At 40.8% G+C, this 72,089-nt stretch overlaps 2 protein-coding genes and 1 non-coding gene across 5 annotated transcripts in view; 1 reads left to right on the top strand and 2 right to left on the bottom strand.

The window, feature by feature from the left end:
- Positions 1–13,811, top strand: part of MCF2 (MCF.2 cell line derived transforming sequence) — a 75,139-nt gene extending 61,328 nt beyond the window's left edge. For both annotated transcript variants that reach the window (XM_007100312.2, XM_007100311.2), the window contains 6 exons: positions 5,092–5,184; positions 6,718–6,796; positions 7,361–7,418; positions 10,529–10,638; positions 11,813–11,922; positions 13,779–13,811. In XM_007100312.2, coding sequence (XP_007100374.2) covers positions 5,092–5,184; positions 6,718–6,796; positions 7,361–7,418; positions 10,529–10,638; positions 11,813–11,922; positions 13,779–13,811 — 483 coding nt within the window. The remainder of the gene's footprint in view (positions 1–5,091; positions 5,185–6,717; positions 6,797–7,360; positions 7,419–10,528; positions 10,639–11,812; positions 11,923–13,778) is intronic.
- Positions 13,812–31,878: 18,067 nt separating this feature from the next.
- On the bottom strand, positions 31,879–61,069 carry F9 (coagulation factor IX). Of its 2 annotated transcripts, XM_007100314.2 has the most exons (8): positions 60,963–61,069; positions 55,797–55,960; positions 55,568–55,592; positions 51,075–51,188; positions 44,270–44,398; positions 41,822–42,027; positions 34,363–34,477; positions 31,879–33,698 (listed from the first exon to the last, which is right to left on the bottom strand). In XM_007100314.2, exons 1-8 carry the CDS (start codon positions 61,048–61,050, stop codon positions 33,151–33,153), a joined length of 1,389 nt encoding a protein of 462 aa, XP_007100376.1. In that variant the 5' UTR covers positions 61,051–61,069; the 3' UTR covers positions 31,879–33,150. The 2 variants fall into 2 exon arrangements, with proteins under 2 accessions (XP_007100376.1, XP_023983949.1); XM_024128181.1 differs by lacking the exon at positions 51,075–51,188 and having other exon boundaries at positions 33,151–33,698; positions 60,963–61,050.
- On the bottom strand, positions 42,529–42,600 carry TRNAK-CUU (transfer RNA lysine (anticodon CUU)). The gene has a single exon. It is a non-coding gene; the product is annotated as a tRNA-Lys (tRNA).
- Positions 61,070–72,089: the final 11,020 nt, after the last annotated feature.

The following is a 72,089-nucleotide window of genomic DNA, read 5'->3' as shown; positions in this document are numbered from 1 at the left end:
ATGCAGATTCTTGACCACTGCGCCACCAGGGAAGTCTCCCAGTTGCTCCTTTGATATTCGCCCACCTCTAAGCCCCCAAAATCTCCAAGCGTCTTTTATGTCTCTAATAAACATCTGTCGAGAAGCAAGAATTTGTGATTGACCTCAGACAGGGTTCATATCTCTTGCTGTCTGTATATTTATTCCAGAGGAGGGTACTTTATCTTCATAGTCGTGTTGGACCCAAATCCATTTGATTCACTTTTTAAAAAAATTTTTTAAATTTAATTTATTTTTTTATACAGCACGTTCTTATTAGTTATCCATTTTATACATATTAGTGTATACATTGTCAATCCCAATCTCCCAATTCATCACACCACCCCCCTGCCCCCGCCACTTTCCCCCCTTGGTCCCCATACGTTTGTTCTCTACATCTGTGTCTCAATTTCTGCCCTGCAAACCGGTTCATCTGTACCATTTTTCTAGGTTCCACATATATGCGTTAATGTACGATATTTGTTTTTTCTCTTTCTGACTTACTTCACTTTGTATGGCAGTCTCTAGATCCATCCACGTCTCAACAAATGACCCAATTTCGTTCCTTTTTATGGTTGAGTAATATTCCATTGTATATATATATATGTACCACATGTTCTTTATCCATTCGTCTGTCAATGGGCATTTAGGTGTGACCTAGTTACTACCTAATATACTATTTCTGGCTTGTATCTATTTTTCTTTTTTTACCTTTAATTTGTCACAATGATGGGCACACCAACAGTGTTTCTAAAGTACATCACAGTAAGGACAGACTGGTATGAGGTAACCAATTTGTGAGATTTCGAAGTACAGTGGCTACCGTGGAAACAGAGGGTGGGATAGATGCAAGAAACACTTCCATGGCAGGTAAACAGGCAGGCTTATTGACTTACTAGATACTGAAAGTAAATAATACCTGACATTTGAAGGAAAAAAATCAGCCTTATTTTTCTTTGATTCCCCAATAATGCCTAGTGTCCTTAATAAAAGAGATTAGTCAGTGATGCCTGCAAGGATTTAGACCAGGATTACTAGGAAAACGGTGATGTCGCTGACAGAGAAAGATGGCAATTAGGCTATCTCTTATAAGCCTCACTATGCTTTCTTCCTCTTGCTTATATGAGATTCCAAGATTAAATAATTACTAGTAGGACTAGTCAGTGTGTTACCTAACAGTTTGGGTTCCTGGTTTCAGAATCTTCCCCTTGGTAGAGAGGATCAATGCAGATGCACTTTCAAGGGACTGTTGCCGTGACTTCATCGTATCAAGCTGGAATCTCGTAGCCCCACAGCTGTACGGTGATTGTGTGCTATATTTTAAGTCGGCTGCTCCTGTGCAAAGGAAAGGCCCTAAAGTCACAGTTAGTCAAATGGAGAGATTTGAGTTCTACAGATTCCTCAGTTCATGTGTTTATTATTATCATCTATGTTTTTAAGTTTAACAAACATACATGTGGTACTCACTGTTTGCTAGGAGCTGTTCTGTTTACGAATACCAGTGTTAATTCATTTAATCCACATAGCAACTTTATATGCAGTAGGAACTTTTTTTTTTTTTTTTTCGGTACGCGGGCCTCTCACTGTTGTGGCCTCTCCCATTGCGGAGCACAGGCTCCGGACGCGCAGGCTCAGCGGCCACGGCTCACGGGCCCAGCCGCTCCGCGGCACGTGGGATCTTCCCGGACCGGGGCACGAACCCGTGTCCCCTGCATCGGCAGGCGGACTCTCAACCACTGCGCCACCAGGGAAGCCCATGAAGCAGGAAGTATTATTAACCCCATTTTGAGGATGAGAAAGCCAAGTTCCAGAGAGGTGAATAATTCATCCAAGAGCATGGCTAGTAAGTGGTGCAGCACAGATTCAAACCCGGGCAGATGGCTTCGGTCTCCATGATTGTAACCACTGCACCGTGCTGGCAGGCCTTGTTCTTGCTTGTTTATTCTTTCATTCCTTCATTCATTCCTTTTTATCATTCCCCACACTTACACTCCTCTCTACCCCTGTATTATTTGATGTACATCCTTCAGTTTGTGTGTTCTTTTTAAGTATATACTAATGTTCTGTGCCCATTTAGCTTTTTAAAAATTAATTAATTAATTAATTTTATTTTATTTATTTATTTTTGGCTGCATTGGGTCTTCGTTGCTACACACGGGCTTTCTCTAGTTGCGGCGAGCAGGGGCTGCTCTTCGTTGCGGTGCACGGGCTTCTCATTGCGGTGGCTTCTCTTGTTGTGGAGCACGGGCTCTAGCCACACGGGCTTCAGTAGTTGTGGCATGTGGGCTTCAGTAGTTGTGGCTCGCGGGCTCTAGAACGCAGGCTCAGTAGTTGTGGCACATGGGCTTAGTTGCTCTGCGGCATGTGGGATCTTCCCGGACCAGGGCTCGAACCCATGTCCCCTGCATTGGCAGGCGGATTCTTAACCACTGCGCCACCAGGGAAGCCCCCCATTTAGTTTTAATTTATATAAATAGTATTCTGTTATAATTCTCATTTTCTTTCTTTTTTTGATCCCAGAAACTATTTTCAAGATAGTTATGTTGCTGTTTTATACCCAATATCTTGTTTCTAACTGCTTCACGGCAGTTCAGCCTAGCTACATTTTTTTGTTGTTATTGTTATTGTGAATCAAGATCAATTTTTTTGTTTTTGGTTATACCACATGGCATGTGGGATCCTAGTTCCCTGACCAGGGATCAAACCCGTGCCCCCTGCATTGGAAGTGCAGAGTCTTACCCACTGGACCGCCAGGGAAGTCCAAGATCAACTTTTTCATAATACTGACCCAAGAAGTAACTATTATATATCCAAGATACAGAAATAAACGTCTTTTTTCTTTTCAGTTTTATAACATGGACTTTTCATTTAATATATCAAGTGCTTTCCCTCCCAATATTCAAGTAGTTTTTTTTTTAAGAGATCTTTATTGGAGTATAATTGCTTCACAATACTGTGTTAGTTTCTGTTGTACAACAAAGTGAATCAGCCATATACATCCATCTGTCCCCATATCCCCTCCCTCTTGAGCCTCCCTCCCACCCTCCCTATCCCACCTCTCTAGGTCATCGCAAAGCACCGAGCTGATCTCCCTAATAAAAGTCTTAAGATAGGTAGTTATTGGTTATAATCCCAGAGTTCTGACCCACTGGGTGACTTTTAACAAGGTAGTTGACATCTTCACACTACCCTTTCTGTCTGAAGACAGAAAATTAGGTTAAAAGTTGGGGCCCTGAGCACTTGATACAGCAAGATGTCTTCAGATAAAATGCTTTAAAATAAAGAAAATATATTCATAGCTACCAGAAATCATCAGTGAAAATGTGAAGGATGAGGCAGAGACCACAGTTAGGGCATAACTGTAGAATCAGCCTCGTTCTTTTATATATATTATTTATTATATAATATATCATATAACTATATTCATAGAGTTAGAGCTTTAACTCTGCCTCTAGGTTCTAAAGGTAAGTTTTCATGGGATAGTAAATATTTAATAAGTAGAAAGAAACCTTTTGATAAAACCTTTATATTGTGTTATTTGAGAAAATATCTACAATCCATGAATTACAAATGGATTGTATTACAGTGGATCATTTGTAGTGAATTGTTTAGAACTAAGAACAGTGTTTGATAGATATCATGGTTAGGTTTCCAGAGTAACTCAGCAAAGCTCATTTAATCTATAATGCTGTGCTCTATGTATACAGTGAAAAAGAGCAAAACCATTGCTATTCAAATAAGGGAAAGTTGAGAAAGCAAACTCATACTTTTAAAAACTCATCATGTTATCTAAGCCTTCAGTGCATGCTATTTAATCCTTATATCAACTCTATGAAATAGGTACTCTTCCCACTTTATAGTTGAGGAAACTGAAATTCAGAAAGGTTAAGCAACTTGTACCAGCACACATAGCTAGCGCATGGGCTTTCCATCTTATCATGCTGTTAAAACAAAACCATGTATTGAAACAAAATCAATTTAAATATAGATTGAATATGAGATTATTGTTTATCTTAAAACCTGATGTTTGAGCAAAAGTAGGTTAGTTAGAGTGGTTGAGTAGGAATGTAAAGATATTTTTGGACATTCTGAAAGTTACTTCTGAGTACATTCAGGGTAGATGTCACAGGCTCTTTCATTTCTAAGTATAATCCTTTTTCTTTTCCTTGATATGGGGATCTCACTAGCACTACTCTGAATGCTTATCAGCTCTAATTGGGGTCATTTGGGAGGCATGTAAATGGAACAGAGAGTGAGACATTCCTTTAGTTAATGAGGAAAGGATTGAAAGGAAAGAGAAGGCAGAAGGAAACTAAAAGAGAATGTGTGTACAAGGGAGTGAAATTGCTCAAAATGAAATTAACCAAGCTATTAGCAGCATAGGCTGAAAGAAAATGGAAGAGTTTGTGCTTTGCACAATCATATGAAAGAGAAGAAAAACTATGGTAAGGAAGGGATATTGCATACCTAATTTTCACTGGCTACAGGAAGACATCACTGTCCCATGACAGGTTGTTTTCTAGAGAGACCAAGAGATTGGTGGAAATAGAGGGGATTTCTGTGTACCTGGTTGGTTCTCCCCTGACCCATAAATTGGATGTCTATAACTTGTAGGGCTTCTATAGACATAAGTAGTAATTTGTGAGATTAACTTATCTGGCATAAAGTTATTAAAAAGAACCATTTAAATTAATTTTAGATGACCTTTTCCACAATGTTTAATTAGTTTTACTTCTGTGTTTGACACAATAATTTGTTTTTATAGTGTACAGTTAATTTATAATGGAATTCAATCTTACCTCGACTACTTGGATGCTCAGATTTGAAACATTTGTTTTACTCACTCACTGGAATGGAGCATGTAGTCTGTACTATATAAGTGCATAGTTTAATGAAAGCATATAAACACTCAGGTCTCTGATTGTATTTATCATTTCCTATTCTTTGATTATAAAACATATATTTTGCAGAAGTGAGAAATTCTGTTTCATTTAGAATATGATGGGGGTAGATTTAATGTAATTTCATTTTCAGAATAAAATGCTCATGAAAATGGTGACTCATATATTGTAGATGGATGAAGTTGGAATCACTGAATATGTAAAAGGAGACAACCGCAAGTTTGAAATCTGGTATGCTGGGAAGGAAGAAGTTTATATTGTCCAGGTTGGTCATTTAAGAATTATTCTAAAAAAAAAAAAAAAAAAAAAAAAGAATTATTCTAGAAACCATAACCTGCCTTAAGATACAAAAGTCTGAATTTGCAAACAAAAATAATTTTGGTTACATTACAAAAGTTCTCAGTCCTTTCCTGTAGGTTACCTAAATATTATTTGATTATTATTCTTTGTGATGCAATTAAACATTTTCTCAGTTACCAAGTTTTCTTCTTCCTTTTTTTTCTTTTATTGAAGTATAGTTGTTGTATAATGTTATATTTTACAGGGGTACAATAAAGTGATTCACAATTTTTAAAGGTTATACTCCATTTATAGTTATTATAAAATATTGGCTATATTCCCTGTGCTGTACAATATATCCTTGTAGCTCATTTTATACCTAATAGTTTGTACCTATTAATCCCCTACTGCCATATTGCCCCTTCCCCCTTCCCTCTCCCCACTGGTAACCACTAGTTTGTTCTCTGTCTCTGTGAGTCTGTTTCTTTTTTGTTATATTCATTAGTTTGTTTATTTTTTAGATTCCACATATAATCTCTAGGTCCATCCATGTTGCTGCAAATGGCATTATTTCATACTTTTTTATGGCTGAGTAGTATTCCATTGTATATATGTACCACATCTTTCAAATCGGTTCATCTGTCGATGGACACTTAGGTTGCTTCCATATCTTGGCAGAAGTTTTCTTTAACTTGAGATATGTCTGTGATGCTTTCTATGGCTTTAAGTTTTCACCACGACACCAGGAGATTTATCAACAAGAGCGGATAGCCAAGAGCTTGGCCGGTGCTCCTCTGTCCCCATCAAGTTTCTTGAGTTATAGATTTATAACAGTTCTGAGTTCCTCTTGTGCTCAGCATTCAGAGAGGACCTGATTATGAGACAGGGCGATGTGATGATTCAGATCGGATTGTTTTTTCTAAAGAATGTGGTTAAAGTCCTGGCCAGACGCGCTGTAAGCTTCAACCTGTCTCATGGAAGAAGAGAGGAATTAGAACATTTCAAGAGAATATTGTCATTTCAAAGTGTCCTTTTTTTTTTTTTTTTGGCCGCACCACATGGCTTTCAGGATCTTAGTTCCCCGACCAGGGATCGAACCCCGGCCCTCGGCTGTGAAAGCGCCGAGTCCTAACCACTGGACCGCCAGGGAAGTCCCTACAATAGATTGTCTTTTCAGAAACAGTAGAACTTGTTTTGTTTTACCAAAATTAAACATAAAAACATTTATATATTTAAAAGAACCCTCCTACACAGAAAAAATAAGTGAGATTTATATTTCACATTTCTCTGAGCATTATTATTGAAGGCCAAGTTCGAAATGGTTTTGGCTATTATTTCATCTAAGCCAATGGCTACTTATTTGCTTCTTAGAAGTTTTAAGAATCAAAATGTTAGAGTTGGAATATGGTGGTTCAGGATGTAAATCGTGTTTGATATACTTAGCGACATTTGTTTTATTATAAAGCATCGTTTTAAAAAGGAAACATGTCCTCTCCTCCCCTGCTTTTTAAATCTTTAGGCTTCAAATGTAGATGTGAAGATGATGTGGTTAAAAGAAATCAGAAGTATTTTGTTGAAACAACAGGAACTTATGACAGGTAAGTTCAAGCATGCATTCTCCAGAACAAGAAGTACAAGAACAGCTCAGTGACTCAGATTTTGTGACAATTTTTACAGGGAATGGGGCTGATATTTACTTTCTACTATTTATAATGAAAGGATTTGCTCAACTCACTAGTAGGAGATCAAGAGGCAGGAGGCTGTTTAAACTATTTCGGAGAATGAATTTTACAATGGAAGATGAGCTCTAGTGCCTGAGAAGCAGTGGCGCAGTGATAGAGCAATCTGAATGTGTTAATTCTAAATGCTTCCCATGAGGCAACTCTGCTTAGGACCTCAGTAATCAGTGCTTGGTAATGCTGGCCTGGGGGTGGTGCTAGTTACAAACTTGAATTTCTTGAATAAAAACTATTACATGGTTCGATCCTTTTCTATATTCCAAATTCAGACTGGCCTTCCCTCTGGCTGTTTCAAGTCTGTGAAGGTGAACTCAAATGGGATTGGAGTGTGTGTGTGTGCATATGTGAAGGTCACTGGTCCTCAAGGAAGTAAGAAGTGTGGCTTCCGAACAACGCTTATATAATCTTTGTTTTATTTCACAGTTAAAAAACAAGAACATAATCAGTTAACAGAACAGAATCTTTCTTCTCAGCGGAATGAGTAAGTGATTATACTTTAAGAAATACCACTCTCCAATCTTCTGTTTTCCGTATATAACATGAAACAATGTAATTAAACTATCAGACAAAAATTACTCATCAAATTCTATAAACACATTTTCTCAGTTCTGTCCTTGGACTTGGAGCCTGATAGTCCTTAATAGTTATCCCACTGTTCCCCTGATGTTAAAAAGAATATAAGGAAGTGCCTTTGTTCAGGGAAACATCTTGACCCTGTCCACCTGTGGATGGCTGCAAGAAAGAAGAAATTAACACATCCCCTCCCCCAGGAGATGTTTTGCAAGACTGATGGCCCTTTTTACTTTACTTCCTCCCCGCCTCTCACTGTCTATTATGCCTTTTTACTTTATTTCCCTCTCTGATTCTATAAAAGAAACTGGCATCCAGACCCAGATAAGATGGTTATTTTGAGACATTAGTCTGCCATCTTCTCGGTCTGCCAGCTTTCCAAATAAAGTCCTATTCCTTGCCTCAGAAAAAAAAAAAAAAAGTCTGGGCTAATTTTTCAACACGATTATAAGTGCTTTGTTCTCAGTATACCCTGGGGGGAGTTGCATGTAGGCTGCTAGCAAAAGCGGCTACACTCATGGCTTTCTCTTCAAAATATTTCTGGACACCTTCAATCTGATTGGAGAAGGAGAGGTATAAGAATGATGAAGTACTGGCAGCTAATACTGGCCTGCAGCTTTGTGGTCCCTTGATGGAGACCACTTGCTGGTGACTTGGCCTCTCTGTGTAGTTAGAGAGGAGGTATGGATCCCAGGGGCGCGGGGGCTGTGCCTGGACACAACCACGAAGTCTTTGAGGAAGGCAGCTGTCCTCAATGATAGCTTTGCTGCTGGTTTAGAGACGTGGCCTTTGTATTCCGCCTCTAGGAATCCTAAAAGGTGGAGTTTCCATACAACATTTACATATATGCAGAAAGAATCCCCACGCTGATTCCAAAGCCTTGGCGCAGAAATTCACCACGCAGCATCTGCATGATGTAGGGATCATTGAAGGACTTATTAAAAGTACTCTTTTTCAACGGTACAAATGAACTTATTTACAAAACAAATAGAGTCACAGATGTAGAAGATAAACTTACTGTTACGGGGGGCGGGGGGTGAGGGAGGGATAAATTGGGGGATTGGGACTGACATATACATACAACTATAGATAAAATAGATAATAAGGACCTACTGCACAGGGAGCTCTGCTCAATACTATCTAATGACCTATATGGGAAAAGAGTCTAAAAAAGAGTGGATAGGGCTTCCCTGGTGGCGCAGTGGTTGAGAGTCCGCCTGCCGATGCAGGGGACACGGGTTCGTGCCCCGGTCCGGGAGGATCCCACATGCCGCGGAGCAGCTGGGACCGTGGGCCACGGCCGCCGAGCCTGCGCGTCCGAAGCCTGTGCTCCGCAACGGGAGAGGCCACAGCAGTGAGAGGCCCGCGTACCGCAAGGAAAAAATAAAAAATAAAAAATAAAAGAGAGTGGATATATGTATATGTATGACTGATTCACTGTGCTGTACAGCAGAAACTAATACAACATTGTAAATCAACTATACTCCAATAAAAAATATAAATACTCTTTTTCTCTGTTACACATCATCTTTCACAGGTAGCTAAGATCAGGTGCAAAGTATGTTGATTCATCTGAGGCTTTAGGAGAACCATTTTAGTTTATTTTTTATTTATTTATTTTTGGCTGCATTGGGTCTTTGTTGCTGTGGACAGGCTTTCTATAGTTGTGGCGAGCGGGGGCCACTCTTCGTTGCGGTGCGCGGGCTTCTCATTGCGGTGGCTTCTCTTGCTGCGGAGCACGGGCTCTAGGCGTGCAGGCTTCAGTAGTTGTGGCACACAGGCTTAGTTGCTCCACGGCATGTGAGATCTTCCCGGACCAGGGCTCAAACCTGTGTCCCCTGCATTGGCAGGCGGATTCTTAACCACTGCGCCACCAAGGAAGCCCCAGGAGAACCATTTTAAAATCACGGTGGAAGTCTTTGTTTTCCACGGTTCACAATACGCAATGTTTTATCATGTATTCTGGAAGTAAAATCTTTAGAATTCATGGAGCAATTGACTCTATAGTAGCTGATACAACTCAACAGTATTAATCAGATTGAGGTTTCATTGTCATTCATATACACTTTGCCTAATTCATTGAAGTTAAAAGTTCATAGAACAATAGGGTTTTTTTGGTGGTTTATATTTTTCCAACTTAATTGAGGTATAGTTGACAATTAAAATTATATACGTTTAAAGAGTACAATTTGATACCATATGCTAACACATATATATGGAACCTAAAAAAAAAAAAGGTTCTGAAGAACCTAGGGGCAGGACAGGAATAAAGATGCAGACGTAGAGAATGGACTTGAGGACACGGGGAGGGGGAAGGGTAAGCTGGGACGAAGTGAGAGAGTGGCACGGACATATATACACTACCAAATGTAAAATAGAGAGCTAGTGGGAAGCAGCCACAGAGCACAGGGAGATCAGCTCGGTGCTTTGTGACCCCCTAGAGGGGTGGGATAGGGAGGGTGAGAGGGAGACGCAAGAGGGAGGAGATATGGGGATATATGTATACGTATAGCTGATTCACTTTGCTGTACAGCAGAAACTAACACACCATTGTAAAGAAATTATACTCCAATAAAGATATTTTTTAAAAAGAGTAAAATTTGATGATTTGACATACATATACGCTGTGAAATAATCAACACAATCAAGCTAATTAACATATCCATCACCTCACATAGTTATCCTTTTTCGTGTCTGTGGTGAGAACATTTAGCATTTACCTCTTGGCAAATTTCGGGTATACAGTATAATATGCAACAGGGATTTTAAACAATATAACTGCCTTGGGTCCAGAAGGGAGCCTTTTCTTTCCATGCTGGCTTGGATCCCAGGATTTAAGCTTTTGTATATATGAGCTATTATCACACAGACTTAAATAAGGGGGAAAATCAGCTCTGTTTGAATGGATTCTTAGACTATGTTCTTAACACATGGTATTAGTAGAAGAAATACCATTTAAAATTTCTTATTACTCTTAAACTGAAAAAAAGCTTACCAGTTTTTACATATTTACTATTTCAGAAGGCAACAGGGAGCTTTTATAGACGCTGAGGAAACTGACTTGGAGCACACCAGCACTATGGTGGAAGTCGGTGAGGCCATCGCGTCAGTTCGGGCAGAAGCAGATACAGGTATGTGTAATGCTCATCCGAAGGGAGAATTCATGGCTGTGCAAATTGTTTCCTCCCGTTGTTAATTTGAGAAATCTATCCATCTATTCACGATATGTGGAGAGAACAAAGTTAACCCATTTTTAGAAGGCTCTTCTGTCCTGTGTATATGCAAGATACTCGGCTGAGCAGAGGTTGTCAAAGTGTGGTCTGTGGACCAGTAGCGTCTGCATCAGCTGGGAACTTGTTAAGAAGGCAAATGGTCTGGCTCCATCCCAGACCTTCTGAATCAAAAACTCTGGGAGGGAGACCCAGCCAGCTGTAATGTAACAGGTTCTCCATGTGATTCTTTCTGGCACCTTCTCAAGTTTGGGAGCCCCTCCTACGCAGGATACAGAGGTGAATAAAACACATCCTGCATCAAGGGATGCACACTTGCTTGACTCACCGTAAGTTTAATGAATAGAGAAGAGTCATTTACAGCTCAGGAATATTTCTTTTTATTTTGTAAATTGGGTCATTTAAAGGGATTTAAAACAATTTGTTTAATTTAACGAACATAACAGCCTGTGTGCCAGGAACTGTGCAGTACTCTGAGATACATTCAGCTGCCATCCCCGCGAAGCTAGGAGAGTAGAAAGATAATGCAACAAGCAATGAAAATTCAATCTGATAGTGTGATAACAGAGAAGGCGCTTCAGAAGCACCTGCAAGGGTCACCTCAACAACTCTGGGATCAACAGCATAGACTTCCCTGAAGAAATGCCTAACGGGGTGTCTGATACTCAATGCTTAAATATGAAGGTCCTTAATCTGGAAGACTTCTCTACTAGCTGAGGAGAAACAAGGAACAACAACCTTGCTCAGCTTCAGTTCTCCGTTTATGGGTCGCTTCCCTCAGGTCATCTATACTGTGGCCACCACGAGGAGAGAAGTAAAATGAAGTGTAATAATCAAGGCCATACCCTTTAATGGTCCAAGAATAATATCTTTTGTAATAAAACCTCCAACTAGGTTGTACTAGTTTAGAATTTCTGATATTTCAGAAAGGGCCTAGAATAGCTACACTTCTTTTACCTTTTAGGATGGTTTCATGTTGGGGTTGGTGGGAGTTATTACAGATAATAATAAGTTAAATAGCATTCCAGAGCTCCTACTGAAGTTGATGAGATAGTCAATCATGCTTTTCTTACAGTTTGGACCGAGATGTCATCACCTGCAGAAATCTCTGTTGAGCCTGAGGAATGGTCCAGTAACTATTTCTACTCTTCTTATGATGACAATGAAGAAGAAAGGCCTCTAATGGTTAGTAATGACATACTAAGATAAATAAAAACCCTTCAGGCAATTTTATTGATGAAATCGGTGAGGCACGTAGGGCCAGTCCTTTGTCAGTATCCCTGAGGTCATGAGGTCATTTCCACAGCCAAAAGATTTGAAGCAAGTCTTACTGTGAACATTCAGTAAGCACTTTTATCTCTGTGAGAACTTGTTTGAGCTATACATGGAGCTTCACCCCTCTGTTTTCAATCTGGGCATGTGAGATAAAATCAGAGCACAAAGGAGGTTCAGATATACTTGGAAATCAGTTTAGATTCCAGATTAGAAAACATAGGAAACAAACATTACACATTAAAAACTATTTAATACCATCTGGGGAATACATTTTAGTGGGCTGTCAAAAAGCATGCTAATGCTACAGATCTCAGCATATCAGAGCAAGAGGGCCCCCCATGAAAGTAAAGGTTGCTTTAGGGTAAAAGTAAGTGTTTTATAGAAGAGCTAGTTTTCAGTGTTGTTAGGATCCTGGTGGATTATTACAGGGGAGTTAGGACTGTTTAGGATAAATCTCCAATTTTCTGAAGTCACCAGGGTGGAGGGTGGGAATGATGCTTTGCAGTGGACTGTTCCTTGGTGCTTTTCAGAGGAATACATTCAGTTTGGCAGTTCTGGTGTTGGGGTAAGGGACTAATGGCATGGGGAATCCCAAAGCTGCATCGACACTGGAATGCTTTCTTTAAAAAAGCAACAGAATATTCTTTCCACTAATAATGCAGTGACCATAACTCATATTTGTATGGTCGTTTACAGTTTTCAAAGTGATTTCACACTGAATATTCATAGTCTTAGTGAGGCTTTATTCCCTCCAACTGGCGGAGGAGGAGACCGAGGCTCAGAGCCGGTAAGAGATTTGTCCAGCGTTCGTCGTCTAGACTGGCAGTGCTCGAACGTTTTAATGAATTTACATTTTTGAAACCAAAAAAATCTAGTGAGAAGAGTGGCATTTGAAATATTTTTGCAGCCTAACAAATAAAAAATAAAAAAATAAGGGACTTCCCTGGTGGTCCGGTGGTTAGGACTCTGCGTTTCCACTGCAGGGGGCATGGGTTCGACCCCTGGTCAGGGAAGTGGTATCCCGCAAGCTGCGCAGTGCAGCCAATAAAAATAATAATAATAAATGAAATATTTTTGCAAATCTATCTTAACACCTGGCTTCAGAAAAGACACCTGGATTCTCATATCTACGTTTGCGTTCAATCTGTTGTGCTATCACACATTCGGTGGCCTCTTGAAAACTCCCCGGTAGACCTGTGAGAGGATGAGAGTGAAAAAGGCAAATAATATATTGAGCTTTGACCCTTGCAGACCCTGGGCACTCCCAACGGTCAGCCTCCCAAACTTTGAGAATTGCTGATTTAGACGAATAAATAAAAAGAACTTCATTTCTTGAAGTAACATTATCTGAGGACGGGAGGGGTCGTTGTTCAGATGTGAGCGGTAAGTCAAGGGAAGCCAGTTGGGATTTCAATGTTTGCTGTAAATGATGCTCTGTGAAGGGATTGTCAAGAACCGAGAAAGCCTTCAGTAAGCATTTTTCCAGCTATGGTGTCAGAAAATAAAGCAAATATGCAAAATTGATTAATGCTTTCATCATAGGGGATGGGAATGTAGAAAAACCTACTAGCTCTCCTCTCTTCTCCCAAGAATTCCCTGAGTTGTGCTACTAAGGAAAACATACAAGGGACAATATAGTGCATTCCATACCCCATCAATTAAATAACCCCCAACCTAAAAAGCAAAACAGGTTGGAATGAGCTGATCTTTTAGCCTCGCTTTATCAAGTAAAAAACAAGAAATAATGGGTGCTGCTTCCCTTGTAGAGGCCCGTGTCGGAGATGGCTGTCCTATTTTAATGGAGCTACTCTGTTAAGTGGCAAGTAGCTCTTTCCTGCCTGCTCCTCGGCCCATTTGGTAAAAATACTGCTCAAAAGACGTTCAGCCCGAGTGATGCGGATAATGTTTTCAGGTTAATTCCTTTGGACGTGCAAAGAATCAACACCACATAATTATTTCTTTCCTTTTATTTTAAAAAAGTTTTAATTATGGTACTCTTACTCTTTAAAATCATATATTCAATGTGTAAGATACTGTGCTGGAAAAATTCTCATCTCAGAATACGTTTGGACTTGAAGATTACTATTTCTTCTCTGTCTACCTTGTAACCAAATGCAATCAGTGTGCCTTGGATTATTTAGCTTATTAATGAATCAAGTTAAAATTATAGCTGCAAAAAGATTAAGGCCAAGTAAAGCACAACATTGTGGTCTAATATGCTTTTATTGGACTAAGCTTTCGTGCCCATTATTTTTACCTGTGCAAAACGGTAACAAAGCACAGGAATCCTTCTGGGGGCGTTAGTAAATCTTTGTTCAGGGCCATTGCCTTTTTTATGTGCCAAGATAATTATTTTTAATGAGAGTAGTTTACAAAGAACAGTATTTAAAAATTATTTTCATGCTTGTTTTTTTCTGGATTTATGTTTATTATTCATGTAACTTAAATCAGTTGTGCTCTGTTATTTTCTGTGTAGTTCATGCTGTAATTCTCTTTTTGCAAATAAAAATGAATTCTTCAGGTTAAATAAACACATGTTCTGCTTTTTTTTTTTTTTTGCCATCACAAACTGCTCTATGTTTGTTTGTTCCTGCAAAGCTGCTGCAGCTAACCACATTTACCATCGAAGTAAAGAATGAAGTCTGTATGTCACAGAACAGGCAGTTATGCAGGTAGTTTTGCATTCAAATTTGTAATGTCATTTTTCAAAACAACCTTACAGTCTCCAGGCAAATATAAAGCCCTAGCAGATTGCAGGAAGAGAGGCTCAGAAGACCTCCTGATTAGAAATGGAGATGTCATTCAGCTTCTCCATGAGGATGCTGAGGGTCAATGGTAGGTGAATTCTCCGTGACTATGTTGACCTCCGCCTGGGGCACACGGATATCTAATCAAATGTTCTGCTTTACTTGTATCTTTGTTGTACAGTCTCAAGAAGCAGAAATAACACATTTCTTATCAGTGTTTCATTTTCATTGCTTCAGCCATGCCTATATAGCTCACTGAAAGGAATGTTAACCTTTGGTGAGTGAAAAATGCTTTGAAAGAATGAAATGCTATGAGTCTGCCTGCTCTTTTGTGGTTTACCTTTGGCTCAGATGTTTCAGCTGATATATCAGGCTTTGTAATGGCTACAGATCACATTACATTAGGTTGCTTAAGTCATTCATTAATTCATAACATGTTTAATGAATGCCCACTATGTGCCAGGGACCATGTTCACTACTTTACAACATAGCCACACTTTGCTTTATCAGTTCGAATACTGACTTTTTAGTCTTATCATTCTATCCTCATGCATTTGACTTTATACAGCACTGATTGCAAAGATGCTTCTGCCAGATATGCTGTTTAATTATAGAGAACCCCAAAGCAAGAAGGAAATATTATTTGGAAGAGGACTGAATGAAACTTCCATAAAGCTTTTGGAAATTTTATATGAAATAATTCTGCCTTTATTGTGTCACTAACTTTAACTGAAGTGCTACATTGACTGTGTACTCTGACCCTAAAGGGGGAAGAGTGTACACCTGATGGTGAAATTAATGATGGATCATTAACATAATAACCATTTTTGCTAGTGAGCTAAGTCTTTTGTAGATTACTCAAAGGACTCAAGCACAGTGTCATGAAGGTCTTTGAATACGCGCAATAGTTTGTGAAAATCTGAGCTTTAATGCAATGTATATGTTAATTTTATTACCTTATATTACCATTATTGGCTACTAATTAGTTTATTATTTAGGTTGGTGAAAAACCTAAACAGAAAAAAAGAAGATCTGATTCCAGGGAACAGTTTGCAGTGTTTGTTTGTTTGTTTGTTTTTAATTAACATATTTATTTTTGGCTGCGTTGGGTCTTTGTTGGTGTGTGCAGGCTTTCTCTGGTTGCGGCGAGCGGGGGCTACTCTTCCTTGCGGTGTGCAGGCTTCTCATTGCGGTGGCTTCTCTTGTTGTGGAGCGCGGGCTCTAGGTGCCTGGGCTTCAGGAGTTGTGGCTCACGGGCTCTGGTGCGCAGGCTCAGTAGTTGTGGCACACAGGCTTAGCTGCTCCGCGGCATGTGGGATCTTCCCAGACCAGGGATCGAACCCATATCCCTATCACTGGCAGGTGGATTCTTAACCACTGTGCCACCAGGGAAGCCCCAGTTTGCAGGTTTTAATCGGTGACTATAGGTTTCAGAATGCCAAAAGTTACAGGTATAATATGAACTTGACTGTATGCTATTTGTTTAAAGGCTAAAAGTTTTAAAGCTCCACCAAATATGTAATTGGCATAGGGTAAGAACCTCTCTGCACTTAGAAATAGAGCTGCAAGCATATTATGTTAGCTAGGATTTAATTTTTTCCCTTAATAGTTTAAAGTTAATGAATAGAGATGTTTTAAACATGTTAAACTTTTCTCTACAAGGTTGATAGGTTTGAAAGAAAATTTCATGTACAGTGCTGTCTTATAAGAGATCCTTCAGAGCTAAATACTGATGATATGATTTTAAGGAACCAGGTTTACTGTCCAAGGATGCTTCACCAGTGTGTTTTTACTCAGTTCTAAGAGCATGCTATTTCATTATGGTAGGTTTCTGCTACATGTTTGTGCGTGTGCGTGCGCACACACACACACACACACACACACACACCCTGTGTCTGTTCCCAAGACTTAATGTGTGAAGATATTACGAAGCAATGAGAATGTTCCTTTCTATTAACCCAAGCATTAGTACATGAAATTTCTGTATACAAACCAGTATTCTTATAAATTTTTCACCTGATACTGAGCTATCTATAAAAAGGCAGCACAAAAACAACAACAACGACAGATTGGTTTGTGAACAAGATTATTATTATATGTACATATTTCCTTTGAATTCCTAGTTTGGGACTTGTATTTGAATTCTAGGTGATGTTACCTTGTGTTTAAATGAATCTAATAGGCCAGGAGTTACTTACTTGGTTCTAAATTTCATTTATGACATGAAACAAAATCTAAGGGTGATAGGGCTCAATATAAATATTGGGTCACATGGGAATCCTCAAAATAGTCACTTCTTGTTTGTGTTTTTGTTTGTTTGTTTCTCTAAATCTGGGCCACCTTTCAAAGGGGTTTTTTTTTTTTTGATAATTATTGAATTACTGAATTATTTAGATAATTAGTAATTAGAAGAGTCTGATAGGCCAACAACCTGAACCAGTTGGCATTTATTCAAAATCGACACCCAACAACTGCAGAATACACCATTATTTTTAAGTATACATGGAACATTCACCAAGATAGATCATACGTTGGATCACAAAAGAAATAATAAATTTCAGAAGATAGGAATCATATAAAGTCTCAAAAGATATTATATTAGAAATAGATTATCCCTAAATATTTGGATATTAAATAATACACGTCTAAACAACACATGGGACACAGAGGAAATCACAAGAGTAATTATAATTATTTAAAATTGGATGAAAATGAAATGTGACATATCAAAATTTGGGGATGCAGCTCAAGAGGAAAGGAAATGTAGGGAATTGTATAGCTTTAAATTAAGTACTTGTATTACATGCTTCAAAAGTCAGTATAATTTGCCATATTAACATAATGAACGGGAAAATTATGTAATCATTTCAGTAGGTACAGAAAAGCACTTGACAAAGCTCCATACTCATTCATGATAACAACTCTCACCACACTAGGAATAAAGGGAATAATGTGTGCTTGTGAAAAATCATAGTTAACCTCATTCTTAATGATGAAATATTGGAAGCTTTTGCCCCTAAGATTGAGAATAAGCCAAGGATATTCATTCTCACCATTTCTATTTAACGTTATATTGGAAGTCCTAGCCAGTGCCATAACTCAAGATAAAGAGATAAGGAACCAAAATATTAGAAAAGAGACAACGCTATCATGCTTAGCAGATCATGTGTATGTATGAAACCATTGGGAATCTATACACAAAAAGACCCTATTAGAAGTAATAAGTGAATTTTATAAAGCCATGGTATATAAAATAATTATACAAAAATAAACTGTAATTCTATATCCTAGCAACAAAGAATTGGAAAAAAAAGAAATAAAAAAATACCATTTACATTAGTAATATAAAATATAAAATAAATAGGAATAAATCTAACAACAGATGTCTAAGGCTTCTATACTGACAACCACAAATAATTGCTGGGATATATTTAAGATGACCTACTAAAAGGAGAGATATACCATGTTCAAGGATTGGAAATCTCATTGTTAAGAAATCCATTGTCCGAAAATTGACAGTTAATGAAGTCAAAATCTCAGCAAGCCCTTTTGGAAGAAAAAATGAAGACAAGTATATTCTAAAATGTATATGGAAGGCAAAAAAACCTAGAACAGAGGAATCTCAGCAATCTTGAGGATTTACATACCTGATTTCAAAACCTACTAAAAGGCTGCAGTAATGAATACAGTGTGGTATTGGTTTAAGTATAGAAAAATAGAGTTCAAAAATAGACCCACAGGGACTTCCCTGGTGGCGCAGTTGTTAAGAATCCGCCTGCCAATGCAGGGGACATGGGTTCGAGCCCTGGTCTGGGAAGATCCCGTGTGCCGTGGAGCAACTAAGCCTATGCGCCACAGCTACTGAGCCCACACGCCACAACTACTGAAGCCCACACACCTAGAGCCCATGCTCCACAACAAGGGAAGCCCCCCGCAGCGAGAAGCCCACGCACCGTAACAAAGAGTAGCCCCCGCTCGCGGCAACTAGAGAAAGCCAGCGCGCAGCAACGAAGACCCAACACAGCCAAAGATAAATAAATAAAATAAATTTTTAAAAGAATTAAAAAAAAAATAGACCCACATATATATAACTGATTAATGTTTAATCAAGGTGTCAAGTCAACTGAATGGGGAAAGGAAGGTTGTTTTAGCAAATTGTGCAGGAGCAACTGGGTATCCACATTGAAAAAAAAAAAATGAACCTCCATCCCTACACCTCACTCCATACACAAAAATTAATTTCAGTTGCATCATAGACCTAAACGTAAAAGCTAGAATCATAAAGCTTCTAAAAGCACAGGACAATATCTTCATGCCTTTGAGCAGTTAACCATTTCTTCCTTGTTAATTATACAGGGCAGAAAAAGCATTAACCATAAAAGAAGAGTATCAGACAAACACAAAGAAACATTGCACACGCTGAATTGAGCACTTTACACTTTAAAAATGTATATGTGTTCGAATAAGGTAAAATCTAAGATAGTGACATTTTGAACACTTTCAAAAGCCAGATAGTTGTAATGAATCATATATTCCCCTCAAATTAACTGATTCCATCTTACACATTAAAGAGTTAAGTTTGAAAATAAATATGGCCAGCTTTCTGCCAACTGCTTTATGCTTATTTGAGTGGTTAATGAAAGAGAGAGACAAAGAAACACATGAGTCACTTAAAATACGTGCTCGAAGAGCTGTGTAAATTAAATATATAAATCATTTTTTAATGAAGCATATTTTATAAACCAATGAAGCCATGAAATAAGAGTGCAGTGTACATACTAGAAAATAATGGCCTTTCTTGTACTCAGGTCTCCAAAATTGAAAACACCAAGTGTATTCATCTTACTTCCATATAATATTAGCATTTGTATTCAACATTAGGAACACTCAGTAGATTTTCCATAACTTTTATCATCATCATTTTAAATATAGAGACAGATGTCCTCATAATTAATTCAGGACAAAGTTAATTACATTCAATTTTAGCTAACAGTAATGCAGGACATGTAAAATTACATATATGATTAGTTTTAATTTGAAATGATTCCATTACTGTAACTAATCACAGTAGATTTAGGGCATATTACCACCTTTTAAAAAGTGCACGGCAAAACAACTTAAATCTGCTTTGGGCTTGTGCTTATTTTTCAGTCAGTGAAGGGCTTACTATACATTTGTTAACATACATACACTTTATTTGGAAAAAATAACATTATTCTTTTCATTTTTATTTTCTACCATCAGTACACTTTTTCAATATCCTTTTCTTTTTTGCAGTGTCATCAGGAGAGTTAAGTGTAATGGATTGATATACCATCAGCATTTAAAGCATGTATTACTCTCTTGGTATGACATGCTACTAGATAAGGTGACAAGGTCCCATAGTTCCCTGTTCTCTAGAAAGTTCTGACTTCGGAAGTTTTAAAAACATACATTACTTTCAAATAACATGGATTTATGACAGATCGAATTGACAAATTAGTACTTGGTAGATTTTAGTTGAATTCTATATCAGGTGGTTTTGATTGAGATCTGTTTCTCATATTACATTGCATAGAGCAAAATAGTATAATGTGGCCTACAAAAATATATTGTACTGTATGTCAATTAATGGATTAGGAAATGAAAGTTGATCGCATATGCAACTGTCAACAGCACTTAGGTTTCAAAATATGTATTAGAGTATCTTATTTGAAATCTGGCAAATGGAATGTAAAGGTCTCTCCGTTAATTATGTGCTTAACATGTTTCATCTATATGCACACAGCATAATTCATACAATATTCGGGAAATCTGGTTTTAGGAGATGTGAATTCTGTTTATTTTGCTTCTAGTGAAGTTATGCCGTTCATGAAATAGATGCCTTTAATAAATCACTATGTAACAGAATAACGACTTTCAAATTAAAATAAACAACCAAAAGACATCACCTTTGAATTTATGATGGACCTTTTGAATCCTCACATTTAGTGTTAGAAGTCATAGTACAGACAACATTTTTGGCCTTAAAAGTCACGAGTATTAACATCATTCTTCATTATTTTGTAGATGCTGCTCTGAGTAACACAAGGAAACTAAGTTCCCCTTGAATTAAAGGAGAATGAATAGACTTTAAAAAATAAGATTTCCTTTGGAGGTATGAACTAGATTACAGTTCTAAAAAGTGTTACAGATAAACAGCACGAGAGTCAGGATGATCCTATGCTACCCATGACATTCACAGAACTTCCTCAGGACTGAGGTGGACTTCGTCATTCACAGTTTGTCTCATTCTTGCAAGAAGCCATCTTCACACCTTCCATCCCCCCAGGTGAAAAGTGCAGTGTTATTTTGTTTCCAAGTAGGGTTTTTCATGGCATGCATTCAGATTCCATCTAAACAAAACAAAACAGAAATCCAAAGAGAGAAGAGAGATAATCAGAGATTTTTAAACCCCTTTGGTAATTGTTAGTTTATGTTATTATTTAATTTTGTTAACTATGTGACTATAATGTACCAAAGGGATACGTTCTGAAGGACCTCTTTTGCACTTGGACTGGTATTTAGGGTTGTCAGAGCTGTCTTAATGGTTCTAAAAAGACCCAAAGCTAAAAATCCTGCAGTTAGGATGTGTTGAAGTTTACACTTTATGCATTGAAATTTAGATATACATCACAGCTTTAAGTTAAATATTCATATTTGCACAAGAGGTGTTCCTATAACAAAGCTCTGCTTTCCAGTGTCTTTACTTGCTTTTGAATTTTCTAGAAAAATCTATCCTAGTGCAGATTTTCTTAAGTTATATTGTGTTTCTTCCTGTGGTTTTTCTTTGATAATATATGTATAGATGTCCTTCTTTTAAATATGTAAACAGTGAGATCACTTGTTTTAAAGCACAGGCCCAGTTGTTGCATGCAGTGTTGAACTTAGGCTTGGCGTATTTTACATTATGGGCCACTGAAGACAATGGTTTGAAATTGCTGCCTTTTGAATCATGGATCGTGAGTTTTACTATCAAGTTGGCATATTAGGTGCATGGTTTTTGATGATTGGTTTTACAAAAAACAACACAATAACTATATAATACATAAATTATCTTTTAAGTAGGTTTGTGTATCATGTCAAATCATAGTTTATTTCAGTGGTATCATTAGATGTAACCATTTATATGACAAACCAATTGTATTTTATTCAAAGTTACCTGTAAATTATACATCTTCTAATGTCAAATTGCTGGAATTTGTGATGGTTGATTTATAACTGACTCATGAAAATGTCCATATGTTTGATATTTCAATTAATGCTTCTGCAACAATAACAACAACAACAAAATGATATCAAAATACATTTCTTTTGTGTGCTGACCCTGTGGTTAGAAGACAGAATTAGGAGATAAAATCTTTGAATAAAGATGCCGCTCTGCACAAGGCATTTTATTTTCATGGTATTAAACTAGGGATTTTAATCATTTAAGACAGTACTGAGTTCTATATATTCAAAAATACAGTGTAGTCTTTTAATGTTTTAATCATTGTACAATGAATGCTATATTTGTACATGTATTTGTATATGTAACTGCACTGTATTAGTTTTTTCGGGTTTATAAATGTGTGTTACTATGAAACATAGCAGCAATTTCCCTTTAAGTCTTCAAATTTTAATTACGTTATAAATGTACTTAAAAAGTAAATGTACTTGCATTAATTCCACATTAAAAATATCCAACCTTAAACTCACTCATATATTTTTTTCGGTTTAGTATAGTATCATTGAAAACTCCTTTCCTTTTTTTTTTTATTGAAGTATAGTTGATTTACAATGCTGTGTTAATTACTGCTGTACAACAAAGTGATTCAGTTATACATATATATATTCTTTTTTATATATAATATATATTCTTTTCCATTATGGTTTATCACAGGATACTGAGTACAGTTCTCTGTGCTATACAGTAGAGTAGGACCGCGTTGTTTTTCCATCCTATGTATAATAGTTCGCATCTGCTAACCCCAACCTCCCACTCCATCCCTTCCCCACCCCCTCACCCTTGGCAACCAGAAGTCTGTTCTCTACGTCCTTGATTCTGTTTCTGTTTCATAGATAGGTTCATTTGTGTCCTGTTTTAGATTCCACATATAAGTGATATATGATATTTGTCTTGCTCTTTCTGACTTACTTCACTCAGTATGACAGTCTCTGGGTCTATCCACGTTGCTGCAAATGGCATTATTTCATCCTCTTTTATGGTTGAGTAGTAGTCCACTGTATATATGTACCACATCTTCTTTATCCATTCATCTGTCAATTGAAACTTAGGTTGTTTCCATGTCTTGGCTGTTGTAAACAGTGCTGCAATAAACATTGGGGTGCATGTATCTTTTTGGATATATGCCCAGGAGTGGGATTGCTGGATCATATGGTAATTCTATTTTTAGTTTTCTGAGGAACCTCCACACTGTTTTCCATAGTGGCTGCACCAATTTATATTCCCACCAACAGTGTAGGAGGGTTCCTTTTTCTCCACACCTTCTCCAGCATTTGTTATTTGTAGACTTTTTGATGATGGCCATTCTGATGATGGGTGTGAGGTGATATCTCATTGTAGTTTTGATTTGCATTTCTCTAATAATTAATGATGTTGAACATCTTTTCATGTGCCTATTGGCCATCTGTACTTCCTCTTTGGGGAAATGTCTATTTAGGTCTTCTGCCCATTTTTGAATGGGTTGTTTTTGGTTTTTTTTTGATTGTTGTTGAGTTGTATGAGCTGTTTGTATATATTGGAAATTAGGCCCTTGTCTGTTGCATCATTTGCACATATGTTCTCCCAGTTTGTAGGTTGTCTTTTCATTTTGTTTATGGTTTCCTTTGCTGTGCAAAAGTTTGTAAGTTTGATTAGGTCCCATTTGTTTATTTTTGTTTTTATTTCTATGGCCTTGGGAGACTGACCTAAGAAAACATTGGTACGATTTATGTCAAAGAATGGAAAACTCCTGTCCTTTCATTTATTAGTGATACAGTAAAGACACAGTAAGTATTTTGAGTTAAATGCTTACCTTCAGATTTGTCATAAAGTTGTAATAAAGAAAGAGAATGAGCTCAATGATAGACAAAATACAATAGAACAAAGAAAACCCAGAAACAGAGTCTTACATATATTTAATTTGCTGTATTGATGGATGTAGCATTGCATGTGGGGAAATGAGGGACTGTTTAATAAATGATGGTAGGAAATGTAGAAAGAAATGTTTACTTTCAGCCTTGCTTCTCTGAGACAGACAGAGACAGAGAGACAGAGAGACAGAGAGATCTGACCAGAACTAGGATAAAATATTTTGCTTAAAAAATTTCTTTACCCAAATTTGTAGGATAGCAGTTTCAGGGGTTAGATAGCCATGTTTATGAGTGGATATTTCCACACACTGAAAAAATCTGCTTCCATGTGATGGAACCCAAGGAAAGCTGGAAAGCATCTAGATACCCACAGTTGTTTTCTGAACCGTTGCTTGCTTTTGCAAAGGGCTCTTAGTTGGGTTTGCCAGACATAATCTCTTCCACAGCCCATTAGGGAGCTAGAAGTATGCCCTAATATAGAGGGGGAATCAAAACCTATCAAACTGGTTTGGTTGAATCTTCCATTTCTCAAAAACTCAGATTGTTTCGGATGTCTTAATGAACATCCCATGACAGGATCAACTATTCCTTTTTGCCTTTAATTTTATTTTGAGCTTTTTTGAGGAAGCACCATTGGTGAACTACTTGATCAAGCATTTAATCCATCTTTAAGAACTCCTTGAGGACTTCCCTGGTGGTCCAGTGATTAAGACTCCACGCTTCCACTGCAGGGGACATAGGCTCGATCCCTGGTTGGGGAAGTTCCGCATGCCGTGCGGTGGCCAAAAAATTAAAAAAAGAACTCCTTGAAAATTAAAATGTGTATTCAAATCTTTATTCCTTTGTTGGCTGAGGAGTAAGTATTATTGTTGACATTTCCAAAATTACACATGAATCTCACAATATAGAGTATGTAGTTGTTTTAAAAGCCTCCCCAACTTCTAGGCTACAGTATTCTCCTAAGAAGAGAGAAAGTTTCAGAGTATATATTTGAAAGTGTAAGGGCGTATGAGAAATGCTCCACCTGAAGAGAAATTAGGTCAGTGATTTTGTCTGAGGTTTAGTCAGAAATCAATCCAGTTTCACTTAACAGACTTTCTCTGAGAAAAATGCTTATTATTAGTAGGTATTAGAACACAGGAACGTGCTTCCCTTAGGAGCAGTAGACTCCAGAGTGCTCAGTGAATCAAGTCTCAAGCAATTAATTGTCAAAACAAGTCATTTTTATTACATTTCAGTACACTTCCCTACATTGATTTGGAATGATCAGTTTGCAGTTGGTCTTATGGGGCCTGCCCAAGGACAGCAAACAAACAAACGAACCAGTGTCACAGACAAAACGTAAACCCTTTATATCGTTCAAAAGGAAATTAATAGAAGTGACAATAGTCTTTTAAAAAAAAGTAATTCCTTTTTAGTTCAAAATGTATTTTCTATATTAAAGCTCATGACACACTCAAGTCTAAAGTTTTCCCTTGTACTTGGTGAGGGACAACCTAATATTTGTTGATCACCTCATTTTCACATATATGAATTTGCACTTTAAATTCTGAAGAGATAATTTCAGCAAATGTGCACCAAATAGGACTAATAATGTGCATTGAGAACAGCCAATGAAGCTGGACTTTGTGAAGATGACTTCCTTAAGGTAAATGAAACTTTCCTTAAGCCCAAACCCAAATAAAATGTAAACTGTTTCAAAGATCCGTTTCATCTAAGTATTTCTGAGATAGACTCACTAACTCGATTACTCCCAAAATAACCAAATAAATAAAACCAGGCTGGAGTGAAAGTCAGAAAGATCTGAAGCATGAAGAGAACTTGATGTGCTGAGAATTATTTAAGTCAATATTTCTTTTTTATCTCAGTTTGAGAGTGAATGTGCTCTTTTACATGGCAAGCTATGAGAACAAATAAAATGTTAGTAACTAAGTGAACTGTAACTTTTCAACCATGACAAAAATGACTTAAAAGGGAAAGAGCCTAGTGGATGTTTTGGAATCTAATGTTAGAAGCTAAAGTGGTCTCTTTACTGACCTTGGAGAAGACACAGAGCTATACCTATACATTTAGAACTAGTTTCAAAATACCTGAATTCAATGCAAAACCGCCATTTTACATGAGTATTAGTAGGCTTAAAATCTGCCTGTATTTCTAAAAATACCAAGTGTTAGAAAGAAATGTCAAGCAAGAACTCTTACACGGTGCTACTGGTGCATAAATTGGTACAACCCTTTGATGAACAATTTGCTAATACCAAATAAAGTTGAAGTGAATATTGTATGGCTTAGCAATTCCACTCCTAAGTGTCTACCCCAGAGAAACACTCACACATGTGCTCAAGGAGACATATGTGCCGGAATGTTTATAACAGCATTGTTTGGAAGAGTAAAAAATTTGGAGACAACATTAATGACCATGAACAGAAGAACATATAACTAGATGATGAAATATCATACAATAAAATATTATTTAGAAGTTAAAATGAATGATCTCGGGCTTCACCTATCAACGTCAATGAATCTTGCAAGATAGATGCAAGATGATAGCATTTGTATAGTTTTAAAATGTGCAAAACTCTATGCTTTTAATGGATAATTTAGAGTAAAATATGCATATGCTGGATAATGATGAACACCAAATTAAGGATGGTGACTACCTACCTCTGAAGATGGGAGCGGGGAGGGGAGAGACAGAGACAGAGGGAGTTTATGATATTGAATATTATCCTCTCTATATTTTTATATGTCTGAAACATTTCATGCTGTAAAAAATTCTGCTTACTTTAATTCAGTACTGGAAAAGTGGATTATAACGTCTTGTCCCCTGATGATTGAAGTATAGTGAAAATCGACACCAAACTTACCTTCCATACATCCTTGTGGGATTTCTTTTTTTAAATCTTACATGCTAGCCGAAAATAACACTCAAGAACTCTTTTCTGCAGTCTTCATAAATATCTTAAGAAATTACTATGAACTAACATACCAGCAGAAAACTACCATAGGATAATCCTTCATTGACTTCATAATGTGTGATTGTAAATGTGTTGTATAGGAGAAATATTTGCACTTAAGAAATGTTATGGGACTTCCCTGGCAGTCCAGTGGTTAAGACTCTGTGCTTCCACTGCAAGGGGCACAGGTTCGATCGCTGGTTGGGGAACTAAGATCTGGTATGCTGCGTGACGCAGCCAAAATAAAAAGTTGAAAAAAAAATTGTTTTATTTTGCAACAAAATAACTACCTGTTGCCACCTGAGAACAACTTTAAAGGTCTGATTTTTAAATATTTCTAGCTCATGAATATTCTGCTTCCTTAAACAACTTTTATATTTTAATTCACAGTGCATTTAGTGCTCACTCAGCAATAAGTGAGTAGCAGGACTGTAAACATGATGAATTTTTTAAATCAAATAATTAGATTGTGTCAATTGGTATGTTGATAAATGTTGAACAACTGGCTCTCTTAAAAAAACGTATTTGTAGTATTTGTCAATATCTGTTGTGTAAATACCCGTATCATGGTGGATTTCAAGCTACTGACATGAAGTCACTGAACTGGACGTTGGAAAGAGATGTGCAAAATTCACATTTGTGAGTTGGTATAAGCCAGTTCCAGCACATGGCTGATTTTATCTTATGAAACAGACACAGTGCTAGGCCCATAGTACGTGTTCAGTAAAATTCCTTACCCCTTATGTGCTAAGATTTCCGAATTATAACCCACCATTAGGTAATGTGTAGCTATGCTTTTAGCCATATCAATTACCCAAATTTACATTTTCTGAAGTAAAAAAGCAGAGATTGTGATCTCAAGCACAATCATCTAAAAGAGAACATATGGAAGAGAGTGTGGACAATGAAAAATATGAGAGAATTGAAATCCCTGTGGCAAAGAACAGTTTGATTCAGACATAAAACTTTGAAATCCAAATGAAAGCCAAGAGCTGACTATAAGACCAAGGTACAACAATAAAATACCTACCTAAATAAGGATACAAAGCACAGATAAGAGAGGTAAATATGGCTTCTGGAGAACACAAACACAAAAGCAAAAAATGTTAACAGGAGAGGAAAAGGCTAAAACAATGGTCTTATGGGCGATTCTTCTTTTTTACATTTCCTAGAAATTAGTAATAACTCCTCTCATAATCCTTGGAAGGACATGAATGTAGGCATTCTCTCTGTATTTGTCTCTCTTCCTTTCTATGGCATATTCCCTATGTGTTCAGGTTGAATATCTCATTCCAACCCTAGATAACTGTGTTTTGCTCTGAGGTAGTCAGTAATAGCTTGTTTTTCTTCCATTTCATTCACCCATTTGTTCATTCAACAAGCATGCACTGAGTTTCTCAGAGACCTGTTGTATTCTTAATTTGGCTACTTACTTTCAGAGCTGAGTTTTAGTATCATGAAAATGCATGTTTATTTTTGTAATATATTCCAAGAGGAAAATAGATTTTTATATATAGATCTTCACTAAAGCATGTCATGTGTAAATCGTGAGACCCCCTTAACTTTATGAGGTCAGCACCTAAGCCACTACATGGTTATTGATCTGGAGAAGCTATCTACTGCAGCATTTCTTTTTTTTTTAACTTTTAAAAAAATAGATTTATTAATTTATTAATTTTTGGCTGCATTGGGTCTTCGTTGCGGTGTGCAGGCTTCTCATTGCGGTGGCTTCTCGTTGTGGAGCACAGGCTCTAGGCACGCAGGCTTCAGTAGTTGCAGCACACTGGCTCAGTAGTTGGTGGGCTCTAGGGGCGTGGGCATCGGTAGTTGTGGGATGGGGGCGCAGTAGTGGTGGCTTGAGGGCTCTAGAGCGCAGGCACAGTAGTTGTGGCGTACGGGCACAGTTGCTCCGCGGCATGTGGGATCTTCCCGGACCGGGGCTCGAACCCGTGTCCCCTGCATTGGCAGGCGGATTCTTAACCACTGCGCCACCAGGGAAGCCCTGCATGCTGTCAGTCTTATACTTCTAGAAATGCTGCAGTAGGGCTTCCCTGGTGGTGCAGTGGTTAAGAATCTGCCTTCCAATGCAGGGGACACGGGTTCGAAATATAGGAAATATTGCTATTTCCATCCTTCTCCGATCAAGAGGTAACTCTTGGGAGTAGGGTCGGGGTGGGGTTCGGGGGGCAAAAAAGAGGTCAGTCTCCTTCCAAGGTGAAATGATCTGGCCAGGAGTTCGAAAAAGTACTCTCATTCTGTGAGGGGGTCTTGGCTGTCTTCCAGAAGCCGTTGCCTCTTTATCTATAAGAAAGTGTCTGCTTGCTGTTCTTCCCTTCTGATACCTTTCTCCGTACAAGAGGTTGAGATTAACTCTGGAAATCTCAAGGCAAGCTATAACCCCACGGACACGGTGGAAGAGGTCTGCCTTGAAAGTACTCTTGGAGAAAATGAGTGATCTGTGTACCTGGATTGGTTGGAAAGGGCAGGGGTCCCATAGTCTTTTGCCTGCTGTGACTCCATAGTTTCCAGAATATGATTTTTGTGGCTTTAACCATGAGATTTTTCCCCCCAAGTTTTAATTTTGTATCAATCCGCTGATCCTAGCTTTTTTTTTTTTAAAACCCTGAGGTTTCTAAATGGCATCAGCCTCAGATTCAAAAAGAGCCCTGATTCCTGAGTGCTTTGCTCAGACAGGCCTGTCAGCTGCTGAGGTCTGTTTTCCCGACACCCAGGGCTGGGCGGCATTATTAGCATCCCAGATTCGGCGGGCCTTTGAAGCATTCCTTCAACACTCAAACAACAGTTTCTGGGGTAGGCGGCTGTCTCGGCGTGCTGCCTATGTTTTACCCTGCGCAGTTGCAATGAATCGAGTTGAAATGTTGCCAGGATGACTGTGTGCCAGATGACACTGATGAACTTGCTCTAGAAGTCAAATGTCACATCTGGAAGGCCCAGTGCTCACAGCTGGGCTAAAAGCCAGACACCAGCACCGCAGGTTCATTCCACACGTGCTGCTCTGAGTCCAGGACTGCGGTTCCAGTTTGCTATTCGACCGCCACTCTGCCTTCCCCGCTACCTGTTGGTCTTCTTGATTTGGTCACCTGTTTGTCAATTAGAGCATCACTAGTAAGAATTTCAGGCCGTTTTCACTCCCAGGTTTGCTGAAAGGATCGCCACCAATGCAGAATGCCCCAGCGGCCCTAAAAATATAGACAGGGCTCTAATTGAAAGCACTGTACTTTCACAGTGTGGAGTGGGACACCTGAGTTCTAGTCCTGGCTCTTGACATTGTGTTACTTTGGGCCTGGCATTATCTTGGCCTCAATTTCCTCATCCGTTAAATGGGTAGAGGAGTTTGGATGGTGTCTAAGGGCCTTTACAGCTCTGACATTCTTAGATTGGACTGTAAGCCTTCAGAAGAGGTTTAGAAATTATAATTAAGCCATTTGGCGAACTGGTCTGTCATGGTACAGGAAAGTTGGGGAGAAAACCTTCCTTTCTCCCTTGGCAGAGAAAATTGGACACTTTGTTCCTGTCAGCATTTAGCAACTAATATTCAAAAGAACCCAAAACAGTCATACTTAAACAGCAAGTTGAAATGACCGCACTACATTAACACACTTTTCTTCACTCAGCAAGAGTTCTATTTTAATCTGTCACTCCCAATATTGTTGCAGCAGCATATTTCAGCCAATTTAGGTTAAGTAGCTACAGCGATTTTTGAAAGCATTAATGATTCTTATATGGCGACTGCAAATGCTCTAGGTAGAATCTAGCGAGGGCCTGGATCCAAAGCCGCTGGCTCTTAGGTGGGCTTAAAGGCCCCGTATGTTTAGTGGTGGCAACATGCCACACGTGGGTCCTAATGAATCCAGTCATTTTTGAGCTTATGGGGGAAAAGGCTGTGGATTTGAGACTGATGGGCCCGGGAGCTCCTCCCTCTGCCACAGGGCAGACCAATCACAGGAGGTATAAGGCCATGCCCCCATTGCTGCCTTTGTAAGGGGTGGTCTCCATGGCAACAAGGCCAGAGTGGCTCCCTTTTATCAATTGCATAGCGCTGGGCCTACAGACCTTGCCTCATTCAAATTTGAAGTAATGTGTTTCCATGCATGAATCAGTACCCACCTTACCCTAGGGCGGACCATTACAGTGTCTCCTCTCTCTCCTTTAGCCAACAATAGCCGAACTGATTTCTTTTGTTTGTTCATGGAACCTCAATCCCAGGCATTATTTTTATTTAAGTATGTCCTCTTCTCCTGATACTCAATACAAGACTAATTCCTATTGTGGGATAAACATGGGCTCAGATTCAGCTGACATTTACTGAGCAACTACTGTGTAGTAGTGTAGTAGGCACTGATAAGGCAATTCACATACATTATTTTAGTTAACTCACAAAATATATAAATGTGAACTTAAATTGTAGTGAACACTCGGTGTTTGGCATACAGTAATCACTCCTTGAATATTTGTTGAATAAAGGAATGGAAGAACATGAACCCACCGACTATCACAGTGTCAACAAGGGCCTTTGGAGAGCATCCTGTCAAACTCCCTCGTTGCACAATGGAGAAATCAAAGCACAAAATGTGGAGTGACTTATCCAAGGCCATAGTCACAGCTGTTTAGACTCAGTCATCCCGTGTGGATCCAGACCACTGTCCTCACCAGGACACACACACGCTGCCTCCCATGAAAGCTGGGTGACAGCAGACCATCAAATCTCTGCTGTGTCATATGGCACTTGGACACATTCTTCTGAGTGTCCTGCCGAATGTAGGGTTTGGGAGCTCTCTCTGGGAATGATTCAACAAGAAACACTTTGAGAAATTGAAAACTACATTTATTGATACTTATGTTTGAAAGACTAAAGGAAAAAGGGATTAACTAGAGTTACTTGAAAGAATCAGCAAGTGTGAGGCCTGGCGGAGGGTGAGACGAGGGCAGGAGCAGCAGCAGCTTGATGAGGTCAAAGTGGTCCAAAACATGATGTTGTCAGTAGTTCCACATGTAATCACATGCACAGTAAATGATTCACATCACCCAAATTCGTGAAAAGCCAAGGTATGAATCAGAACACCAGTTTAATTCACAAAGGGAAATAGTCTAACAGATCGAAGTATTGATGTGATTGATGTGTTGGTTGGTCAGTAATCCTCTAGAAAATACAATATAGAAGGCCTAATTATAATAAAAAAGTGGCTTGGGTAGCATGAACCAGAAAAAGGGAGTTGGTTGGCTCATTGGAATGAGTGCACTCCTCTTCACTGCGGTGATACACCAGTTGAGGAGGCATGATGCCTATCTTCTCTGGTCTGGGCAACTTCTTCCTTAGCCCTGGACAACACTGGAGACACACCAACAAATTCTTTCTTGAAGACTCTATTAGCTCTAGTTGCAAACTGACTGTTCTGACAGGGGACAAAACACCTGGGTTGATGTCAGCTCTCGTGGTTACAATGACATGCCGGTTTGCCTTCATGGAAGCATGTCTCGTCAAACCTCCATAACAACACGATTAAAGCTCTTCGGAAACTATTCTGATGGGTTGTTCCTTCCATTACGTATGTATTTTAATAATGTGACTGTCTGAGAGGAACTTCTCCTCCAAGTTCAGGCACCTTACTTCATCCCTATGCAATGAAAAGCAAGTCCAAGAGCAAACTGAGAGCAAGTCTGGGTTTGATAGGTATGTATAATTGCGCACAGCAGTGAAACGGTATGATGCTCCCCTTCCCTCCTTTAATGCCTGTGTAAGGAAAAGGGGAGAGAGGGAGAGAGAAAGAGCAGAACTGATTTGGGGATTAGGAGTTGGCAAGGACAAAGGATGCAGGAATAAGGGTACCGAACAAAAAGTAGTGTTCCCCATGAGTTTTAACCTGTCAGCTGCTCCTGTGTTCTTCCTGTATTCGCGTGGTGCTGGCCTTGTGATGGACTAGACCAAATATCCTGGATATGGACCTAATAAATTTTAACGTTTGGATGGGAGAGGTGAGAAAGATCTGGCACATGGAATGCTGCTAAGCACGGAGAAGCAGGGAGTCGCCCCAGTGGAGAAACATAATGCCTGATGCGCAGGATGAACAACTTTGTCAAGGGCTGGACCTGGAGGAATGGGCACAATTTCCCACCACAGTATATTTCTCTAGTGATTACATTTTCTAATCTACTTATTCTAGTAAAATATGAATTCTAGCTAGACTTCTTCTGGTAAAGAGAAAAAGCAGTATTCATAGCATGTATATATTCAAATCTAAAGAGACGGGAAAGTGACTCGTTAGTAAAGGACCTTGTCCATGTTCAAGCCCAAACATATCAGCCTCGGAAATACATTTTTCTTTAAGTGAGCTTTGTTTTTTCCTTAATCCAGTTGACATACCGGGATACCTTGGTATATATTCCATATTTTCCTTTCACTGCACACTCTTCGCCCCAGCTAATAATTCCAGTTAAGAAACTGGTACCTTCCACTTCGGTAACATGCGGTCCCCCACTGTCTCCTTGGCATGAATCTTTACCTCCCTCATGGAAGCCGGCACAGAACATGTGATTATAGATGGTGAACTTTGTGGATCGAAGGCATGTAGCTCGGTCAACAAGTGGAACTTTCAGGTACTGAAGAATTGAAGCCGATCTCCCTCTGTTGAAGACTCTCCCCCAGCCGCTCACATAGCCAAATCCAAATTTGAGGAAGATGTTTGTGTACTCCCTGTCAGCAATGCAAATAGGGGTTACGTAGCTATTTAGCATCAAGGGTTCATCCAGTTCCAGAAGGGCAATGTCATGGCTGTACTTATTCACAGACGCGTTGTAGCTGTGGTAAGGAATAGCACGGATCACGTTTCGCTTTTGCTCTGTAGGTTCCGTCTCCTCGGTGTTATGCTCACCTATTGAAAAGAAATTTCTTTTTCAGTCACAGTCTTTCCCACAAAGAGACACGGTTTCCAAGTGTCCACCTAGCATCATTGAATTACCTGGCAGTCAAGTGTCAAAGATCTTGTATTGTTACGATTTTGGTAAAATGTAATGAGGGCCGATGCATACTTTTCAGACCAAAAAGCCATTCAGGACCATCGGATAGATGGATCTGTTCACCTATACTGTTACAAGCCTTACATGGTTCCAGGTGATAATGAATCGACTTGTTATGAATTATCCTAGACGTTCCCAATTTCAAAGATTTTGACCCCTTTTTTGAGCACAGATAATACGTTCATTTGGTCATTCATTCAATGTTAACTGAGGGCAGGTTGCAGCTTGTGCCAGGTGCAAGGATACAAGAATCAGTGATATGACACGGCTTTTGGGAAGGCTCAGTCTGGTGGGGAAATGGACACATCAATAGATAATTGTACTGCACTGACATGAAAGGTCCGCCAAAAGAACGATGGGGGGCTTGGAGGATGGAACACGTTGGATTTTGAAAAGGTGGCCCCCCTACCACTAGTTCAACTTATTTACCAATGAGCTTATTAGACCTTAGTAAAGTATGATCTAGCAGTCATGCAGAAGATCTAGGGATGTTGCAGACGTCTATCATTCTTTATTTACCTGCGACAACAGTAATTTTAACACCAGGTTTGATACAGTGGGCTGCAGTTACAACCCATTTCTCATTAACGATGGAACCTCCACAGAACCCGTCAATTTCATCACTCAAAAGGACCTGTGGAAACAAAATTATGAATCTTACTACATAATATATTTGATCCAGAACAAAAAACCCCATGTGTGCTGTTTAGAGGAGTGGGCAAAATGTTGGCTTCTAGGTGCTGGCAGAAGTGGAGTGTTTCTGGAAAGTGTCAGCTTTGAAGATGAATTAGTGTCTCTGGAGCACAATCAAAAAAGCCATTTCTGAAACTCTTGAGGAGAATGAGCAGTGATAGCCAGGGGGAGCACCAGATGAGGCAACTCTGAGGAAATGGCTTCTTCTGATGATTCAGGGCCCTTGGATTCCTTTTCCACGTGAGTGAGTCAGGTTCTCTGGTAGCACGAATTGCGGGGATACGGCAGGTGCATTCAGAAACGCACTTATTTGACTCCTGGGGGTCAATAGTTATTACTGAGTCTTCTGTCCCTGCACGAGGAAATTTCCTTGCTGCAGATCATTTGAAAGAGAAAAACTATTGATTTTTCCAGGAGGTCTTTTCAAGCCCTTTCTAAACCAGAATGATATGAAATGAGACCTATGGCCTCCCTAAGGGCTGTGCTATGGCCATCCAGGAGCTCGCCCACTCCTTCCGGTCTCCCCCAACTCTATTCTCCTCCCCAGACTGGATCCGTAAGCTGCCTCTGTCCTAAAAGGTCTATTAAGCTATGTTTGATTTGTGGACAAAGCAGACAAAGGTGTTGGGGCGCTGCTTTGAGCCTGGGCATTATTAGATAAGAGGCCAATCCATTCTTTCATCTGTACATTCATTGTATAGCCAGAGTGGTTCATGAATATTTTTACCACCTCAATGTCTAGATCAAGTTGGAGAATTTCACTTCTTGTGTATGCAAGGGCCTTGATCCATCTGAGAAGTGTGAACACTAGAGGGCACACTAACATTTGGTAAACCCTTTGTGGGCCCTGACTAGCCCTTGTGAACTGCTGACCTTTTACTAAAGCACACGTAGCCCCAGGCATAAACCCATTCGTAATAAACTAGGGAAGGGGTGTGGTTACGCCTTTCAAGTGTGAGTCTGAGAAGGTCCTTGGGGGCATATTCTAGTGAAGATTCTTTTTGTCCTGAATTCAATTTATGGAACACTTGCTAAATCCTAGACACTAAAGCACTTGCTAAATCCTAGACACCAAAGCACTAGCCTCCTACCTGGAGACCTCTGGGCCTGACTCACTGCAAGCCTCTGACCCTCTTTTCCATACTCAGGTTTCCCTCTCATTCTAGCTGTTGCTTCTTATGTTGAAAAGTAAAAATATAGGAAAACACACACTATAATAAACACCAGTGTACCCATCGCCCAGACTTAACAATCTCCTTAATTTTTTTTTGAACCTGTATTGATTGCTTACCATGGATGACCACTGTGCTAAGTGTTTTATGTACTTTGTGGAGTGACAGTAACATATCCACGTACAGATGAGCAAACTGAGGTTTAGATATGCAGTTAGTTAGTTAAGGTTAGTTAGCGGTGAGGCTGGAATGCAAACCCTAGTCAGCCTGGCTTCAGAATCTAGGCTTCTAAGCACCCAGTATTTCTCCAAGTGTGCTTGGTGGGCCGATTGCTGTAGAATCATCTGGGATGCTTGTAAAATGCAGCTTTGGGAGCCCACCCAGACTTAATCAGAATATTTGGTGGCTGGGATGGGAGAAAATGAAGATCTCCAGAATATCCTTATGCATAATTAAATGTGAGAAATTCGGTTTCAGAATTCCCAAGGCTTGGTGACCTTTCTGTTTTAAATGTCCCCACTCCAGGCAGGGCTGGCTACATAATTTGTAGGGCTCGTTGCAAAATGAAAACGCAGGGCGCCTTGTTCAAAAGCCCGGAAAAAGTGTTACGGAAGATACTAAAATACACAACTTTTTCTTTTCTTCTGTGGTCTCTCACAACCTATCATGGTGTTTTGAATTTACTACTTAAAGTTGTGCTTCCTCGGGTACGGGGGATATTCGCTGGGCGAGCGCAGATCCTCACAGGTGCCCAGGGGCTACAGCCTGAAATCGAGCACGCAAGCACAAACGCAGCCCTCAGCTGCCAGGTCCTCTCTTCCGCCAGCCCTGCGCTGATGCCCTGAGCCCCAGCAGGGGGAAGGGTAAGCCAGTCTTTCCCACTGGTCCACTGTAGCAATCAACAGCAAACAGTGACTCCCAAGGGATTTCAACTTCCCTGCCAGGGTATGTTCAGGTCCTGGAATGAAGGAGGACAAGAGGTTTGCCCCTGCCATTCACCCTCCAAATGTGCTATGATGCATTTCTGGTCCTGAGGTGCCATGTGGCCACGCCCCGTCCCCAAATGGCATAGAGTCTGTGCACCCAGCCTCAACCCTCCCTGTGCCTGCGCCGGAGGAGGATGACAATGGTAGCTGTTGAGGGTGAGGAGGGGGCATCTGCCAGTGAGCCAGGGGCTGGGGGTGGCCATGGTCCCTGGGCAGCTGTGGAAAGGGGAGACAGAGCTATAGCCAAGGCACCACAGGACAGGGGAGAGGGAGGTCAAGAATCCATCCCTGGGTGGTGCTGAGAGGTAAGAGTGTGGTGACTTGAGGTTCCAGGTCCCCAGCACAGACGTGCTCCATTGTCTCATCGAACTTGAGTTACAAAACACAAATGCAAAGCATTGAACTACAAATGCGGGAACCTTTTGAAGACAGGGCCCTGTGCAGGTGCACTGGTCACCAGCTCATAAAGCTGGCCCAGACCTCAGGTGAGTTTCGTCACCAAGCAAATTTGCGTAACACTGTTCTTTACGGGGCCTAATGATTACAACGGAATACATTTGCTCAAGTAACTGGAGTTAAGCATTCACATGCAATGATATAATGGTGCTTCTCCTCTATATGAGAGGTGAATTGGACATCTCTCAGCTTAATGGGCTAGTTAGGCCAGAGTGAATGATAGCCACAGCCCCTGGGCACAGAGACTAATCTGATGTAGCTAGTCTGACTCCTGCCAAAGACTTGCAGCCCGGAGCTTCTACGCTGTTCTGGTGGAAGGCTGAGAAATACAGTTGTGTTCTTCTAAGCCCGAAGAGTGTTTTTTTGCCCATTCCTGATTGGTATTAGAAATTTTAGCAAACATCTTTGCCAAGAAAAAGCCCTAAAATACATTTGCATTTAAAGATATTACAAGCGACTTGGTTTTTGAATGTTTGCTTGGCTACCTCAGGATCACAGCTATCTAAATATTAGCTGTTTGGGTATGAGCTGTCTGCTTGGCGAAGGACAAGTTCTTGTATGACATCACTTTGGAGAATGTTGGGAAAAATGGGAAAGTATATGTTCTGAGCAAGGATGTCGGAGTTCTGATCTGTCAAACATTTTCATGTTTGTCACATCCTAACGGGAGCCTGTTTTCTCTTTCAGACACCCACACACATCTGCAAAACACACATTCACATATCTGTTTTGATGTTCTTCACTGACAATGCCAGCCTAGAGTAATAGCTGCTGCCATGTTGTTCCCTTCCTAACCTTTTAACTCAAACTTGGCCTTTCCCTGTGATTTCAGTAAACCCTCACTCTCCCTACCTAGCCACCTCCAGCTTTACAATAACATTTTTTCTTTGCACACTTGTTCTCTTTCATATGAAGAGCAAAACCATTTCTACATGATGCACAGCTTATTATGCCCACAGGTGTGATTCGCCCAGCCCTTGGCCCTACTTCATTTTCCTGGGCACAGAGGGGATGCTCACTTTTTTTTTTTTTTTTTGCGGTACGCGGGCCTCTCACTGCTGTGGCCTCTCCCGCCGCGGAGCGCCGGCTCCGGACGCGCAGGCTCAGCGGCCACGGCTCACGGGCCCAGCCGCTCCGCGGCATGCGGAACCCTCCCGGACCGGGGCACGAACCCGTGTCCCCCGCATCGGCAGGCGGACTCTCAACCACTGCGCCACCAGGGAAGCCCTCACTTTTGGCTTTTAATGGTTAATTAGATTCGTCATTGAAAGAGACTTCATCAAACCATCCTAGAGAACAATTGTCTAAATGTTCTGTTCAAAATAGTTTTGTGAGGCCAGATGAGATTACATATGTTATGTTTTCATTTCTGCTAATTGGAGCTGTATCATGTGAGCTAGGAAAAATAGAGGATTACCTTTCCAAGTGAAGATATATGTATAGTCTTAGGACCTTACTGTAACATCTTCCTCCCAATCCCCCTCTGCCCCGCCCCCCGCAGAAAAAGAGGAAGTTCTGGTTCGTACAGATGGTAACTGCATGTTGTCTGCTATGGGGGTGGGTGTATCCTAATCAAATGGAAAGGATTGGGTCTGTGTAGGTAGCTGTATAGGTCAAGTGCTCAGGTACCTTTAAGGATAGCTTCAGGCCAAAGCTGAGGAAAGCCAAGACTGGGGAAAATGCTAAGACATTTTAAAGATTGTTTAGGCCAAGGATAGAATAAGGAATAGACAAGACTGCCTCTCAAGACATACTTTGTTGGTTAAAATGGTTAAATACAGGCAATTGCATATGATACAGTCTAATATAAAGGATTAAGGAAAGCTTAACTACTTGGTTTCCATTGTATTCCGTTTTTATCAATCTCATAGAATGATCTTCAAATTATTAAATGTACAATAATTATGGCTAATACAGAACCTGAGGCCCATGATAAAACAAGAGAACGATCTGGTACTTCACACACAGGGCCAGTCGGATCCTAACTCAAAGCAGAAGAGGAGGACAGAGCTCTTGGGGGCAGGCTTGCGCATGCTCAGAATTGTGGGCTGGCAGGGTCAAGTGCATGGGCCCAAAACCCAATTAAAGCTTTAGAAAGCCGAAACACAGTGCTACTTCCTCAAATCTTTCACTATTAAGCTGTTGATGAAGGTGGTCTCATGGTACAGGTGTTGCGATTTCCCAACTCTAACGTTCACATTTTTCATTGTTTCCCTTTGTAGCTGTATGAAATTCGAGTTCTGTTTTAGTTTCCCACTCCGCCAAGGACATACCGACTCTAGGAAATAGCCTTTCTGTTCCTATATAAGAGTTAACCCTCTAGCTTCCTCTCTCCGCTCCTAAGTGGCCCTGCAGAGTCCCTGCTTCCCGTCCCCAGAGTTCTCCAGGGGCTCTGAGCCCAGCGCTGGGCATCTGGAGGGAAAATGAAGGAAACTGGCCTCACACCTCCCTCCGCTCCTTTCTTGGGTGTTCTGTCACTGTGATGTGGGGTCAGAGGTCAGAGGTCAGGCAAGCCTGCCTTCACCTTTGGCCTTGGGGGTCGGGGGTCAAGGCGGCCGGAAGCGCAGGGGCTTCTGGGAAGCGTCTGTGGCTGACCCGGCGCGGCTGTGGCTGCGGCGGCGGCGGCGGCGGCAACGGCAGCGGCTTTTCCTCTAGCTGGGAAGCGGAGACGAAAGCCCTAGAATAAGGTAAGAAATGCACGCGGCCGCGGACAAGCTGCGCGGAAGGTGAAGCTCGCTCCTTAGGGTCTCAGAGCTGCACGGGGTGGCTGCGGTCCCTAGCCTGTCCTGTCTCATCTCCCACCAGGGGAGCCCGAGCCCTCGATGCTCTCCGGGATGGGGTTGTCCCGCTGCTGCTGTCCCAGTGACAGAGCAGCTCGAGTCAACAATTCCACGAACATCTGTTCAACCAAATCTCCTCCCCGAGCTGCCCAGCCCACGTGGCCGACCCAAGTGGTTGGAAAGGGCTTTCTTAACCGGGGCCAGGATCGACCTGCCTGCCTGGAACTTTCACCCGTTAAGTCTACAAAGAAAAAGTCGTCGACTCCTTTCTCTTGTGGCCCTTTAGCTCTCGCAAACAGCTCACCTAAACCTTTTCTTTAACAGACTAGACATTTCCAGTTCGTTCAAACTGTTTGTTACTCCAGAGGAAAGTGAACTCTGTCTGTGCTGCTTTGTGGGATTGCTTCACCCACGGGGTCGCGTTATTTCCCATCCCCTTTTATTGACGCATCAGCGTTTTGAATCACTTTTTTCTAGGTGACATTGCTGAACAGTATTTCCTACGTCAGAGCCACAGATCTAGTTTGGCCATTGAAACCCCAGCTGTTGCTAGCTTTCTCTTGATGCCTGGGCTGCAGCAGGTGTGTTGCAGTCTTGTCTGCAATCAGATCAAGCAGTTCCACCTTGCAGATTGACGGTGACGTGGTCGAGCTGACTCATCCACAAATGGGGAGAGATTCTGGTTGGTTTTCTTTCTTATTTTGTCCAAAAGTGACTTTTGCACACCCAGTTTGTCTCCTTTTTTGAAACCCAGTAACTTTTTGTGAGAAACTGGGTGGAGGTGGGTGTGGAGAGACGGTTCTCTGGTGAGGAAGGCATCAGTGTGAAAGTATGGCAGGGTCTTTCTCAAATATCCTAGCAAGTAGCACAGCTCTTCACTTTTGGAAAAAACTAAAACCTAGCGCTTGGTATCTTTACAGTCAGTAATCTTACTTCATATGGATGAAATAGCGAGTGAACGTGTACGTGCACAGGTGTGGATGAGTGATCTTGAACATTCCTAATGATCTTAGCCGGGCTCCATAGGAAGGAGACAACAGGTACACTAAGTGTGCAGCGAGGAGGATGTGAAAAGATTTGAAATGATGGGTATCAAATCTAGCCCTTGGCTGTTACCTCAAAAATGTGCACAGGTGATTTTCATGTGGGTTGTCTGCAGATCACACCTGGAGAAATGTGGGACTAGGTACCCTGAGTCTACTGTTTGGTGTTTTGGAGCCTAGCTCCTATAACAAGTTTGTTTCCTTTGGACCAGTGCTTTCAAATTGTGGAGTGCGTCAGAATCACCTGAAGGGCTTGTTAGTGCACAGATTGCTGGCCTCCCCCCTCAGAGATGCTGATTCAGTAGGTCTGAGGCATAGCATGAAAATTTACATTCCTCACAAGTTCCCAGGTGAATCTGATGCTACCACACTTTGAGAACTACAGCCTTTGACCAAGCCTTTGTCTCATATGCCCTGGTTCCAGTAACCCAGTTCTTGCCTTAATCCTTCCTGAGTCCTTTCAAAAATGCCTTCGAAATAATTCAGTTTCTCTGGACCTAGAGACTTTCTGACTCTCACCAGTTCTCCCAGGGGCTGAAGCTGACGTAATACCCAGAACCCCAGCACCGGTGACCTCGCTTCCAGACCTCCCTGTTGCTTGTCTGAAATCCTGCTGTGCTATTTCCTTGATGCCAAACTCTCCTTGACCCTGTGTGGTAGCTGTCCCTGGACTTCTCTCTCACTGGCTCCTCACCTGTCGGGGCTTCCTCATCCGGCTTGGTGTTGAAACTTGCCTAAATACTTCCCTCATCCCAATAAGTCTGTCTGATGTCCTAGCCTCAGCCTCCCACCTGGCCTGGCCCTTGCCCACTGGGCTCTGTTTTTGACACACCATAAATATAGAGTACCTGCCAAGGGAATTGACCTCTTATGGCGTCTTCTCCACCAACAATGCGAGTGACGTCATTGGATGATTGGTTGCTTTGAGTGATGTTATCCAAAATTATTTCAGCTTCAGTAGAATTTTCATAGTCCATATTGGAAAAAATAGTCTCAGCACGGGTGAACTTCATACGAGTGTTTGAGACAGAAACTCTTCCACAGGGAAATGGCACTAGACAAATGGAAAAAAACATTAGTGTTCTGGTATTTCTCATTGGCAAGCAGAACTTGTATTACAAAAATCGAAAATGAGGCCCATCCTTGTCACTTCTGAGAAGTAGGCCCGTCGATATTTAAAAAAAAAAATCAAATCAATGAATATAGTCTAAAACTAAAAGGTTAATTGAATTATTTTCATGGAAAGTTTTCAAACCCTTCATGAAAAGGACATTTGGCTCAGGAATCCATCATCTTTATGGAAATAGAAGAGGTGTTCCAGAATTGAATTTTGTAAGACTTTTATAAAGTCTAATGACTTTCTGTTTAGTTTCTTTGCTAAAAAGTCTTTCTCTCAAGTACTGTCTCTGAATGGAAATCTGGTGCCATGTAACTTTGATTTTAGAATTAGGTAAATGGGATGTCTGCTGCTTATCGTTAACAGGATCTCTTTCTTTCTTTCTTTCTTTCTTTCTTTCTTTTTTTTGGCCGCACCGCACGGCTTATGGGATTTTAGTTCCCCGACCAGGGATCGAACCCGGGCCCTCACAGTAAGAGTGCAGAGTCCTAACCACTGGACCACCAGGGAATTCCCAGGGTTTCTTTTGTAGACCAGAATGCCTTCTAGATTCCCGGGTGGACTTGAGGTATCCACTGGGGAGAGATCATTGTGATTTAATTACCTGTCTGTTGAGTATTAACCAAATAAGTTATTGATGTGATTATTACAGCCACATCTACCTGGGCACTGGCCACCTTTTACCTTGGGTTGGTTTATTTCCTAAAGAAAAGAAATCATCTACTGAAACACTGGGGACAACCAGAATGGAAATTTGTAGTCCAGCAAAGTCACCTCACATTTCATTTCTCACTTTCCTTCTATCCGCATTCCTTATAACAGACATTTCTATAGCAACCAGCTGCGGCAGAGTATCATGAAGACAGCATGTGGTTGGGAAAACAAGAAATTAGTTCAAAATACTTGTGTATAAATATAAATCATCAACAATAGCTAGAGAAAAGGGACCATTACTATTGAAAGGCAGAAAAGCGTATTTTAGGTTTGGCCTATTTATTCTGCTAAAGCTAAGGCTGTATTCAAATGTAACACTTAATAGTTGGAGGTGGTTCTCCATTTTTTTTTTCCTCGCTTATAACAGAGAAGGGCTTATAAGGGTTTAGCTACTATGCCATCTGTCTACATTGGAAGTTAGGTTTCGAAGGTTAAAACAGATATACGCACACACTCCTCCCTAGGTAGGCTAATTTGAAGCAGTGTATGTCAAGAACCAGGTAGAAGGACAGGAGGCAGGCAGGTCCCTGAAGCATTAGAGACTCTTCATTTTAGTGCAGCATGTATACTCTTGGCTTCTGATGCTGCCTTTAATTTCCTCTGCCGGGTGCATTGCTGAGATAGGTATCGAACCCAGTTACAGAGGAATGGTGTGTGATTTAATGCACCAACTTAATAAGACATCAGGCTTTGGAAATGCAAAAGAAATTATATCTAGTTTGCTTCAAAAAGACCCCTCATTTATCAAATGTAATTGATCCCGCAGAACCTGCTTTTTTCAAAATCCAAGTTTCTACTGCCTTCTTTTTCAGAGAAGAGCAGTATGAGTTTGGAGTGGAGATGCTCTGAACACACCAGTCAGCTGTCAACATGGTGGCATGGTTGACATGAGTGGGAAACATTGCTTTGTCCACTGCTGTATAGACTGACTGTGCTGATCAGCCTGACACAACTTAAAACAGATGGTTGTCGGAACTGTTCTGATGCCAAGCATGTAAACTCAGCTGAGACCCAAGGATAGGCAATAACTTTCTTGGAGTGAGTAAGCCAGCCACACCCGGACAGATCATGCTTAAAATTCACTCTCCTTGTACTAGAAGCCTATCAGTCAATCACGTACATATCTTTTATGTTATGGGATTACTACATTAGTTTGACTTGGCAAATTACAAATATGCATACAGAAATCACACAAATCGATTGCTTCATGATATAAAGGTCAGAGAAAAAAATCGGTCACAGAAAAGAATTCAGACTGAAGACAGTTGCAGAATTTCTATTTAAAATGATGATGCATTTTGAAAAATTGATTTGTCCAAGCTACTAGTCTTTTCTATGATTTCAAAAGGAAGTAGAAACAAGTAGGGCATAAAATTATGTAGGTTAGTTATAATGCAAAAAGTTCAAATATGGATTTGGAGAATGTATCTGCCGAGCTTAAAAAAAAACTTATTTAGATTTTGACCTGCTGGTTCGCAGGACTTTTGGTCTTCTGCAAGTCGGTATCCGGCAGTACAGGAACAAACCACCTTGTTATCAGCGCCCTTTTTACAAAACTGCTTGCATCTGCCATTCTTAATGCTGCATGTCGCATCTGAAAGAAAGCAGAATCAACAGCAATAGCATCATGTATTTTTTTAAAAGATTTTTTTGATGTGGACCATTTTTAAAGTCTTTATTGAATTTGTTACAGTATTGCTTCTGTTTTATGTTTTGGTTGTTTGGCCACGAGACATGTGGCATCTTGGCTCCCTGACCAGGGGTCGAACTCACACCCCCTGCATTGGAAGGGGAAGTCTTAACCACTGGACCGCCAGGGAAGTCCCAGCAGTAGCATCATTTAACATGCATTTCTAAAAAGTGCATGAAACTACTGACTCCTGTACAGGTCAGATATAAGCTGGGGGCATTCATGGAGAGAAGTGTGTGAACCTTGAGCTAAGAGTAGGAAAAAAAAGATAAAATTCTTAATAAGGCATAAAAATGGTGGCAGCAATATATGTGATTTGGCATAAAACTGAAGTTGTAGATATACTACTTTCACAAAGTCATAGAGTGCAATGAAAAAAGCTGTTTATTAGAGTATAACATATTCCGAAAAGTACCCAGAATTTTGGAATCAGTTTTCACAAGGTGACTGCGCTTGTTTAAACAGTAAACAGATCAGTACCTAGGACGTTACCAACGCCCCGGAAGCTCTCCTAATTCCCCCTTCTGGTCACCGTTTCCTCCTTCCCAAAGTTACCATTACCCTGACTTCTAACAGGGAATTAGTTTTGCCTGTTCATGAAGTTTATATAAGGAGAAGCTCCCAATATGTACTCCTCTGTGTCTTTCAGTTAACATTTTGTCTGTGAGCTTCATCCATGTTGTTTTGTGTAGCTATAGTTCATCTGCATGCTGTGTAGTATATTCCATTGTATGAATATTACTACCTTCATTCATCCATTTTACTGTGGGTGAATATTTGAGTTGAGTTTCCAGTTTTTGGCTCTATGTATAATGCCGTAATGAACATTCTTGTACGTATCTTTTGGTAGCAGGCGTGCATATTTACTGGATATATGCTCATGAGTGCAGTGATTGGGCCATGTGTTCAGGTTTAGTAGATACTGCCAAGTAGTCTTCTAAGATAATTGTACAAATTTGGATTCCCACCATCAGTGTATGAGAGTTCCAGTTACTGGATATATGTATTGTGGATATCTTCTCCCACTCTGTGACTTACCTTTTCACCCTAAATAGTATATTTTGCTGAATAGAAGTGCCTGGTTTTAATATAATCCAGTTTTTCAAAGCAAACTTGAAGCTGGCTGACGTGAGTATGTGTCAATACAAGAGAATGAAATAGGGTCCTTTAAGGGAGCTAAATGCCAGAAACACTATGTGATGACAATGATGAGCATTCTACTGGCTCATATTTTCTTTACTCTCCTATACAGTCTCCCTTATTAATATAAAGTATCTTTCTTTGTCTCTTAGAATGCTTTTTGTTGGGATTCTGTTTTATCTGATATTAAGATAGCTTTGCCAGTTTCTTTTTGTTAGCATTTACCTGGCAAATGTTTTTACATCCTTTTATTTTAGCCTCCTGGTAGAGTTTTATTTTAGGTATCTCTTTTATCAACAGCATACGATTAGATTTTTAACTCCAGTCTGAAAATTGTCATTAACCCCAATTCACATTAATTGTGATTCCTGATATATTTGGCTTTTTCCTGCCAAATCTTATTTTCCATTTTCTAATTTGCGTGCGTTCCCTTTGTTTCTCTGATGCGATCTCAATAACAGGAAGTAGCAGGGTTTAGGGCTTGCTGGCTGAGACCTGCTGAGTTAAGAGAAACAGGCTCTGCCCTTGGGCCTATTTCTGTCTCCGGAGCAGCATAGGAACATAGTGAATGGAAGGCACCTTCCCCCTTACCTACAGGCTCAACAGCAGTACAGCCTTCAAGAGAAATGCTCACTTGTCAGTGCAGTTAGAACATGGAGAGTTTGAACATGAGCGACTGTGTTAGCCACCTCTTTGTGCACCACCTTAGTCCCCACCAGCCTCACCCACGTCCGTCCCCAGCACCCCTGTGATCAGCTCTGCATGGACTTCCGCTGGCCTCGTCCAGGTGCAGCCTTGAATGGCCTGGGCTCAGATCTGCACAGTGTGCCTCTCGCCTCTTAGCTTGGCGTTCCTGGGTTGATGCTGAGGCCTGGGATGCCACGTGACCTCTAGGGGGCCCCAGCGTGTACAACCTGGTGATTCAGGGGAGTTAAAGCCCCACAGGCTGAAGTGTTGACCATCTGGAGAAGGATGCTGATGGACAGATTCTTTCACCTCTTCTCCCCTCCGAGGCTGACTCTCCTGAGGCCAGCTCACGTGGCTTCTTGGAAAACAGTCCCCGGAGATCAAACAATCAGTTGCAGACGAGGAGAGACGACTCCTTTTACTCTTGGTTCTCCTTTCCTCACTCCCCCATCCCTTACTCTTGCCCCCCTAGAACTGCACAGCCTAATAGATAAGCTTCTGTCACAGACTCTTTTTTTCCTGGGGGATTCCAGGCTAACCCAGTGACTATATGGTTTTGGAGTATATTATGGATTTTTGAGTGACAGATGTAAATTTTCTAATTACATTTTACATAGGTAGCATAGGCTAATGTAATGATTCGCTCATGTTCCTTACTGATACTTCAGGAAGTAAGGGGAGGCAAATCAACTGTTACTAGGTGGGCAAAGGAACCAGCCTGAGCTTTAACCTTCGCTACCAATAATCATCCACTAAGTGCATGATCCAAAAAGGTGGCACTTGGTCCTTTTTATTTATTTATTTATTTTTTAAAGACCTTTCTCCTCACTATCGGTGATTACATCCCTGGCTCTTCTCATGTTACTAGCAATCATTTTGTTGCTGCAAAGCAATACTAGAGTGTTCAGCCAAATCAAATACCACCTGCAGGGAGTGTTCAGTCAACATGAGACTGTGCTAAGTTCACAGAGGTGGGTGGTAGGTGCTGACTACTTTGGTCCAGGCCATGCACAACGGGAATGGGTAAAGTCAGCGTGCTTTTCCCGATTCTGATGCTGCGTCCTCGGCTAGGTAACTAGACCTCTCTGTCATTTTCCTCATTCGTCACTGCTCTTTGCAGCCCAGTGTGTTGCCGCTGTTGCTGTCCTCTGGCTTGGTTTGCACACGCAGTGGGAAATATTGCTGTCCGACCAGCAGTCTTTTGACCTCAGGTAAAGAACTCGAGTCTGGAAAGAGAATAACAGCACGAGGAGTTCCAGTTGAGAGGTCTGTAGTCCTGGACCTCAGGGACAGTCACTGTGGGCCTCATTCATCAATTGTTTCTTGAGCACTCAGACGTCAGGCACTGTATTGGGTGTGGCTTCTCCCTGGTCCTGGGGCTGATCTCAGTGCCTAGAATGTCTGCGGAAGGACATGTCAAAACATCTGTTCTTCTCCCTCCGTGTTAGCACAAATACCTCTTTCTAATTCCCCTCATGCCTACTACAAAAGTTATCGTGTTCTCCTTTATTTTACTCTGCCTTCATCTTCCCTGATATATTCATGGTTGGGAAAACCAAAGCTTGGACAAAAGATGTTCTGTTTAACCAGTGTATCACAGAATATGCTGTTGTTTGGCTAAACTCAAGATATTTTCTTTTTTCTACTCCACAGAAATACGCAGTAAATTAGTAGTGTCTGTGACATGTTAGCAAAACGAAAAAAAAAAAAAGTGTTTATATGCTTGTTTTTCTTTCCATCCTCTGTTACTGTCGGGAAATGCCTCTTGTACTCTTTAGAAGGGACAGGAATGACCAAGTTCTTATAGACTTTGATTTATCTGAAAAGGACTCAGATGTGATGTGTAGCTGGGCACATACAGTGGTCTTTATTCCAGCCAAAGGGACACAATAGCCAATTAATTGTTCTAACTAGAAAGCGTGCCCTGAATATTTGCACCTCTCTCCCCTGGAGAGGAGCCTGATGAACAAGAGAAGAGGAAAACAGCAAGGATTTAACAATGGAAATCTCCTTCCCTTTCCGAGACAGGGTGAGGCAAGGGACTTGGGGCCCAGATACTCCATAAACTGTGCTGTTTTTCCAGCAGCTTTTGAGATTAGTCCTTAGTTCAGTTTGAAGCAGCAGCTTAAATGGGAGTTTGTATATGCTTTTGCTTTCCTCTAGTGTCTGAGATAAAGAGCTTTTTGAGAGAATTCCCACTTTGTTTCTGAACTAAGCAAGCAGGGAGGATTTTTCTAAACCTTGCTCAGATGGGCTGGGGGAGCTCAAGACACCCTAGAGGCCAGGTGTAGTGGTGGCTGCAGTGTCACTGCAGAGCCCTGACCAAACCAAAACGTGGGGAACCCGAGAGGCCTGAGATGGTGTCCGTTGTACACTTAGCACTTTTTTTCAGAGGACAATCTGCAGTTTCAAGGGGGAAAATTGATAAAAAGACAGTTTTTCACATCATTCTCGTCTGTAGCTAAAGCCATAAAAGGGTTTTTTGTTGTTGTTGTTGTTGTTGTTGTTGTTTTGCGGTACGCGGGCCTCTCACTGCTGTGGCCTCTCCCGTTGCGGAGCACAGGCTCCGGACGCGCAGGCTCAGCGGCCACGGCTCACGGGCCCAGCCGCTCCGCGGCATGTGGGATCCTCCCGGACCGGGGCACGAACCCGCGTCCCCTGCAGCGGCAGGCGGACTCTCAACCACTGCGCCACCAGGGAAGCCCTAGACTTAGCACTTTTGCTGTGTAGACTGTAGCCTCACACACGTAGCAAAACCTGTTATAGCAGTTTTGTGCTTATAGCTACATTCCTCGGGGCTCTTTGCCTCTTTTAAAGTGTCTTTATTTTTAAACTAAAGACATTTAGGAATATTTAATACTAAACAGTGTTTTCAGTTATACTTTGCTACCACATGCCCTTCATTCTTAATGGAGACCAGCTGAGTCCTTCATTCCCTCAGCTCCAATAGTTATATTATTTAAGCTGATACTCCATCAGTTTCTGTAGGTTTCCATAATAGCAGGATCGGATTTATCTAGGTCAATCTGAACTTGAAATTATAACCTTTCAGATGAAAGTAGCACTTCAGAGGTGTTGAGCTAATGAACACACCCATAGGAAAGGGAACCCAGACGTCGGTTTGTCCCCATGCTGGGAAGCCTGCAGGAGTGGGAGTCCAAGCCTGGGGTACAGTTCATCCACCTGCATCTCCTTTTTTCTTTTTTTTTAATGTTTTTGCCCTGCCACCTTTTTTTTTTTCCTATCTTCTATTCCTTTTTATCTTTTGGATCTCACAGGAAGATGATCAGTGGATTTCTCTTTAGCACTGAAAGGATTTCTGAACAGCATTAGAGGTGACTTTTTCCCTTCTCAGTAGGACAAGTGCGGCTGCTGCGGTTCATTCTGTTTTATGCCCTTTTCATCTGTATGTCAGGTGGGTTGCCATAACGCCTTAATAGAGTCTTGCTAATTTTCTACTCTTTGCCCTTAGGCATGTAGCCTGTGGTGTTAGTCATGTAGCCTGTGGTGTTAAATTCTTTCCCTAGGACCGCATCTCTGTTCTTCTGGAGTTTCAGAGGAGAAAGAGAACTGTCATTAGCACTATATGCTTTTCACAATCACGATACCAGTAATCTTGCATCCAGAGGTAATAAACAAGTAGGTAAAGGACTTTGGGGTTTACGGTTCCAACTGCCAAAATCTCAGCACAAAAAAATTCTAGGATATGCAAAGAAAAGATGCACAATGATCCTAGATTTTCTATGTAACTCTTTCAGCGTAATCAGTATAGTCAAATTCAGGAATGAGTTTTGATTTTTGTCAACAGATTTCATATGTGAAGTGGTTCGTATGCGTGGAGAAGTGCCTAGTATATGGGAGAATTGGCCTTCCCATACCCCAACTCTTTACTTAGTTGACTTCCACTGCTTTTGTTGATAGCAATTTAGTCACGAGTTCTAACAATTTTATGGGTCAGTTTTCTTTGTGTTTTGTGGGTAGCAGTTAGAAGAATGGGTTTTGGCCAAACCAACTGAAGTTCAAGTCCTGGCTCAACTGTTTGCTGCTTCTGTGATTTTTGAGCTGTTTGAGCTGCACTTTTCTCATTTGCGTAGAATGGAGGTGATAATGGTGCTGACTACGTGTGGTTGTATTGAGGATGAACGTGCTAGTGGAACATCATTACCACTTCCTACTAGCTACCGAATCTTACTATTGTTCTTCATCTAGTCTCTTGAGCGCATCCTGGAAACTATGACTGCAGATAAAATGAATGTTTATAAGCTTTGAAAGTATGTTTTATACAATGGAATATTATTCAGCCTTCAAAAAGAAGGAAATTCTGTCATAATCAAAAACATGGATGAGCCTAGAGGACATTATGGTAAATGAAACAAGCCAGTCGTAGAAGGACAAATACTGCATGATTCCACTTATATGAGGTGTCTAAAAATAGTCCAACACATAGAAGCAGAGAATACAATGGTGCTTGCCAGGGGCTGAGGGGAGGGGAAAATGGGGAGTTGTTGTTTAGCAGGTATCAAGTTTCAGTTATGCAAGAGGAATAGGTCTAGATGTCTGCTGTACAGCATAGAGCCTGGAGTTAGCAGTACTGTATCATACACTTCAAAATTTGTTGAGTGTAGATCTCACATAAATGGTTCTTTACCATAATTTAAGAGAAAATTATGATACATACACATTGCATTTTCCAGTTGCATCTGGTTTCAAAGGGAAATTTTGAACCACGAGTAATCCAAAGATAGTTACTCACCTAATTCACAGTTCTTTCCTTCAAATCCAACTTGACACCAACATTCATAGGAATTAATGTCATCCTTGCACAGGCCGCCATTTAAACATGGATTGGACTCACACTGATCTCCATCTTCGAGATAGATTAAGAAGTTGAATTAGTAGATCCATTGCTTAGAATGCTTAGTCTTCCCTGCACAGACTCATGGAGAGGGGAGCCTGATTTTAGGGTCAGAGCAAGACTTCTGACCTGGAATCCAGCTGCTTATGGGATGCCCCTGTCTTCCTAAGTTTCTAAAGACAAGTAAAGGTTCTTAGGCTAACATTGTCCTAGGAAATGGCCCCGAGGACGGCACGCACATTGTTTATGTAACTGAAGGGAGGAGGAAGAGGGAAGAGAACGTCTGAGTATAGAGATGTACTCTATCAGCAGAGTGTGAGAAGAATTTTCAGTCCTTCCTTATCGAATGATGATGGAGTTAATTCTAGATCAAATCACACTGCTTCAACAGTCATCTATGTGTTGTACAAGGCTTGCTCTGTCACAGGTCTTGTAGAGCAAGCTGAGCTAGGTAACAGATAGCAACTCCACTCAGGGACCTGGCAGCCTAGGCATGGCGCACATGCATCCACTTCCTCATCTTATCACTTCACGTTTAAGCAGAGTATGCAGTGATGGTTCCAAACAGTACAAAAGATGCTTTACTCCTGAAAGGTATTCTACTGTCTGTGACTAGGTCCCAAATGGTTTGGTAGAGTGAGAAACAACTTTCAATACAAAGAATTAAAAAAGAAAAAGTTCTGAAAATGTGCTTTATTTATATATAGATTGGCTATGTTTCCTTCCTACCTTTCCTGAAGTTTCTACATTTGCAGAGTTCTGGAGAGCCTTTAAAGATACTGGTCATCAGAAAACAGGAGGAAGGAATAGGTAAGAGGGGAAGGGTCAGGATGTGGAGGGAGCCTTTAAGTCTGGTTTCTTAGAGCTCTGCCTCCACCCGTACTTCTAAGGAAGCTTCAGGAGAACGGGATGAATAGAACCAGAAGGGAGGGTCGTGCGCACTGTGAGCCGAGAGAGAGCCCTGAAGAAAACCGGGAGCCGGATCTGCAAGGCTGAGTGTATGAGTGACAGAGGAGTAAGTGAAAAACAGTGAGCGAAAGGGGGCAATTTAAGAGAAATTTCTAATGGTCGTGCGTATTTTAGAGCCAGGCTCTGTGACATCTAGCGTGTGGACCCCTGCCTGCTCCAGGGACAGCAGTAGAGTGTCTGTCGTGCTCGCTGTCAGGAGCATGTATCCAGGTCCCGCTGGCTGGGGGTTAATACCCCTTTCTTAGGAACAGTCCCTCTCTGGAAAACTGCTTGTTGTAAAAATTAGACCTTGTCCCCTCTGCCCCTTGATCCAGTGTGCTTTTGCACAGATACTTCAATTTGTTCCAATTCTATGAGAACAAAATACGTTATCTCTGGTTTATTATTATTGATGTTCAGAACTGGTCTGAAAAAACGAGTCACATTTGCACTTTATGTTACAGACCAACGGAGCTGAATTATTTAGGATGTTTCACTGAAAGGCTCTGGGCTTGCAGCCAGCTACGCAGCAACTCATTTGCTGAGACATATCTTTAAAATGAGTGTCATTTCATCCCGCATTTAGTCCTCCTTTGGGTGCTTGTCTGTGTGTACTTCGGGCTGAAGCAAAGCCACAGACTGTAGGGGTCAAAGACAACAAGGGACAAGACCTTGCCAAGTGAGAGCTTCCTGTTTAAGCCTACCAGGTGGTGGTTTAATGAATAACTGCATTTAGATTTGAAGGCCGGGAGGGGTAATAGAGAAAGTGGGGGTTGGGCAGTGGAGAATTTGGCTGCTCTTCTGGGCTCCATGACTCCCTAGCTGGGTGACCTTTGACAAGTCATTTCACCTCCCTAAACCTCAGTTTCTTCTTCTGTAAAATGAGGTTCATAGTGCTTTGCTCACAGGGTTGGTGTGAGGGTTAAAGGTGACAGGCACTCTGTAAAGGGCTGGGCAGATGCTGGTTAATGTGGTCGGGCGATGTTTCCTCTTCACCAGTCTCCTTACTTGGTGAGATGATAGAAGAGAGCAGGGCAGGAGTGAGGGGCCTGTGTCCCTACCATGTGAGAAAGCCCATACAGGGAGAAACAGCATAGGCTATTCTGGGGGGGTTGGGAATCTCGACTGCAAAGTGAAAAGAAGCCGTGGAGTTGGGTTTTCTTTTTCTCTTTTCTTGTTTTTGTTTTATTTTTAGCAGACAAAGCAGTAGTGACAGTGTAAAAAATTAATAAACAGAAACCTCAGTTAAATAGAGTCAAGAGGGGCTTCCCTGGTGGCGCAGTGGTTAAGAATCCGCCTGCCAGTGCAGGGGACACGGGTTCGAGCCCTGGTCCGGGAAGATCCCACATGCCGCGGAGCAACTAAGCCCGTGCGCCACAGCTACTGAGCCTGCGCTCTAGAGCCCGCGAGCCACAAGTACTGAGCCCACGTGCCACAACTCCTGAAGCCCACGTGCCTAGAGCCCATGCTCCGCAACAAGAGAAGCCACCGCAGTGAGAAGCCCGCGCACCACGAGGAAGAGCAGCCCCCGCTCGCCGCGACTAGAGAAAGCCCGCGCGCAGCAACGAAGACCCAACGTAGCCAAAAATAAATACATAAATTTATTAAAAAAAAAAAATAGAGTCAAGAGACTGGAAGGCAGAGCTCTCGTGCCCTATGACGCTAGCAGAGCCCAACAGGAAGAAGACAGACTCCTCTTCTTTCTTGGCAAGGACTCGGCCAATGAAAAGCCAGGGACTCTTTGTTTACTGTAGCCCTCCTCACTTCCTTTCCCCCTCTCTAAAGGAGTTGTCTGCCCCCTGCCATGCAGGGACTTGCACGTGGCTCATGGTGGTTGTAGACCCTGAATTGCAATTCTCTGCTGATCCTGAATAAACCCATCTTTGCTGGAGTCTGTTTTGTTTCAGGTCAACGACAGAATCATGCCCTTGATGTTTTCCAGGTATCTTTACCTGAGTTACAGTAAACAGCACAGGCTGTGACCTAGAAGGCAGGGAGCCAACTTCAAAATATGGTGTTTAAGAGGTACTGATGAACCCCTACTCACGGGTGGGGGGCCAACTGGGTGTGGGGGTGGGCAATGAAGGGACCATGAGAGTTTAAATGCGGCCAGGAATATTTTGGGAGGAAAGGTAGAAACTGATTTGCTTTAAAATACAAGATTCAAAATTTTAAATAGATTAGAAATAGAGAATAAAAAGACTTGTTTGGACTAACTGTTGGGCAATACTTTAGTAGAGAGTTGGCGTGGTAGCATTCATTACTAAGAGCGAGGAAAGGCAGATAAAGCAAATGTAACGGAATGGACCTCTTCTTCCCTCATGATTTACAAACAAAGTGGAGAAATTGTGAGTTACAAGAGTATGAACAAGTCCATTAGTGTCTGTAGAATAGAATCTTGGAAAATAAAACTGATGGAATTCAGTGAATTGGCTGTCCAGGTTAGTTTCTGTCCATGCAAAGGGTCTTAGGTAAATCAAGCTGGGAAAGTTACACTGCCTCAAAATCCTGCTGCTGGATTTTAAATTAGTTTTAAAACTCAGTTGTCATTAAAGTTTTGACTTTTCCTCCTTTTGGTCGGTTCATTCAACAAATATTTACTCAGTGCTTCTGTACCAGATACTGTTCGAGGTACTAGGACTGCATCAATAAACAAAACAGTTGAATGCCCCTGCCAACATGAAGCTTGCATTCTAGTGAGGTGGGAGACATAAATAGTATATGTAAGACCATTATATGATACCTCAGTGGTGAAAAGTGCTATGAAAAATAATAGAGCAGGATACGGTATCTCAAGTGATGGGGTTATGGGGGGCAGGTTGAAGTATTAATAGATGATCAAGGCAGGCTTCATTGAGCGGGTGACATTTGGGTAAAGACCTGAAGGAGGTGAGTGAGTGAGCCTAGGGGAACCTGGCAGAAGAACCTTGTACATTAAAGGAACAATCAGGTCTAAGACTTTGAAATGGAAGCATTCCCAGAGCATGCGAGGAGCGGCAGCGAGTGTGAGGGGAGAGGAGGTCAGAGGGGCAGCAGGAAAGGAGGGGCTGGGCAGCCAGGAGGGCCCTGTAGGCCACCAGAAGGAGGAGCACTTTTAAGCAGTATACATTTAAGTCAGTCAGCATTCTCTGATTCTCTGCTGAGGATGGCAAACTCTCATTCAGCCCCAGATGCAATTCTCTTTGGTCTCTCCCTTCCAGATTCCTGGGGTGGAACGATGTTCCTTTTGCAGCCCTAGGAAGGAGTAAGCGTATCTGCCAGCGGATATCTCCCACGCTGGCATAAACCTGGAGTCTCTCACCATTCAATTGTGGGTAAAAAGAGTTGGACTTATTTTTCTGAGCCCTTTTGACAGAGTTTAATATATTATCTCTTTACACAGAAGAAAAAAATACATAATTCTCAAATGTTTCGCATACTAGAGGATAAAATGAATTGCTTACCAACATATTGCTTCCAAAATTCAGTCTATAACGAAAAAGAAGACAGGTTAATGGTACTATTTAAAATGTTTTCGATTTGATTCCTTCTCTATTGTAACATTTATAGAGCACGTGTATGTATAGATATTTTAAAATTCCAAAGGCAAGTATGGTTCCCCCCACCCTTTTCTTTTTAAAGGTTTTCTCTTCTTTGCTCTGCATCTGAATGGTGTTATGTGGAAATACTCACAGTTTTCTCAGTGTTTTCAAAAACTTCTCGTGCTTCTTCAAAACTACACTTTTCTTCTCTACATTCTCTCTCAAGGTTCCCTCGAACAAACTCTTCCAATTTACCTGAATTATACCTCTTGGGCCGATTCAGAATTTTGGTGGCATTTTCACGATCAAGAAAAACTGAAATTGAAAAGAAAAAGAAAACATCATGAAAATTAAATACATCTCTTAAGAAAGGCTTTCTTTTTAATCCAAGTAATCCCAAAGCCAATTTATCTTTGGGGCATGGAGTCAAAATCCATGATGTTCTCATGGTACTATATACACATGGAGATTTAGGAATTAAAATTCAATTTTACTCTTAGTCAAGAGAACTCGTAACGAAAGGTCAGATTTTCAATCATATTTGAATTTACTCTGGATGAAAAAGAAAGTTCTCAGATAAGTGGTTAACTTCACACTTTGTCATCATTTGAAAATAACTAATTGCAGATCCTTGCAAGGTGATCCATCATGCTGGCCGGGCTGTGTTTACAGGACGCAGTTGCCCAAATGACTTTGCAGCACATTTCCCTTGGACGAGCAGAAGCCTAAATGCAACCCTGCTGTCTCTCACTAGATATTAAAGAAAAACCACTGCATTCATGTTTTTTTTTTTAACCTTCAGACTCACAGCACCTTAAGTTGGCACGTGTTCCAGGAATTCCAGTGACATAAGTCTTTCTCTGGGATTCAGGATGTGGTTTATTTTAGCTCTGACTGTCTAGCCTGTTAGGAACGCACTCCTGAACTCTGGAGGATTGAAGTCTCTAACCTAATTCTCCACCCCAGCCCCTCCCCGCCGCTCTCCAATCTCAGTCTCTTCTTTCTGTTTCACCCTCTGTCTCTGTGCGTGTTTCTCTCTAGATAGAGATAGATGTAGTATCTATATCTGTAACTCATAACAGGAGCTCAGGAGGTTGCCTGGAGTTATTCCTTTCTTCTGGAGACTGTCTGATACCATCTCAACAGGACCAGGTGTTTATAACATGAACTTTCCAGGGCATTTTGGGACTGTTTTCTCATTAGTGCCAAAAAAAAAAAAAAAAAAAAAAAAAAAGGGAAAGGAAAAGAAACAAACCGAAGTTCCTTATTTCCATTGCAGCTGTTCGCTTTATGGAGCCTTCCAGTCCCTTGACGGCCTCTCACTTTTCTCTTGCTCTTCAGGTCCCCTTGGGCTTTACTTTTTCCCTGAATTTAACTTAGACTTTTTCTCTTCAACTCTTCCCTTGACAACTTTCTCATTTCCCTTCACCCCTTCTTCAGTGCTGCAGTACCCCGCAATCCCAACCGCTAGGTCAATGCCGCCAGCTGCCTCTTCCTTCCCTTCCCAGGCAGCCAGGCGCCCTGGGAGAAAGTCACAAGCTGCAAATGGGTGGCATGGCATATCGACGCCTCCCAGTCTCCACCAGGCCCTCCTCTCTGCTTGCCAGTTCATGTGCTTGGCCCTGGGCGTTCCTACAGTACATCTGTGTCTGTATCCATTCACAGTGCGGTCTAGTGGAAAAATGGGGGTTTGGAGTCAGAGCAGACACACCTGGATTTGAATCACGCGCGTCTACCAGCTATTGGCAGTGAGACCTCAGGCAAGTCACATAATCTCTGCAGCTTAACTTTGTCAAGTGTAAACGGGTATAACAGTAGTATCATCAGACTGTCTACCTCCCAGCGTTGCTGACAGGATCAGTGAGATAATGTGTACAGGCTGGTGTATGTTGGTTTTCTCTCTTCCTTTCTACTCTGTCTGGTCGGCCTTCCTAATTTTCTCAATTCCCTTTTGATTTAATGCACTTTTCTGTGGATCTTTCTCCTCTTTACCACCATCCATATAATGAAATGACTACTGTCAGGATCAGCAATGGCCTCCTAAAGGGTAATTTTGAGCTTCTGTATTTCCTGCCTGCTCTGAAACATTTCTGATTGTTGATCTTTCCCTTTCCAGGGTGCTCTTTTCATGAACTCACTCTCTCCTGGTTCTCCTCTTCGCTCTGATTCTTGTTATTCATCCGCCACTTGCATCCATTCATTCCCCTTCTTCTGCTTGCCCCTTATATGTTCAGAGTTCTCCCAGGCTCCAGCCTCCAGCTTCAGCCTTGTCCCTCTTCACTCCATACATCCTTGCTAGGGCTGGGGCTGGGGTGAGGCAAACAAGGCCCCTAGGGCACAGAATCTAAGGAGTCTCTCTCTCTCTCTCTCAGTGTGTGCAAGTATGTTTATGCCCTGTGTGCCCTGCTTGCCTCACCCTCGTCCAGCCCTGACTCAACACAATTTTCTGAGCACTCACGACTGCCAGGCACTGTACTAGGTGCCACAAGATCCATGCTCACTCCCTGGATCCTCACACACGCGGTTGTAACTACTGTCTATACAACAGTGAGTTCCGAATATCCATCTCTAGTCAGATATATCTTCGGAATTCCAGATTGTCTTTCCAACTTTGTACCTGTCCATCGTCATGTGGCTGATAAGAGCCGATGTTTATTTAATGCTTCTGATGTGCTGGACAATGTGCTTGGTGCTTTGCATCCATTATTTCATTCCATTCTCACGGCAGTCCCGTGAGAGAGGTGCTGTCGTCTCATTTTCGTAAATCAAAAAAACGGAGGTTCAGAGAGGTTAAGTGATTTGCCCCAAGTGATATACTAAAGTGTCAGAGCCAGAATTTAGACGTTGGCAGTCAGATGGCACAGTCCATGCTCTTAGGCACTGTGCTGTATCCTAAATGCTCAAGACATGGTCTTTCCACTTCCTCTAAACCCGTTCCCCTTCCATATCCAGGTGGTTAAGTCATATCATTTCTACTTCCTCAGTGTCACTTGCATTCCACTCCCTCTTCTCTGTCTGTACAGCTAATGTCCAGGTTCAGGCCCCCGTGCCTTCCCTGGATGATTACAGTAGCCTCAAGACTGGTCTCCCCTTGTCTGGCCGCCCCTTCCTCACACAGTTCATGAGAATGTTGCCAGGCCGAGCAGCCTGAGTCAGCCATCAGTGGTATTCATGTTTACACTTTTGATGACTCCACATTGCCTTCTGTTGTCCAAACTCCTTAATTTAGGGCCTTCCTTATCTGATGACCTGACCCTGCCTCACCTGTCATATTCAATATTGAAAACATACTTAGTTCCTGAAAGACCTCACGTTCTTTGTGGATCTGGATCTCTGCACGTGAGTGATCCTCTCTTCATAGAATGACCTAGATCAGTCATTCAAGGAGAGTGTACCCACTTATTTTTTAAGACCCAGCTCAAAATACTGTCTCTCTGTCAGTGTCTCCCCAGTTAATGTGTTCCTTTCTCTGTGCCCCTTTAGCACCTGGTATACGTCTCCTCACGTTATATTGAAATCTCTCGGCTGACCTCATGGTGCTTTAGGTCAAAGAGGGAATCTGGTTTATCCCCAAGCCCCTAGTACCTTGCCACAGTACCTGGCACCGTAGTAGTCACCTAGTTTTGTAAAGTTTTGTAAAGCGTGTGGACTGAAGCTGTCTTTCATTTATTTCATTCATTCATTCTAAATGAAAGACAGGTTGGGTCCATATGCTTTACAAAACTGACTTGGTTTTACGGAACACATTTGATTTCAAAATTCTAAATTGATGCAATAATATCTAAGGGCAGCAGCCATGAAAATGCAACATCTCAGAAAATCATTCATAGAAACTGCTTTTAGAAGCCAGTGGTGGTTCAACAGCAGAGGAGAGCCCTGCATCGACACTGTCCGTGCTTAGGGAAGACCCCTTGGCGCTCTGCTTAAGAACCTATTACCTCTGACTAAGGTGACTCCGGAATCACACTGCCTTTCTCCTCACCATTGTCTGAGGGTCGTATATTTAACCTCCCTTCCGGCTTATCTCTTCTAGTCATTATTTCCCCAGCTCTGAAATCCCAGTCCTTCTTTTTTCCTCTGAATCTATCCTTTTTCCTACATCTGAGGTCTTCAAGGGGGCAGCAAGTCCTCTTAAAACCTCCATCTCAGCACTTATCTTGAAGGAAGGGTTTGGATCCTTTGTCCTCCTAGATTTCACACTGATGAGATGTGTGTAAAGACTTAGCATTCTGTCCTACTTTGTGAGTGTTCGCGCTGAATTTCTTTATTGCTTGACTCTAGCCAGTTTGCTGGTTTGACTTAACCTCTGCATTCTCGTACCATTATTTCTGCATTTCAGTGTGACATCATGTCTGGAGTGGGAACCATGGGCCCGTCTGCTTTCTGGGGATGCTTAGGGTTGGCACCCCTGATCCTTGCACTGTCAACTACTAGATTTGATTATAATCGGTTGACAAGTAAGTGTGATAAATGCTTCCTGTGAGAACATGCTGTTTGTCTAAATGGGGTAATTTCTTCCCTATGTGCCTGCCTTTGGGGAATGCGTAAGGTCACTAAAGTTGTGAAAAAAAACCCAAGTGATGTAAATTGCTTTAACTAAGTTCCTACTCGACATCAATTCTTGGACTTGCTTTGCTGTCCTAAGAGCTCAAGTGAGTATCGAGTTTCCCCCAGTATTAACTCCGAGATGTTTAGAATCAGACAAAATAATTTCTTCCTCACCCATGGAAAACTTCGGTGATAAGTAACAACTTACTAATGAAAAGTTTGTATTTTAACTAAAACTTTCAATTGAAGGTATATAATTTTATAGATTAAAAATTAGAGGCATGACTCGTTAAATAGTTCTACAATTTTGAATCACATCATGTCTTAAAATCAAACTTTTTGTGTAAATAAAACCATTGTTTTTGCTTTATTGTTTCCCATTTTGATTTCAAAATAATGAGTTAAAAACCCACAAAATGACAGTTAATTTTTTCTCCACATTCAGCTGTTTCCTTGCTAAAACATTTCCCCCTTTTAATTTTTTTTTGAACCAAGGAGACGACTTTTCTAAGGAATTACATTGTCAAATCATAAGCCCAACAGTGTCCATTAAAAAAATGTACTCTAAACAGTGTAAATCTATTTAGTTTTAAAAATGAGGAAGAACCAGTACCAGAGAACTAGTACTCACCAACCCACATGCTTACTAGTAGAATCTTAAACATTGTGGTCAAATCCTGTAATCATTATTTAATGAAGAAGACAGCCCCAGACATTTCTATATCTAAAAGCCAAGCACATTGAATGTATCTTTATAGAGGAAACAAACCTGTACATTCAGCACTGAGTAGATATCCGAAGAGGCAGATGGTGACGAGGCCCGGTGATTCTGCCATGATCATGTTCAGGCACCGCATAACCTTTGCTAGTAGATTGTGCAAGTAGCAAGGTTGACAATTGTTCCAAAGTACAAGCTGAGCTGTATTTACTTCTGGGAAACAATGTCCATCTCCCTCAGTGGGTCTTTGGGCTGTTTCCGATGTCCTCTTGGGTTAAATGAAGAGAGGAGGCGGTGGCCATTGTTAAACGTCACCTCTGTTTCCATGGGCTTCTGTCACTGTGGCTGATCTGAGGCTGAAACAGGAAGTGACCCATCATTAGAATAGGGGGAGGTATAATGGCTGCAGTTGCTGTGGCAGCAAAAATCACCATAGGATCCATCTTATCCTTGTCGGGGAGCATTAATGTCATATAGTTGAAAGGCAAAGAGATGGAAAGAATGAAGTCATTTTGTCACCCAACTTAAAACGTCTCCACTGCTGATACCTCTTGAGTCACCTGGTGGATCCTTTATGTTCCTCCTCATAACAAGGAGCTTATAAACTTTGTTGTGCCGTGTACCCGTATGGTGAAACATATGGGCCCTGTCTCAGAACACATGTATGTATGAGTGTATGTATATGCATATATACTTATGTATAGAAAATAAATGTTATAAATATTATTATGTAATAGTTCATATTGATACACCACTTCACATGTAATATAAAAAACTCATACTAGTATACCAACATTTACCTACCATTCTTTGTGCTGTTGTTGTGATACATTTTATTTCTAAATTAAAAAAAAATTTTTTCTTGGAGTATGATTGCTTTACAATGTTGTGTTAGTTTCTGCTGTACAATGAAGTGAGTCAGCTATATGTGTACCTATATCCCCTCCCTCTTGGACCCCCCCCATCCCACCCACCCATCTAGGTTGTCACAGAGCACCGAGCTGAGCTTCCTGTGCTTTATAGCATGTTCCCACTAGCTAGCTATTTTATGCATGGTAGTGTATATATGTCCATCCTGATCTCCCAGTAAACCCTATGTTACCTTATTCTGCCTCAAGCAGTCAACAGTCTTTCAAAGAAATTTAAAAATGAGGAAAGATATTTTATATTTAGTCACATATTCTTCATTTCTTTGTGTAGACCCAAATTTCAATCTGTTACAGTTTTTCATCATTGTGAAGAATTTTCTTTAATAATTTTGATAGCGTAGGTCATCTTTTGATGAATTTTCTCAACTTTTGTTTATTTGAAAATGTCTCCATTTTACCTTCATTTAAAAAAAGTAATTTGGCTGTATATACAATTCTAGGTTGACTTCTTTTTTCTTTCAGCACGTTAAAGAAGTCATCCTGTTGGCCTTCTGGCATGCATTGTTTCTGATGAGAAGGCAGTGAATATTCTTAATTCTTATCATTTCTTTTCAGCAATTGGACTACAGTGAGCCAAGGTATTCTTGCGGTTCATTGAGATTCTCGGATCTGTGGCATTAAAATGAGGAAAATTCTAGGATCTTATTTTTCAGAATTTTGTTTTAAAATAATTACAGTTATGGGAAATTACAAAAACAATACAGAGAAGTCCCATATACCTTTCACAATGTTTATATCTTACATAAATATAGTAGTATAATATCAAAACCAGGTAGTGGACATTGATTGGTCTATTGTATGTGTATAATTCTGAGTGATTTTATCACATGCATAGATTTATGTGACCACCCCTACAATCAATATACAAAACAATTATCATTAACAGTTATGTCACCACAAAGGTCTCCCTTGTGCTGCTATTTTATAATCACACCCCTCCCCCTCCTTCCAATTATTCCTAACCCCTGGCACTGCTGATCAGTTTTCGGTCTCTATAGTGAGAATGTTGTATAAATGGAATCATACAGTATGTGACCTTTTGAGATCGGCTCTTTTCATTCAGCACAATGCCTTTGAGATCCATCTAGATTGCCGCATGTTTTAGTAGTTGCTTTTTATCGCTGAGGAGTATGGATATGCCAGTTTGTTTAACTATTCACTTACTGAGGGACATTTTGATTGTTTCCAATTTTTTGCTATTGCAATAATGTGCTTTCAACATTCATGTACAGGTTTCTATGTGGATGTAACTTTTTAATTTCTCTGGGATAAATGCACAGGAATGCAGTTTCTGGGTCATGTGAGAGTTGAATATTTGGTTTTTAAATAAACTGCCAAACTATATTCCAAGACGGCTGTACCACTTTACATTCCGACCGCGATGGATGAGTGGTCTAGTTTCTCTGCATCCTTGAAAGCGTTTGGTGTTATTACTATTTTTTATTTTAGACATTCTGATAGGTATGTATTTAGACCATTTATATTGAAGATAAAATTATTAATATGTTAGTGGTTTAGTCTGCCATTTTTTTAACATCTTTATTGGAGTATAATTGCTTTACAATGGTGTGCTAGTTTCTGCTTTATAAGAGTCTGCCATTTTATTTTTTGTTTCTTTTCCCCCCCTCTTGTTCTCATTTCTCTGTTCTTTACATGCCTGTTGGTGGGTTACTTGAAAAAATTTTTAGAATTCCATCTTGATTTATTTATAGGGTTTTTTAAAAAGTGTATCTTATTGTATGATCATTGTAGCTTCTGCTCTGGGTTTTACAATATACACATGTGACTTGTCACAGTCTACTGGTATCAGTATTTAACACTTCAAGTGAAGTATGAAGCCTTACTTTGATTTTGGTCCATTAACCTTCTCCACTTTTAAATATCATTGTTGTGATAACCAGGTAGTGCTATTTTTTGTTTTAATTATCAAATATCATTTATAAAACTCATGAGGAGAAGGATAGTCTAATGAATATATCCATATCTCTTCTCTTTGCATTGCTAGATCTTCCTATCCAATTCTTTTATCATTTGCTTCTCACTGAAGAAGGTCCCTTAGCCATTCTTTTAAGATAGGTCTGAAAATGCCTCTGTTTCCCATTCATGCTTGAAGGATAGTTTTACTGGATATAGAATTTGTGTTGGACTGTTTTTTTCCCCCCAGTACTTGAAAAATGTACCACTTCCTTCTGGCCTCCATGTTTTCAGGTGAGAAATCTGTCATTCAAATTGGTCCTCCTCTACAGGTATTGTGTCAGATTTCTCTGGCAGCTATCAAGTTTTCTTTCTTTGTCTTCAGTTTTCATAAGTTTAGTTATGATGTGCTTTGGCTGGCATGGATGGATTCCTTTGGCATTATACTGTTTGGGGTTCACTCAGCTTCTTGAATCTGTAAATTTGTGTGTTTTGCCAAAATTGGGAAATTTTCAGCTATTATACCTTTGGCCCCACTTTCTTTTTCCTCTCCATCTGGGATTCTAGTGACACCAGTGTTGCATGTATTTTATTGTCCCACAGGTCTCTGAGTCTCTTTTCATTTATATTAGTCTATATTTTCTCTCTTATTAAATAAATTCTGTGAATTCACTATTGTTTGGTGATTTCTGTTGAGGTCTCTTTTAAGTTTACTGAGTTGATCTTCTGTCATCTCCACTCTGCTATTGAGCCTCTCCAGAGAGGTTTTTTTTTTTTTAAAGTTATTTTTTTCAGCTTTATATTTTCCATTTTCTTCTTTTTTTAAAAGTAGCTTTTACATTTTTGCTGAGGTTTTCTACTTTTTAAATTTTTTTCTGAGATAGTCTGTAATTGATTATTGAAACATTTTTATGATACCAGCTTTAATATCCCTCTCAGATAATTCCAACATCTGATTCATTTCAGTATTAGTGTCGCTTGATCATCTTTTCTCATTCAAATTGTGATTTTCTTGGTTCTTAGCATGATGAGTGGTTTTCAGTTGTATTCTGGACATTTTGTCTATTATGTTAGTAGTCTCTGGGTCCCATTTAGCAGGCAGTCACTGTTAGACCTATCACACAGGTCCTGGCTTATTTTTCTGGGCTGTGATTCCAATTCCAATTTAACTTTTAGATCCTTTGTGGGATTATTTTGGTAATTAAAGTTCCAAGTCAGTTGATATTATTTTATGGAGACTATCTGGGTGGGCCTGATCCAGTCTGGCATCTCCTTTAAAAACAGAGTTTTCTCCAATTGATAGCAAAAGGAGAAGTCAGAGATGTTCAAAGTACGTGACAGATTTGATGAAGCATTGGTGGCTTTGAAGTTGCATGGGAGGTGGTGGGGCATGTGGAAAGAGTGGTCTCTAGAGGCTGAGAGCCATTCCTGGCTGAGAGCCAGCAAGAAATCAGAGATTTCAGACCTATAGCCAAATGGGATTTAATCCTATCAGCAACCTTAATGAGTCTGAAAATGGGTTATTCCCTAGAGCCCCCAGATAGGAGCCTAGCTGGCTGACATCTTGACCTCAGCCTTGGGAGACACTAAGCTGAGATCTCACTTGAGATCGCTTGCTCTTCTGTTTACCAAATTGAGACATAATAAATGGGTATTGTTTTAAGCCACTGTGGTTGTGAAAATTTGTTATGTGACAGTAGAAAACTAACACTCCATCATTAGTGTTTTCGTTTGTGCTAAGCATTGCTTTCTTCTTGAAGTTCTGTTTGAACTCTTGGTACCTCTGGGAGGGTAGACAAATACCGTCCTGAGAACACTAGTTTGAGATTATAAAAGCTTTATAGTTTTAGCTTTTATGTTTTAGTCTGTGATATATCTTGGATAAATTTTGTATGTGAAGTGAGGTTAATATTTGAGGTTAATTTTTTGTTCTTTATGAATATGGATTTCTCCAGACTATTGATCAATAAGACTGTTCTTTCCCCATCGTATTACCTTGCTACCTTTGTCAGAAATCAGTTGGCTCTGTACATGTGAGTTTATTGCTGAACTCTCTATTCTGTTCAGTTTGCATACGTTTTAATTTATATGAATGGGAGTATATTATATATTTTGTGTTTCTTTAATTTTTAAATTCTCTCCCGTTGCGGAGCACAGGCTCCGGACGCGCAGGCTCAGCGGCCATGGCTCACGGGCCCAGCCGCTCCGCGGCATGTGGGATCCTCCCAAACCAGGGCGCGAACCCGGTTCCCCTGCATCGGCAGGCGGACGTGCAACCACTGCGCCACCAGGGAAGCCCAAACCCATCATTTTAAGATCCATTTTTATTGCTATGCACACATCTAGTCTAACGCTTCTAACTGCTGCCTGGTGTATATGTACCACATTTTTTCCTAGCTTTTCTCCCAGTGATTGACATCTAGATTGCTTAAAACACTCTGGTTCCACAGATATTGCCACAGTGGACACCTTCTTTTGAGTACCCTTATGGAATAATATGGTAATTTACTTAGGATATATATTCAGGAGCAGAATGTCTGGGTCTTGGGGTATTCCTATTCCTGATCTGTCTAAGCACCGACAGATTGTTCTCCAGGTTGGCTGCACCAGTCTGCACTCCCACCAGCAGTGCGTATAGATTTCTATATCTGCACATTCATGCCAGTTCTTGGAATTATCCCTTTATAATTTTTAATAATTTAAAAGAGTTAAAGTGCTATCTTGTTTTAATTGATGTTTGCCTTATTGTTATGAGTTAGAACATGTCTCTGTATACTTTTCAGACTTCTGAACTTCCCCTTTTATAAATTGCCTGCTTATGACCATTGCCCATTTTTCTTCTGGGGTTGTTAATTTGACGACTTTCCTTGAATATTCTAGATATTAATCCATGATCAGTTTTAGACATTGTAAATAATTGTTTCCCATTCTGTCATATGTCAACTAACTTTGTGATTTTCTTATACTTTGTTGACTAGACATCCTCAATTTGAATTTATTAAATTCATCAGTTTCTGCTTTTATAATCTGTGTTTTTAAAGTTTTGTTTGAGAAATATTTCCCTGCCCCTAGGTCAAAAAAATATTCTCGTATATTTTTTATACTAACTTTATAGCTTTATCTTTCACATCTAAATTTATAGTCTAATCTATGTCTAAAATTTATAACAAGGTTGATGAGAGTGTGGGGAAAGAGTACTCACATTTACTGTAGGTGGGTGTACAGAGTTCTGGAGGTCATTTAGGTCTTATCAAAAGCCTCAAAAATTCATTTTTTTGACATAGAAATTAAGCTGATAGTTATAAATGAACAAAGAATTTACCTCAAACTATAGTTTTTGCACTTATTATAATGGTGAAATACTGAAAATAGCCCAAATATCCAACAGTAAGAATTAGGGTAACAATTAAATAATGGTATATTGAACTATAACATGATACAGCTTGCCAGAATAGCCAAAACAGTGGGGAATTGTTGTTCAATGGGTATAAAGTTTCAGTTATGCATGAAAAATAAGTTCTAGAGTTCAGCCGTACATCATTATGCCTATAATAATAAATAATAAATAAAATTGCTACAAAGCCGTAGTAATCAAGAAAATGTAGTACTGGCACGTGGATAGACAGATTGAATTAGTTTCCTATTACTGCTGTAACAAGTTGCTACAAATTCAGTGGCTTAAAATAAAAAATTTATTATCTTATGCTTCTGAAGGGGTCAGAAGTTCAAAATCGATCTCACTGGGTCAAAGTCAAGGTGTTGTCAGATCTGGTTATTTATGGAAGTTCAGAGAGAACAGTCCATTTCCCTGTCTTTTTCAGCTTCTAGATGCCACCTGAATTTCTGGCTCATAGCCCCTTCCTTATATTACTCCAAGCTCTTGCTTCCATCATCGTATCTCCTACTGACTGTGATCCTACTGCCTCTCTCTTATAAGGGTTCTTGTAATTACATTGGGCCCACTGACTAATCCTGGAAAATCTCCACATCTTAAGATCCTTAATCACATCTGCAGTCTTTCTTGCCAAATGTAAGGTAACATATTCATCGTTTCTGGGGATCAGGATGTGGGCATATTTGGGGGCCAGTATTAAGCCTACCATATATATCAATGGATTAGAATTGAGTGTCCATAGATAAATCCTCAATTTTATGGTCATTGATTTTGACAAGGGTATTGAGACAATTTGATGGGGCAAAGAACAGTCTTTTCAAGAATTGGTTTTGGGACAATTGGAGACCCACATGAAAAAGAATGAAGTTGAATCCCTACCTCACATCATACACAAAAATTAACTCAGAAATCGACCACAGAACTAAAACTATAAAACTCGTAGAAGAAAACATAGGTATAAATCTTCATGATCTTGGATTAGGCAATGGTTTCTTAAATATGACACCTAAAGCTCAAACAACCAAAGGGAAAAAAGCAATAAATTGATTCTCATCAAATTTAAAAACTTTTCTGCATCAAAAGGTGCTGTTAAAGGAGCGAAAGTATAACCCACAGAATAGGAGAAAAAAATTGCCAATCATATCTGATAAGGGATTTTTAATAGGATATATAAAGAACTCTTACAACTCAACATAAAAAACACAAATAGCCCAATTAAAAATTGGCAGAAGATCTGAGTAGAGATTTCTCTGAAGAAGGTATACAAATGACCAATAAGGACATGAAGAGATGCTCAGCTTCATTAGTCATTAGGGAAATACAAATCAAATTAACAATTAGAGACAACTTCAAACCCAATAGGATGGCTGTAATCAACAAAACAGAAGATAAGTTTGGTGAGGACGTGGAGAAATTGGGACCCTCATACATTGCTCTTGGTACAGCCTCTATGGAAAACAATTTTTTTGTTCCTTAAAAAGTTAAACACAGTGTTACCATGTGACCCAAGAATTCTACTCCTAGGTATATACTCAGGAGAAATGAAAATTTATGTCCCCACAAATTTGTACATGAATGTTAATAGCATTATTCATGATAGCCAAAAAATGCTATCGGCAGATGAATGCCTAAGCAAAATGTGGTATATCCACACACTGGAATGTTATTCAGCCACGAAAAGGAATGAATATAGATCCATACATGCTACAATATGGATAAACCTTGAAAACATTAAGCTAACTGACAGAAGCCAATCATAAAAGGCCATATATTAGGACTTCCCTGGTCCAGGGGTTAAGACTCTGCACTTCCAACACAGGGGGCATGGGTTCGATCCCTGGTCAGGGGAGTTGCACATGCCATGTAGTGTGGCCAAAAAGAAAAAAAAAAAAAAGGCCACATATTATATGATGCTATGTATATGAAATGAGAATAGGTAAATCCAGGTTGCTGAGGGCTTTGGTAAAGGGAAAATGGGGAGTTACTACTAGTAGGTACAGGGTTTCTTTTTAGGGTGATCAAAATGTTTTAAAACTGATTGTAGTGATGGTTCCACAACTCTGTGAATATACTAAAAACTTAAATTGTACACTTTATTTTTTTTTTTATTTATTTTTTTTGTGTGTGGTATGCGGGCCTCCCTCTGCTGTGGCCTCTCCCGTTGCGGAGCACAGGCTCCGGACGCGCAGGCACAGCGGCCACGGCTCACGGGCCCAGCCGCTCCGCGGCATGTGGGATCCTCCCATACCGGGGCGCGAACCCGGTTCCCCTGCATCGGCAGGCGGACGCGCAACCACTGCGCCACCAGGGAAGCCCCAAATTGTACACTTTAAATTGGTGAATAGTATGGCATGTGAATTATATCTCAGCTTATGAAAACAAGTGAACTAGATCTAAAAAATAATACGGTTTACAGTGATTTTAAACTGGAATATTTGTTTTATTTTCACCAAAGCTTAAAATAAACAAAGCCTAGGGTTTAAAAAACAATGATGGGGAACTGTGTTTGACATGGACAGATGCTGTCAATTCTTACGTGAGGAGAAAACAGCAGCATGTTTGCGTGATTGTATTCTCATGTATGTGTTCCTGTGTGTGTAAACGATAGATTACACACACAGGAACAGGTCCCAGCCAGACCCGGTAGGCATTTGGAGACTTAACTGGGGAAGGATCTGCTTCCAAGCAGCTCACACAGGTGGTTGTCAAAGTTCATTCCCTTTGGGATGTGAGGACAGAGGGTCCCCTGGCTTTATGTCGGCCGCCCTCAGCTCCTAGGGGCTGCTCATAGTTTCTTGCTTTGTGGGTTTCCCCAAAATGGCTACTTACTTCTTCAAGCTAGTAAGGAGTCTCTAAAGCCCAACTGCTGACAGAATGAAGTCTTCTACAGTGAAACCTAATCACAGGCACAACCTCCCATCGCTTTGGCCCCTTGTATTATTCAGAAACAAGTCACAGGTCCTACCCACACTCAGGGTGAAGGGATTATATAAGAAGGTGGCTACTCGGAGGAGGGCATCATGGGGAACTTTATGATTTATTTATCGGCCACACTTGTGATTTATTTTAAATTATATACCAGAAATTTATACTGTCCTAGATTAGACATTTCATGATTATTTTATGTTTTTAAAATAACTAACATGAGTATTTGACTTACTGTAGCTGAACTCACTGCTAAAGCACATGCTTAGCTGGTTGTCTAAAAGAGCTCCATTTCAGTGACTTGTCAGGGAACATTTCCTAGGAATTGCGGATGCCAAAAACCAAAACTCAGTTGTTGGTAACATATTTATGGAGAATGGCCTATAAGTTATGTCATCTATCCATTCCTAAAGAAATGCTAAAACCTCTCTGTAAGCCAGACCTTGGTAGAGCTGGTTACCCGGGTCCCATCTCTCTGGCTCCCTGTAGAAGTGCTTTGACCTGAAGTCATCAGCGTACCGCGAGTGATCCTATAGGAAACAGTGCTATGAAGTGTGTTGCTTGTGGATCATGTAATGTAATGTCTGGTCTCAGTACCAGGAATACCTGTGCTTCCCTTGTTTGGCTTATTTACTGGAGGCACCATGTCGCTGCTTTTCTTCCTTCACACGGGCTGATTTTATGGCTGGCTTGCTGTTAGCAAGTGTTCCGTACTTTCAGTAGATGTTTTGTGTATTAACTTTACTCCTAACCCTGTTTTTACCTTTATACCATTTTTTTAATATAAATTCATTTATTTAATTTATTTATTTTTGGCTGCGTTGAGTCTTCGTTGCTGCGCGCGGGCTTTCTCTAGTTGCGGCGAGTGGGGGCTACTCTTCGTTGCGGTGCTCGGGCTTCTCATTGCGGTGGCTTCTCTTGTTGCGGAGCACGGGCTCTCGGCACGCGGGCTTCGGTAGTTGTGGCACACGGGCTCAGTAGTTGTGGCTCGCGGGCTCTAGAGTGCAGCCTCGGTAGTTGTAATGCATGGGCTTAGTTGCTCTGCCACATGTGGGATCTTCCCGGACCAGGACTCGAACCCGTGTCCCCTGCACTGGTAGGTAATTCTTAACCTCTGTGCCACCAGGGAAGCCCTCTCCCATTTTTTTCACCTTGCCTTGATTTCCTGACCTTTTACCTTCTTATTTACACTTTTAATTTTATCATGAAATAAAATAAATAAAAATATATCATATAATAAGCTACCTTAAATCCTGTTGGTAACAAGGGGGAGTATAAATAACTTGTTTGAATGCTACGGGAGTCTCAAAGTGAGCCTTGTAGCTGTGCCCGTAGAAGTCGAAGCATTGTTCTTGAATGGAACGGTAGGTGTTGTGCTGAACCATTTGAACCTACTGAAGAGATGGTGTGTTCAGTAGTGACTCAAAGGTAGTTCTTTTGTGGCTGTCACTTGCCTTGGCTGATGGGAATAGCAAGCCACATGGCTAGGTGCTGACAAGAAGAGTTAGAGAGGAGGCATGAAGTTTGACTGGTGGTGGGGATTGCTCTTAAAAGGAACTACAACTGGTACAACGCAGGAGGACGAGGGAAAACAGAGATGGAGGGGCCCTGGGAGGAAGGGTTATTTCATAAGAATCCTGTTTGTCCTCAAGTTCAGCCTTTGCAGGGATGATTCTTGGGTTGCTGAGAATCATTCTTGGGTTTCCTGTCTCATTTTTATTTTAAGTTTTATTTATTTGTCTGTTTGTTTGTTTATGCTGTGCCAGGTCTTCATTGTGGCACATGGGATCTTCGTTGCAGCACATGGGATCTTTAGCTGTGGCGTGCGGACTTCTTTGTTGTGGCACGCGGACTTCTTAGTTGCAGCATGCATGTGGGATCTAGTTCCCTGACAAGGGATCGAACCTGGGCCCCCTGCATTGGGAGCACAGAGTCTTACCCACTGGACCACCAGGGAAGTCCCTTGAGTTCCCTCTCTTAATCATCCCTGTCAAGCCAGGGCTGTGCACAAGCTGT

The sequence above is a fragment of the Physeter macrocephalus genome, chromosome 21 (assembly GCF_002837175.3).
Source record: "Physeter macrocephalus isolate SW-GA chromosome 21, ASM283717v5, whole genome shotgun sequence".
NCBI lineage: Eukaryota > Metazoa > Chordata > Mammalia > Artiodactyla > Physeteridae > Physeter > Physeter macrocephalus.
The sequence above is the reverse complement of the archived record's forward strand: the minus strand, read 5'-3'. Positions and strand labels throughout refer to the sequence as shown.

Coding starts and splice junctions, on each gene's coding strand:
- F9 (XM_007100314.2), bottom strand. CDS start 61,050: ATGCGGTGCCTGAACATGATCATGGCAGAATCACCGGGCCTCGTCACC. Junction 55,961..60,962: donor ACTCAGTGCTGAATGTACAG/GTTTGTTTCCTC, acceptor TTTCAATTTCAG/TTTTTCTTGATCGTGAAAAT. Junction 55,593..55,796: donor TTGAAAACACTGAGAAAACT/GTGAGTATTTCC, acceptor TTTTCGTTATAG/ACTGAATTTTGGAAGCAATA.